We start from the raw sequence: 60,957 nt of genomic DNA on the forward strand, positions 1-60,957 counted from the left end.
ACTTCATTCTTAGGTTCAACTGACGTCACCCATTAAGTTGTGATCGTATAAAGGTTGGTACTATAGATATGTATATAGTAGATAACATTAGAGATCGCGAAATTTACAGATTCTTAAAAATATGAAATTAGCATTATCTTAACATTTTTTATTTTAAGACAACTGCAAAATACACATATGTAAATATTAAAAATTTAAAAACTGTTGTTTGTTTGAATCGTAGGCTAAATATACAATTTAAGTAAAATCATTTTGTATAAAGTAAGTAAACATTTTTGAAGAAACATGCACCAAAAGACGTGTATTCTTAAAGCCAGGTATCGATTAAATTTGGAAGCAAAAACTAAAAGTTTTATATATTCTTCCTTAGCTACAGAACACAAGTATTTGAAACGGAATTCTCTACGTGAGTGTTAAATTTGGACACTTTTTGGGCTAAACTCCCGCTTTCGATACTCGATAAGAACTGTGTAGCTTTGTACTTGAAAGTTAATAAAGAATAAGAGAAACAAAGTAGCAGACTGTGATCGTCTATTAAAATTTATTATTAAATCTATGTCTATCGACAATTAAATATCGCTTTTCTTTAAGTATCATTTTAATAATTTAAGTTTTCCAGATCATAAAACAAAACCCCAATGCCCTAAATGATAACCCCGGAATTTTTAAGATTATTGAAGAATCTCCACTCGTTTTCCAAGAATATAATAAAAATACCAAAAACATTTTGGTCCAGAGTATCACTCAGAAACTAGATTTCAGTGTAGTTCCAAATACAACAGTCATTCGAATGCACTTAGAAGAATCTGATAAATTATGTTATCTCTAAAAACAAGTAGATGTGGTATATATTCGTCAAATAGAACGTTGTTTAGAAGATTGTTCACGTGAAAACCATGGCCACGTGGTTAAGACGCTCGACTCGTAACACGAGGGTCGCGGGTTCAAATCCTCGTTACACCAAACATGCTCGCCCTTTCAGTCGTGGGGGCGTTATAAAGTGACGGTCAATTCTACTATTCGCTGGTTAAAGAGTAGTCCAAGAAAGAGTTGGCGGTGGGTGGTGATGACTAACTCCCTTCCCTCTAGTATTTCACTACTAAATTTGGGAATGCTATCGCAGATAGTCCTCGAGTAGCTTCGCGCGAAATTCAAAACCAAACCAAACTACGTGAAAACCTCTCCGATGTAAGAAATGACAACACTACGAGAAACACAGGTACTTCAATAACTACTCGTGGTATTATCTCCAAGTTCACTGCAATTTGACTCAAATTTTCATCTTCAAAAATAATATAAGCTTGATTTTTTTAAATTATACACTAATATCCTTATGAATAAACAAATAAATATCATTTGTTTAAACATTTTTACCATCTTCTTCTCCTTGTTACGTTATATCTGATCAATATTTTCTCATAACGATCTTTGTTTTACTTAACAGCGTTTTTAAACGCACGAGTTTTTCTCTTATTCGTTAGCTCGTTCCATTTAGTTTGTCTATTTGTTTGTTTGTTTTTGAATTTCGTGCAAAGTTACATGAGAGCTATTTGCACTAACCGTCCCTAATTTAGCAGTGTAAGACTAGAGGGAAGGCAACTATTCATTACCACCATCACCAACTCTTGGGCTACTCTTTTACTGATAAATAGTGGGATTGACCATCACATTATAACACCCCTATGGCTGAAAGGACGAGCATATTTGATGTGACAGGGATTCGAACCCGCCACCTTCAGAGTCGAGCGCCCTAACCATCTGGCCATGCTGCGCCACTTGTTGTTTATATTAAGGCTTTTTTTCCAACCAAATTCGTTGTATGTATCTATGCTCACTTTGCTGTCTATATATGTATTTAGTTATCAAGCTACCTCCTCAGTAATTTAGCGATAAGTTTTAAAACTCGTAACGCTAAAAATTGGGATTCTCTCAGCCATTTAGTTTTTTAACAATATGTTATTAACGGTTGTGGTTGGGCTGCAATGTGAGTGACAAAAATTCCTAATGTTTTTTTAATATTTTCATCAGAAGAATAATTCCACATATTAAACATCGTAACAGAAGTGGTGTAAGTCCCAAGATAGATCGATTCCCCATAGGTATCCTATGATGCATGTTTTGGTCAAGAAAACACCACCACCACATAGTGTACTTACATCTTAATAGCGATCAATGTACATTACATCTTATTATTTTAAAATAACTGTTCTCACTTATAATTTTAATTAGGAAATATAGTTAAGTCTTTACTGAAGTTTCAGAGAATATTACGTAGTAAGATAAAATGTGTATCACAAATACCATGACTTAATTTACATTTCCTTGCAACACACGTGACGAAATGTAACATTGTATTTTAACTTACGGGAAGCAGCTCAAAATAAGTGAGTGTTTAGCTAACAAACATCCTTATCTCTTGTATCTGGTCTTCTTATTAAACGAAATTTGGAAAATTCGTAAAGCAAATCTTATTCTTTTTATGTAAACAAAAAAAACAGAAGTAGCCTAGATTCAGTTATTTATAAGTATTGATATATGAGACCAAGATGAAAAGCTTTAAGAAACGTGATTATATGAAGAATTTAATGGAATAGCTATCTGCTCGTGTTACGACACTCTCCAGGACAGTTAAAAGGCTGTCACTGTGATTTTCTTGACTAATGATAGTATGATGTATCACTTTATTAGAACATTTGTAGACACAATGTCCGTTATTGTGTTATGTTTAATGTGACTATGAATAAATGGGTCGTAAGTATTTATGATGATATAAAGAAATCTGCCTCTCTTACATATAGTTATTAAACTTCTGTGACTGACTTTCGTTTGTCTGTAGAGGGCGCAATTTATCAATTACTTTGGCTGTCGGCCAACCGGGAACAAATGAAAATCACACACAGAAATTCAGTTTCTATGAGATGATAGAGGATGAATGCAGTTGTGTAGCAGAAATTTAACCACCAGTAAGGTTTTAGATAATCCAAACAAATATAAATTGACACTTTCTTTCCAAGCAAAAACTCATCTCTGAAGTGAATATAATTTAGGTAGTGCATAAATTTATTCCCTGAAAAGGTTCTCAGTAGCGAATATAGAGATGACCATCTTTAATGGACGATTGATTCAAATATTTTTGACGCTAATGACATTTTTCCACCTTCCTGAGGCCAAAACTAGTAAGTGTTTTTCCGAAAAGCTTTAGTTGAAGGGTCTCAGGCATATACGTATAGTGATTCGTTAGCGGCCTTTAACAACTTTTATGTTACTGTTTCATATAAAATGATAGTTTGTATTATTATTATAAATTGGAGAAGACCAAAGCTACAATATTCGAATTTTCTCTAACAGTTGTTATACGGTGAACTTTATTAGTTTAGTTTTACTTCCATAACAACTTATAATGAGTTTTATTGTTATTGTTTGAACAACACTTTACCCGAGTTAAATTATCATTTGTGCAAAATCGTTTTTATGATGACTTTTTTGTCGGTTTCACGTTTTTAATTCAATTTTTATGTTACATTCTTTTGTTGCTAAATATTTTATTAGGGTTTTTGGTTTAAATGAATATTCAATTTCTGGATTATTAATATTGTCGCCTGAATGTCTTATGCTCATGAAACTATATCATTTCTTTTTTTTTTTTAAAGAAAATTATATACACTAATATATCAATACAAAAATATTGATTAGAAATAGGAGAGAAACGCATTTCTGTAAGCCTTTTCTTTAACTCTCTCAGTTTAAATTCACCAGATACTCAAGAAAGGAACCGACTCCTTGAATTAATAGTATTACATACATTAGTAAAAATAATTGCTTTCAGCCTTTAGATTTCAGTCAATTGCATCTCAGAATCAGCCACTAAGGTAATAAACAATAGTATTTAATGTATGAAAGTGTTAAGACCAAGATATAAATAATTGGACATGATATACAAATACATTACACTATCAGAATTTTTGGGACGGCACACATTGTTACTCCATATTAATAATAGAAAGTGAGCTCACATTTGGCGTTCATCGTATCTGGCTACTGTTCTTAAAACAGTCTCATCAACCATATATCATTAAACAGACCTTCACTCTTCATTATAACAGTTCCGAAAATTCAGAGATTTTGGAATCAAGCTATTTTGTTACCAGAAAGCGTTCCTCAAATTGACTTAATAGTTCAAACGGGTTAGGCTAAGGAATTGTCAATACAGTTTCTGTATGTTGTTTGTTTCAATTTACTTCTATATACAGAACTTGTTATGGTGTGTTATCATACTGAAAGCGACACATCTCTTCCGTCAGAGTAGGCAGTGTAGCATTGTCCAAAATGTTACGATAACTTAAGAAACTCATGCCTCCAATAATTTACTGATGTAACATATCCTAAGAAACTAAAGCAGTTATATTTTATGATACACTCACAACTGGAACGACAAAAACATATAAAAAACATTTTCAAAATTAAAATCAAATCCAGTTCTTTTCTGCTGACAAAATCTACGAACATTGGGGTCTGTTGCTGCAGATGATGGTTTTTCATTGTTCATCTCCGACATTTTAACACTTAAGGTACAAGAAGAGCCATCATCTTGTATTTTTCAGCGTGGGAAGCAGAGAATAGACTATAGCCCGTGAAATAATTTTACCGACAAAAACAACGAAAATTAGCTGTGTCCAGTGGACGTGCTGATCTGCGGCTGTGATTTGTCATTACATTTAACCAGTCAGACACACATTTCACATCTGCTGCTGTCTTCTCGTTTTCAAGAAATTAGCCACAACGGATTTGAATATGAGTAGGAAAGCTTCTGTTTGTCGGACATTCATATCGTAAATACTCATGCAAGAGCTCTTCCTCTTCAAAGCTCACAAGTTTTTTTTTTTAAATTCCTTAACTTCCAGTGGTTGTTTAAGGTAGTTGCTAAATAATTCCCACAAAACAGTACATAATGTACTTACGACTAAATTCAACAGAGGCGGGCCTTTTACTAACTGAAATACGCTTGGTCAGAACTTTGTATAGAATGTATGTTTTGAGAAATTATAATAATCTTGAAGTTCTTTACTGAATCAAATAAAACACTTTTATCAAGCTGTTAAAATACATTTGTGATAGCACAATTTTAACAGAGTTCTAGATAATTTTCTAATAAAACCATTTACTTTCATTATATAGTTGAAAAATCAAATCTGTATGAGCATTCTCTGAACATCAGAAGAGGATATATTCTGTTTAATTTCTTCATAAAATCTGATTTTTCTTTATTAATATAATCACAATATATCTTTCGTTAACTGAAACAAAAATTCGGTTAATCAAATATTTCTATCTCTGAAATGTGAAGTCTTCAACATAATTTAATTAAATCTAGATTTTATATATATTAAAATTTCTTCTTTCAAATGCTGTTGCTAGATATTTTCATTGTGTTGCATGATAATGTTGAAAAACAAACAAGAGTGACTTATTGTCTGAAAAGGTTCTGAAAAGATTTTTTTATATCTTTTAAGGAATTTAACTGAAGTTAGCTCAAAATATATTCCTATCCCATTGAGAAAAAAGTATTCGACAAAATTATCAGAGTGTATCTGATTATTTCTTTTTAAGTGATAACAAAAGTAATTTTGAAAGCTGTTGTATGTAACGTAGTTCAACATCCGTTGCATTTATATTTGTATTTTACGATTTTGTGCATAATATCAGAGCCATAAACAGAAGATAATGTTAGTTCATTTTCAATGTGATATTTTTGATGCGAGTTTTCTATGTTATAAAAACAGATAAAACAAGATTTCTTACGTCGAAATGAGTAAAATACAGAAAGAATCCTTCTAATGTTTATTTTTTCAAAAATCTGTAATAAATTCCTGTGTGAACTTCATTATCCAATCCAAACAATGACCATTCTGATCGTAGAGAATATTCGTTGATAAAGAGTAGTCCAAAAGATGGCAGTGGATGGTGTTGACTATCTGCTTTCTCTATAGGTTATCACTTTAAAGTTAGGGACGGCTGTACAGATAGACGTCGTGTAATTTATTAAGTTATCTTCTATCGAAGTTTTAAACCAACAGTGTCTTAAGGTTTTACCTTATAACATACTTCGTTTTTAAAATACGTTCTGTCACATGAAATAAATAAAACTTGATAATGAAAAAGCAACTCTGATGTCATTACACCAACAAGACTACTTTATTAATAACCTTGCCTATTTGTACTAAAAAGAGTATAAAGAATTATAAAGAATGTTGATTGCTTCACTTTCAAAAGATAATAAACTATATTTGCACCTTATTTATTTATATACTAATTACCCTTATGCTCTATATTCCAGATTCTATTTCCATCTTCTGAGAAGTTCTTTGAACTGTGTTTGTAGTGGTTATGGCATGGGTTTGATCCTGGGTTTTTGGAATGAGAAGTCTCGCGTACTATCCACTCCCCTATTAGTACTTGAATCATTCAGCTAAATATCATCGTTTTTAAATGAGATATTCAGCATTTTTGTCACGTGTGTACTAAGTTGATTGAGTGTGTTGTTAGTTAGGTGTATGTAGAAGGTTTTTGTTTTTTTTCTTGCGTGTGGTTTATATGTGATTATTTTAATATTATTCATTCTCTAGTAACTTAAGCTATTGTGGAAAGATCGGTATTACAGAGTCTTGTAATTATTTTACTCTTATGAATTCTAATTTGTCTTGGTCGCTTTGTGTCTCTAATGTATTGAAGTCCACAAATAAGTGGATGCCGTAAATAGTGTTCTGACTCTTTATTGCATCTTTAGTTTGTTTACTGTGTACTAAATCCAGTTTATTGTGTTGCGGTTTCTAGATACTCTTCCGACTTTGTGCTGGTTACATATCCTCTGAATATTATTATGAATAACTCTGAAATAGTGTAACACAATCGTGTCTTTTAACACGTTCTTCTTATTTATTATTGGTATCTATCTATTTTATTTTAATAATTTTAAAGTGTTCCAGGCATCCATTCTCAAAGATGGCTGTAGTGAAATATTTTTACTTTTTATACTAAGCATTTTTTATCACTAAGTTTGTTCATTCTGAAAAGTCTAGGCAGCCTATAACGTCCACCTTTACATTGTTGAGTGTTTTTGTTGAAGTATTTATTTCAGTTTGTAGAAACCATGCTTCGGAAGTTGCGGTGAGCAGAGCACAGATAATCCATTGTGTAGCTTTGTGCTTAATTCTAAACAAACAGTACTTGAATCTATGTGTTTCCTGTTTGTTATCTTCTTACACTTCTGTTACGAATTGTATAATTGGGTGTTGTCTCTGCAGGTAGTTTATAAATAATTGAATCTCATCTGGAATACAGATATATGATAAATGATTGTTTCCAGTAAATTCCGATCATCAGCCAAATGTATTTAATGATGTAGCTCAATATAATTATTATTATTCAAAGTGAAATACAGCTATGAGATTACAGGTATACATCAAAATGGTTTTAATTTTATATTAAAAAATATATCAATGGATACTGAAAGTTCATTTCGTAAAACTCCAGTAACATTTTAGTAAGTATAGTTCCCTCTAAATGTTAGGAAGAATAAAAATGTTAATACTATGATGCTTATTAGTGTTTCTATTTGATTGTTTGTTTGTATTTCGTGCAAAGCTACACAAGGGCTATCTGCTCTAGTAGTTCCTAATTTAGCAGTGTAAAACTAAAGGGAATGCAACTAACCATCACTACCCACCGCCAACTCTTGGGTATCTTTTAAAACAACGAAATGTGAAGTAATCGTAACTTTATAACACCCCCACAGCTAAAAGGACGCGTATGTTTGGTGTGACGGGTATTCGAACCTGCGACTCTCAGATTAGGAATCGAGTGCCCCAAACTATCTTGCCATGTTGGGCCCACTTGGGTTTCTCTCTCTCTACCTGCTCCAGATTTCTGTGGTATTTCTAAACAGTTTTATTAACAGGAGAACATGTATCAAGAATAGTTTGATGAAGAAAACCGTTGTGTTCAACCTGATTGAGCGTACTTTCTAAAGCGGTAGGATAGCTATGATTTGTTCAAATATATATATAAAAACGGCTCGTTTGGGTTGAGAAATTTTTTTACGTAGAGGAGTGAACAACATTTTGACCTTCGACCGTTGTTCACTCCTCTACGTAAAAAATTTTCTCAACCCAAACTAGCCGTTTTTGCATATATATTTCTCTACAAGTGGGTTTTCTCGACATCACTGATTATGATTTGTTTAGTTTGGTTTGGTTTATTTTGAATTTCGCGCAAAGCTACTCGAGGGCTATCTGTGCTAGCCGTCCCTAAATTAGCAGTGTAAGACTAAACGGAAGGCAGCTAGTGTTTACCACCCACCGCCAATGTTTGGGCTATTTTTATACCAACGAATAGTGGGATTGACCTAACATTATAACGCTCCCATGGCTTAAAGGATGAACATGTTTGGTATGACGGGGATTCTGATTTGTGCAGTCTTACGATATCGTTGTAGTTGCATTGAAGGATGTGTTTTGTCTTTTTAGAGGATACGAGAACTTTAATAAACCAAACTTTATTTTTATTTCATTTTATAGATGAATTTAATCCACAGAGAATTATAAATAAGCGTATTTTCCGGCTTGAGTAAAATTACTTTTATTTATTTATTCTCTAGGATGTTAGTTCTAAAAGCACGTATTAATTAACATTCATAATTTGAATGATAAAGAGCAACGCTTTCAAACGATGTAATACAACACAGTTAATATTTACATAGACACACGATGTAGAAAGCGTTATCTCTTTTGGTGGCTGACAGACATTCAGGAATTTCAGGAAATGTGAGTAAATTATTCATAAGACTCACCATAAAAACTTTAAAGTAAAGGTTTGATCTAATGCTTGAGAGTAATATCAAACACTGAAGTTGGGCCATGGAGGAACACGTTGTCTGTAGCTCACATAATACACTTTCCTTTCATCTTCCTTTTACTTCTAATAGCTTGTATTTGTAGTACATAACCGCTGCATGAATATTTGCAATTAACAGCATCATTAGGGATTTTTTTATTGATACGTTGTTTATCATACCTTAAGAATAGAAAAGGACCACATTTCTCTCATCACACAAAGAGCAAATTAAAAACTGTTTTTGCTTTATAAAGTATATTGTAATTTCAAATATTTATGAGAAAAAACATTATCATGTTTCATTTATACAAGAAAATAGTAATCGTACAATACTAAGGAATGCATTTATTGAAACAGAAGGGATGTGTATGTTTTCTTATCGTAAAGCCATATCAGGATATTTGCTGGTTCCACGGAGGGGAATCGAACCACTGATTTTAGCATTGTAAATCCGTAGGCTTACCGTTGTATCAGAGAGGGACGAAATAGAAAGGAATTGATTATCATTATAATTATCGACTAAACAGTTAATCAAGTAAATATTCAATTAAAAACTAATTTTGAAACTCACAATAGCTACTGTTTTGTTGCACCCAACTGATACTTGGGATCAAATTTATAAGAATGATGCTCTAATTCCAGCGTTGTCCTTCAAACTGAAGTTTTTATCGTCAATTGTGCTCAGTCTCATAACTGTGAGTACATCCTATTTATTGCCTGACACCTCAATATGCACTATAATAAGATTCTGCGATGGACACTGAGGTCAATTTTAAATCGAATATTTTTTCTATAGAAATTAAAATTACATAAAAAATTATTTTGAAAACTCTTTTGAGAACCAATTATAACTATTTCTCATTTTACAATTAGATTAAGTAAAAAAAAATCCTATTTTACAGAAAATCGTCTAAGGTTATCTGCCGCCTTCCTCGTTACCTTCAGAGAGAAGGCATCAGGCACTCTATCACCTACCAATCACGCTAACAAATTGGCTGTTACGCTTATAACACATCCACAGCTTAAAGTGGGAAATATATTTTTTTTTATTAATTCGCGTGGATCCGAACCCAGTTCATTAGTTTCAAAATCCAAAGCTTCACCACAGATTAAAACAAAGTTTATTTTTTGCACAAAGCTAAACAAAGGCTATCTGCGCTAGCCTCCCCTAATTTAACGGCTAGTCATCACCATCCACTGCCCACTCTTGGGCTACTCTTTTACCAACGAATAGAGGGATTGACCGTTACGTTTATAACTCCACCATGGTTGAAAGGGTGAGCATCGTTGGTGCGACAGGGCTTCGAACCCGCTTCCCTCAAATTACAACTCGAGCTCCTTAACCATCTGACCGTGCTGTTAAACAAAGTAAATCGAAACGTAAAGTACAATTATTTCAAGGTTATGTCGTCGACAGTTTTATTACCTGAATATCTTAGCAAAATATTTTTCATTAAGCTAACATATACGCTGTATAGTTACGGGGAAATAAAATTTCAGCTTAGAACAGAAATTCTAAAATAAATCCTTTCCTACAATTATTATAACAGTCATTGAGATATAACTGGGATATAAAAGACATAAGTACACACGTGTCAGGTTAACTCTTGTGAAACGTCGCCACGTGTGTATTTATTTTCTATTTTTCAACATTTTTTTTACTGTGTAATAATTATGTATTTCCCATATTTACGGAATACTACCAGAATTTCGAACACAGTGTAACAGATTAAGGATATTTTTGAATAAAGTATTTTGTTGTTAAGTGCTACACAATGAGTTATGTGTTCCATGCCCACCGGGTATCGAAATGGAGTTTTCAGTGTTATAAGCCTTCAAACTTATCGCTGAGTCACAGAAGAGTAAATATATTATTAAGATAACAAAACAGAGTGTATATAGTTTTAAGATATTTCATCTAAATCAAATGTTAACGATTTCTTTATTTTGTAAATGTAGGAGAAATATTGTTATTTGTAGTAACTTTTCTCTTAACAACACACATCCCAAAGTCTTGACAGATTGAACAATATATCTGTTAAAGGATTCAACATATGATTCTTTGTTTTATTGCTAAGCTAATTTTATATTCAACTAAGATATTCTTACTAACATTACACGTTACTGAGAACGCGTATTCTTAGGCCTTATTTCAAACTAAGAATGCAAAATATAAAATTACTTATTCATTTTTATAAGATATTATTAACTTAATGTCTCTCATTTTAATACCTATATAACAAGTTATACCTCTGGTAATACATTCGTTTTATATTTGTATGTATTATCCATATATAAATAATAACGTAAACTTGTTTTGTTCTATAGATATCGTTGAAGGTATATCTGGAGGAAAGGTTGAGCTTCCGTGTTACATGACTTCTACTATTCCAAAAGATGAAAAAGCTCTTCTAGTTCTCTGGTATAAAGATAACGTACTGATTCCAATTTATACTTTCGATGCAAGAATAGGTCCACTTTGGCAAGGACGGCACTTATCAAGCGACTATTTGTCGGGTCGGGCTTACCTTACAACTGTAGATAGTCCCGCCAAACTTGTCATTGAGCCAGTAACTCTTTCAGACAGTGGATCATACCGTTGTCGAGTGGACTTCAAAAAAATAAGGACAAGTTATACTGATAGCATCTTGAAGGTCATTGGTCAGTGGTCAGTGGTATCATGATGTATTTCCCAGACATTGCCCATTATGATAAAAACCTTTCGTTGTTTTTTAATATGATGTGACTGATTGATTTCTTCACTTATTTAAGCTCTAATTATCACATAATTGAAACAATTGATAATGTAGAGTCTAGCCGTTATTTCAAGTAAACACTACTCTGAGAAATTGGTAATGTCGCTGTACATCAAACAGAAACATAGAAATGGCTTATAAGTTCAAATATATTTGTGTATAAATTACTATTATAATATCTTTTTTTTATTATACACATTAAAAGCACTGAAAAGTTACAGAATTGCGAAATTATGCCATTAAATTAAAATAATGCCCTAACATAATTTATGTTTTGAATATATAATACTTCAAACTTCGAAAAGTAATGAAAATTACATACTGTACATAGAGTAAATTAAAACAATATATCATCTTATCTTGTAATACCATTTCATTGATTACCTGTATAAACCAATATTGACTGGTATTTAACTCCTATTCTTAGAAATACTTCTCATTAACAAAAGCGAATGTTTTGCAACGTTTCTTTTAACTATGTGCACATTCAACTTGTTCAGTTCTTTGTTTTTCTGTTTGATCCTGCTGCTTGTTCAAAATTTATTTATTACATTTTTGTATTATTTTCTTTTCCTTACCACACACTTCTTTCCCAAAAATGCTGTTTATAGGCTTTACTTAAAAACTGAAGTTACATTTATAAAGATATATGATTAAAACTTAAGGAAAACTTAAAATTATTAAACGTAAAATTGTAGCAAATAGTTTGTTTCTTAATATTTTTGCTTTGAGCAGTTTTCGGAAACTCTAAGCACGCACTGATTTACTTTCTTTTCTGTGCCCTATTGCCGCACGAAATGAGCTTCGCTCTTTGTGTGGGTGGGTGCACTACATGAAAGATGATCAGATTCCACTATTAGATCAGAAGAGAGCAGCCTTAAAGTTAACGGATTGTACTGTTAACTTCTCGATTTCTCCTTTATCTTATAATACCAAAATTAGAAACGCAGGTAGCTTCCTGTGTACATTTGCACAAAATTATGAAATAAATAAAATTTGTTGTGTATTGATGATTTACGAACTGGAAATAAATGGATGAAGATTTGAGACAGAGATGTTGGTTAAAATGTCCTAAAAGTCCAGTTCGTATTTAGTTGGAAATATGATACTTGGTTGTTTGTTTAGAATTAAGCATAAAGTTACACAATGGGTTATCTGTGCTCTGCCCACCACTGGTATCGAAACTCGGTTTTTAACGAAGTGAGTGTACAGACAAACCGCTGTGCCACTGGGGGCAATACTTGATTGAAACTATAATTATAATTAAATAGTTATACAAAGGCTTCAGTTACATAACTTGTATCTGTTAAGTATCAGTATTTGTAAAAAATACAAAAATAATAACTTCTGTTTTGATTTTTTGAAAATATTTGTAGGTGTAAGACATTAACTGATATTTTTTTTAATTTCCAGCTACAATACATATAATATGAAATTCGACTGATAATTGTTCTTTCTATTAACAGAGATTTTATAAAATAGTATTAATCGTCTATTAGAAAGATAAAGCATTGATTTAGTTTCGTTCCTGATATTCCTGTTTATACAAAAATAAGCTTTATTATATTTACAATAATATAGATAGAGATGAAAAACTAAGATGTCCAATATCTTTTGATATTTTCGGTTTCAGTTTGAAGAAAATTCCAAAATGTTTCTGTTTAACCATTTATAGGATGCAGTACTTCGCATTGTATATTAGTAGGTTATAGTTGTTCTTTAGAATCAGCTGAAATAGAAACTTCAGAGGTTTTAGAAAACAATCTTAGAGACTATGCTGCCTTTACTACTGAAAGGTTGTTTGTTTTTGCCGTTACAAATTACACATTGGGCTACCTGCTCTATGGTCTCCGCTACATGAGGGCTATTTGCGCTAACCGTCCCTAATTTAGCAGTGTAGGATTAGAGAGAAGGCAACTATTCATCACCACCACTTGGGCTATTCTTTTACCAATAAATAGTGAGATTGACCGTTACATTAGAACACCCCCACAGCTGAAAGTGCAAGCATGTTTGGTGTGACAGGGATTTGAACCCACGACCTTCAGGTTACAAGTAGAGCGTCTTAACCACTTTGCCATGCCCGCTGATAAGTGAATCTCGGAGTTTAGCGTTGTAAGTAGGTAATTTTACCACTCGCATTTAGAGTACACCGCTAAAAGATCAAATTATATTCTATTGTAGAATTACGAATTCAAAATGTGTCATGGTTTTATTATTTATGGTCATTATTTTGGCTAGTCGTGAGATATTTTATATGATAAATAAAAGCACCACATGTCAGATTGTTTTTACAGTAGATTAAAGAAAACGTAAAATAATGCATGGTTTCAATGATCAAATTAACTTATTATTTATTTTTGTACAAAACTGAAGTAATAATATGTCTATAACCACACAAACTCTTGTATATCATAATACATCTACATTTTTCTATTTAACCGTATGAAGTTACAATGATACTGACGTTTGAACTTTAAACGGCTAATATCACATTTTAAATTGCTAATTTTTAAACATACACATTTTCTTATACCTGGTTAGATAAAATGACAGAAATTATTCCGATTCATTAAACTGAAATAAATTGTTACTTGTGTTAATTAATTTTGTAAGATGCAAAAGTAACTTAACTTTAATCATAATATGTTCTTGCATGATTTTGTTTCGTATGTTAATCATAGCTGACAAATAAACAACTTTACTGTTTTCAGTTATCATCCATTTACAGAACGAACACCAAATGTTTAGACAGAAATAAGCAGGATAACCTATTAATATAACGCTAATTACTTTTCAAAATTTGTCAAGCTAAAGATAATTCAATTGTATTCAAGAACAATTATAATAAAATTTACAATTTTTGTTAGTAGTTCATTCACGAGTGTAACATATACTGTACAAATGCCAATTTGTTTTTTGAAACAAATTTGTCTAATCGGCAGATGTTAATAGATCAGTCACTAGCTTTACCTAGTTTTTCAGATTAGAGCTAACTTTTCTTTACTGCGTTCTCACGATTCAGAAAGCTTGAATCATAACATTTTAATCAATCTTTTTTTTCTTTTATTAATTATTGGATGACTGATAATCTTTACTATATTTAACTCTTGTTTACACATTAGATTAAAGTTATAAATCTGAAGTTCTTGCAGTGCAACTTAATAAAGTGTTGAGAGAGTAAAACATTTGATGAATTCTCAATACTTGGAACATACTATCATTAAAAAATCGGTATTTTTTAAATTGCGTTTTGCATGTTAATCATATATTACTTTAAAAAATGAACGTATTTTATTTATCTAATTACAAGTAGCAGTCACACGTGTTCTAATTGAACGATTCTAGGAAATTAGGTTTAAATGTTGTTCCAATGGTTTATATTCGGGGAACCTAGGATATCAAACCAAATGAAATATGGCAGCAAAATCCTTTAAGATGAAAGAAAATTATTAAAAAAGAGGTTTAACGGCGTTTATTATCTTCTTTATATTACTTGTAATACGAAATAATTAGATTTATAGAAAATCAACCATTTTTATGGTATGAACGCCTAAGTTGGCGAAACATGGTTATAATTACTAATGCTTGTCATAACATATTAGTTGTAGGATAATTATATTTTGAACACTACATTTTTTATTCAGTTCTTTAGGGTTTTTTAAAGAAGAAGAGTGTGTAATAGTATTTCAGTCCTAAGTAGTTCATTCAACACTAAGGTACTGAATAAATGTTTTAGTGTTAAAAATATAATATGTCTTCTACAAATGTCTTATTACAAGTAAAAATGAATCATTATTGAATTGTATATGATTTTAAGAATTTTCTTTGATTAATAACGGATATAAAACCTTTTCTTTGCCTTATTTTTCCCAGTCATTTAAAAATATTTTATTTTCCCATATGTGTAAATTATTTCACTGTTACTGACTGTTTTCTAAATTTTTTAAAAAAATATTACGCAGTGGTTATAACTATTGATTTATCTTTAACTTTTAAACTTTTGAGAAAAACAGTTGCATTCAATAAAATGTGCAGAATATGTCTTAAAATTAACACGAATTCTAAGATATTCCAATAGACACACTCTTATTTGTCTCCCGTTGGTGCAGCGGTAAGTGTTTTTTGTGTTTTTCTGAAAGTAAAGCCACATCGGGCTATCTGTTGAACCCATCAGGGGAATCGAGCCCCTGCTTTTAGTGTTGTAAATTCGTAGACTTACCGTTGTACTAGCGGGGGTATTATATTTCATTTTCAAAAACAACATATTTTAAAGTGAAAACTGTATATCATAACCTCAAAACGTCCTCTAAAGCTAGCGTCTCAGAATTATGGATATTTATATTTTGTTTTGTTGAAATATTTTTGTTGTTACTGTTGCGTAAATTCTTGTTGTTTCTTATGTTTAATTTAATAAAACATTGAATAAATTGTTTATTGATTAATTATTTTATTCAGTTAGATTTCCATACTAATTATTAATACTGTAATCGACTTGTTGGTAAATATTTCGAATGGTGATGACTAGTTGCCTAAAACATTACACTGCTAAATTATTTTCAATATTGATAGCCCTCGAGTAACTTTAGAGCTAAAAAAAAGCTATTTAATTTTAATAGCTCTTGTGTAAATTAAAAAATATACTTTTATGTCACATAGCAACTAATGCCTGTGAAGAGTGATCAGTAGATTAGCGATTTTTCTAGCCTTATTTCACAATATGGTTAATAATTTTACTAAATTTTGATTTAATGACACACAAATCACTGACAAAAAATCCATACGTTAACAATTAAAATATCAATGCGCTTGCTTCATAAGTGTACATTAATTATCGATGACGTAATGCTTACGATATTATTAGAGATGATTTGTATTTTTAATATATTTTAATATGAATAAGGACATCCCTTGTTACAATCCCTAAAAACGCTAAAGTTTTAACAGTAAATGAGTGCAATAAGATAAAAAGACGTCAAAAATGATATTAAGTTGTAAAATATTATTTAATAATAATAAAATAATAGTTCATATAATGAGCTTAGAACCTGCACATTTGTTATCATGTTCCATTTTTAATTCTTATTTGTACTTTTTGTGGATAAAGTTGTGTTGAAAGGTTGAGTTTGTGGTTGAAAACCGTGCTATGCAATTGTTTATGTCATTATAAGGAAAGATTAAAATATCGAAACTAATTTTATTTTCAAGTGTAGTTTTAAGTGGAAATTTTATAACTCTTTCCAGTATTGCCATCAAAACCTGTAATAAAAGATGAGAATGGGAATAATCTTGAAAGTCTTATCGGACCATACAACGAGGGAGAACCTTTAAAACTTTTATGTGAAGTAATTGGAGGTAATATATATTATTTTATGTACTTGTTCGTGTTAATGACTGTCAGAAGTACATGTCATTATGAAGAGTCAAAAACAGTGTAGCAAACAATTATAACAGACAAACTTTTTGGTCACAAGATGTTTGTAGAACAACTTTTCAACATCCATTCGTTTGTGTCTGACAGATGTCGAAACCTGTTCACTAAACATACATTAAAGAGGCAGCTCGTTAGCTCATTTTTCTTTTACTTTTATCTAAATAGTCGTTCTAAAGTTAATATTATAGGATATTCAAAACGACAGTATAGGAGATGGCTATATATGGTATTAAAGATTTGTTGGTTTTTTAGCTGCAGTTATCATAGTTAACTGAAGTTTAGGTTATAACACATAATGATATATTGTTGTGGTGATTAATATTTACCAACATTTACAATAACGGTTTCCTCAACTGTAATTATTTTCGTCGGCAAAGCTCACTAAAAGAAAAAAAAATCTGACAAGAAACGTCTTATGATGTAGAGCCAGGGCTGCCGTAACTAAAAAGGCACAGAAGACAGTTGTCTATGAGCCCACTGTGTCAAGGAGCTCACAGTGGTTATGCTTGTTTTATTTTAATAATCTTCTCTGATAATAGGTAAAGTTGGAAGTTGTTATATTTTAAATCAATATTTTTTTAAAATTTTATTTTAGTTAGCATAATATCAATAAAAAAGTGGATATTGGAATTTTGTATGTGCCCATTTTAGTTTCAACCCGTTCCTGTGTAGAAAAACAAAGTAATGATTTACAGTGCTTATAAATCTTAATTAATTACAAATGCACCCATTCGACGCTTAAATTTTTTTTTTTTAAAATCGTTACCCATACAATATTTGAACAAAACATATCATTCTAAATGTGTACATAACTTTTTCAGGCATTCCAATGCCTACCGTAACCTGGTGGAGAGAAACGATCTTATTGGATGACAGTGCAACAAGAAAAAGAATAGGTCCAATTATTAATGAAATTTCGATACCAATGTTGAAGCGTCACCATTTTATGGCGACATTTACTTGTGTAACTTCAAATAATAACATTTCTGCTCCATTGTCAACAGCTGTAACAGTTGACATGAATTGTAAGTAGATCACGTTTGAGATTTCAAAAACAAAAGGTAGCAATATAGCAATAACGTGTGTTACATATTATGATTTATCTCAGACGAGCTTTCAATTTATTATGTTACATATCACGATTTCAAATAGCCTAAAATTGAATTAAATGATAACTTAAATTTAGGAGTTAATTAGAGGTAGATATTTAGCAAATTTGTGATATTTGATGATAAGATTGATGCACATAGTTTTTCTTAATACAACTATATTTTAACATACAAATAATAATACAATTTATAATAATGGTTATTACAAATAATGGTTTATGTACAAAAGTTTTACAAAATTACAAACAATATTAAGTCTTCTATTTGATCTGGAATTTCCTTGATAATCTATCAAGGGTTCACGATGAGTGAATTTATTTCGAGTTGATATCGGTAAAATTCTTTTAACGGGGAGCTAGTTAGCTCTTCGCTGATCACACGTAAGTTTTTCACGGCTAGGGTATATATAATGTCTTCAAAAAAATGCTAACATGCGATGCTGCTCTGTTGAGGTTAAATGGTTTGTAATGTTCGGAATTGATAAACGTTCCTGGTCAGTATATGAAGTTCCTGATTAATAAGCATTAATTATAGTTACACCTTCTGAGGTTTATAGTATACCAACTAGAGCAAACCAGTAATATATACCGTCTCTTCGTGCGTTAGGTTGGTTACCTTTTATAAGCGTTAGGTGAGATATATTAAATGTTAGCTAAAACAATAATACTGACATTTACATACACGTGTACATTATTGATTCTTATACTCGATAATCTTCTACAACTTTCGTGAATTGGCAGGAATTTTACAATAGAGATTTAACAGTATATGTTATGTGCATTTCTAAATATATATTTAAATAAAAAACATCGACATTAAAATAGATGTATAATAATAGAACCGTTACATTTGTCATGCAACCATTAGCATGTGGAACATGGTAACTGTGTCATCGTTAATTGTGCATGAATATTTTATAGGATTGTTAGATATACACGACTGTTTCCGTTAAAGTACAGAGCGAATGTTAAATTTAGTTGTTGTTAGAAGCGATAATTTATCGCAAGTTTTTTTGTGTAGTTAAGAAGTTATGAATTGGCGGTTGTTGTGTTATTGCATCATGTTACCACAAACGTGTAAATTTCCATTTCAATTAGATATTATTGTATCATGTTATCGCGTAATATATAAAACGTTATAGACCTTTGGCAGTCAATAAATATGTGTCCGAAATGAAGTTCAAGTAAGATAGACAGTCAGTTAGTTAGATAGGTAGAGCTAGTTTCTGTGTTTATGACTTTAACCGTAAATATCGTATAGTAGTGATTTCTAAAGTAAATTATTATAGACTTTGTTGTAATAAAAAAGTAGAGAAAAATAATTTGTTTCGTCAGTTGTGGGGATGAAAAGAGACTATTGTTTAAAGCTGTGAATACAACTGTGGAAATTAACTGTGTAAAGAACATTTGTGTATACGTTTGACTTGTTTTAATATATAAGTGGAGAATGTGTTGTTTGTTTATTGTTAAGAATTTATTGCCAACAAGTCACAGACACCTATCGTAAAGAATCTCTCCTGATACATATATATATATATATAAACTTGACAAGGATAATTTGATTTAGCGTAATATAATTAATAGATTATTGAGTCATTCATCGAATGTTTTTTATTAAGTTTTAAGTCATGCTGAATAAAAACGCCTCCTGAAATACCTTAATCTACATTTTACTTTTGATTTTACGTTAGAGAACTGATTTGTTGTCTACGAGCCATTTTCAAATTATCAGGAACATTAGCAACGAAGTAGCATTTTAGATCTTGTGCACCAACTATATCAAAGTAAAACTAAAGAATACACACCAATTATATGAACAATAAGAAAGTGAGATATCGTTTTAATACAGTTAAGTACCTTGTATTTCCTGCATAGTTACATGAACTTCACTACAACTTGTTCTCTAAAGTACAGGTGTGGTGAAACAAATCAGTTACTGACAACTTCCTTAATAATATTAGTTGTCTAGAGGTATTCATCACAGAGACTATATTACAGTGTAATATATGCGAAGAATTTTCCATTCAGAGTTTTGAATCTAACTTGTTAAGTGAAGAACAGTATGTATGTTCGTGCTACATTTTGACGACAGGCACTTGGTACACATTGCGGGTGCAAAGTTGTTTCGTTAAATTTCCCCACTCTTCTATTACACCAGCTGTTCAATATCACTTAATATAATACTAAACGCCACCTATGATGTGACTGAAAACGTATAATATATATTGTCACTGCAGATGGTGTGTTTTCCTCCTGAGAAGGTGTCGACTTTTGCATACAACTTGCATCCTTTAATTCCTACAATGTGAAAACGCAAATAGTTGACGCGCCACGTTTGTAAACGAAAAATTTAATTTTAAATGTTCCCTAGAAACATAATGATCGAGTTGAAAGTGAAAGATATGTCCCTGCCAATTTTCAAATAATCCATATTTTTCCCAAACAATTATACACGACTCGTAGTCACAGAACTAAGAGCGAAAGCACAGGAGAGTTCAACAAAATTATCAAGATGTTCATGTAACTACACGTCTAAGAAATTTATATGTTACCTTAAGAAGAATGTTGGTTATGAAATGTATACAATTTCACACAAATGTTCATTAGCAATGTAGATTAGCTCTTACTTGCAATTAATTGCACCTTAAACAACATTTTTAACAAACGCAAAGTTTGCCTAATAGTTCCATTTAAAATAAAACTTATAGTATATTTACATAATATAAAACTAGACAAACGGTAATCTGTAGTTAGAGATACTTTGCTACCAATTATTACCTAACACTTGCAAAATTAAATACCACATTTAATTACTTATAATTATATTATCAGCTATTTTTGTAAGAGGCCATTGATAGCGAAAATTTCAATCACAGTAATATGTTAGGCAACATAACCAAATAACAGTTACATAGAATTTTATCATCTTCATGCGAATCTAAATCATTTCCTAAAATTGAATCCCTCACTGGCTACATACCTACCAGGAATATTAACATCCAAACTAATGATATTTGTGGATTTAAAGTCCTCTACTTTAAGGGAATTCACTCAGATGAGTTAGTATTGTACAAAACACTTACTTAAGTTTTATGTAAATGAGTTTCTATAAAATGAAGCTATTCAAAAATTGTTAAAATTGGAATCATATCTCATGAAATCATAAACACATAATATATTTAAAGGAATTCTCTGTTAGCAATAAGTAATGCATTTAAAATAAGTTACTAATTATTTAGATTCTTTACATAATAAATATGTCACCACTTGCAGATGAAGATGTTAACAACTTTATTTTTATTTTTGTAATACATGTGTATATTATTAGAACTTTATGCAAGAAGCAGGTCCCCTGTGATACAGCGGTATTCTGCAGACTTACAACGCTAAAATCCGGGTTTTAATAGCTGTGATGGGCAGAGCACAGATAGCCCATTGTGTAGCTTTGTGCTTATTTTAAAACAACAGTCAAAGAAGCAGATTTAAAAAAAAGTCTCTTTTCAGATTTAAAATCAGAGATGCTTTTAAAATGACATTTAAAATTTATCTTTTGTCTCCCACAAGTTACAGTCAAATAAGTTTTTATCGTAATACTGAAACTCATCAATTGGACTAGATTATGTGAGCAGTTAACAATGCAATATATGCTATCTATATGCATTAAAAGTTGCTTCTCTGATACGTAACTGTAAAAGACGCAAAAAGTTTGTTTGTTTTGGAATTTCGCACAAAGCTACTCGAGGGCTATCTGTGCTAGCCGTCCCTAATTTAGCAGTGTAAGACTAGAGGGAAGGCAGCTAGTCATCACCACCCACCGCCAACTCTTAGGCTACTCTTTTACCAACAAATAGTGGGACTGACCGTCACATTATAACGCTCCCACGGCTAAAAGGGCGAGCATGTTTGGCGCGATGGGGATGCGAACCCGCGACCCTCAGATTACGACTCGCACGCCTTAACACGCTTGGCCATGCCGGGCCCGCAAAAAGTCCATAAAAACTGCAAAACGCAAAATTAAAACCAGAAAATTTGTATGCATTTTCCCATAAATCCATCAAACTTTCAGGCCAGATTTGGTGAAGTTTCTTCAAGAGAGACGGAGTAGAGGTAAAAAAAATGCGAAAACGCCCAAAAAAGTTACAACACGCAAAATGCAAACCTAAGAAACTTCCATATCAATTTTCGTGAAAATTCGTACAAATCCTGCAAAGTAATTACATGAACATACAACAGACAGTACTATTATATTTATATAAATGTGTTAATTTACTCAATCAAAGGGATTTATTTTTTTTTAATTAAAAACATTGGTGATATAGAAGAAAATATCTTAATTTAGAAATGATATATGTTTAAAATTAGAGGTATGTTTTTACATATATTTTGCATTTTATGCACTTACTAAAATGTAAAAAGTCAACAAAAGTATGTGTGTTTTCTTGTAGCAAAGCCACATCGAGCTATCTTTTAAGTCCACCGAGGGGAATCGAGCCCCCTGATTTTAGTGTGGCAAATCCATAAACGTACCGCTGTACTAGCGGAGGACCCGACAAAAATAAAGAGTATTTAATCAAATATAAGAAGAAAAAAACTAATTCGTGTTAATCTGTTCGTTGTTATCCGTAATCACATTTTGAATGTAAAAAAAAATTAACAGTTTTGAAGTAAAAGCTGTACAATTGTTTTTTTATCTAAGTACCTTTTACATTAGTTTTCCCACTATTAAAATTTGATTTTTCTTTGGTTTTATGATATTTTAAGACTTTTGATAAATTATTAATAAACTTGATAATTTTTGGCCAAAAGAAATGTCTTATGATTTTGTTATTCGTCTTGTTCACGTCTAAATGATCTCTTATGGGAAGTTCATGGGCAACTTTCACTATTTCAGAATGATATACTTTTGAAACAACCATTTTATAAATAACAACAGCCGAGTTCTCTGAATCTGGTGGTCTCCATTTTCTGAAAAAGTAACCATTTGGAACTTTCTCCAGCTCATTCTTTAGGAGTTCATATTTAAATAATGATGAGATCTGTGGATTCTTTTATTGCTTATAGATCAGTTTGCTTCTAGCAAACGGAACCTCCTCAGATCTCTCATGTTCATCATTGCCACTTATCAAAAGCTTGTCAGTAGGACAATTATTCACAAGATCCCCATCGGTTCCAAAATATGTCTGAGACAAATGTATAATATTGTCGAAACTTTGTAGAATGGACGGAAACTGCTTGTTGTGGATACACGAGTAGAAGACGACGTTTTGAAATTCTTCCGCCTTTTGTCTTCAGGTCAGTGTGCGTTTAGGTGTTGTCAGTCTTTTATAGTATCCTGATGGATTGTGAACAGCGTGTTAAGATTGGTTGGGTTATCAATGTTTCTGATTGGAGGAGAGATTTCCTGTAGATTCAACAAATGGTAGCCACAGGTTACTAACTTCTAATCCGGAATATCATCAACAAACAAGCAAGACAATAACCACAACTGTATATAGAAAACCCACAGAAACGTAGTTTTATGTGTTAAAGTGCAATCATCTGAAAGAGCCGCTGCTTTCCGTAGTGTTTCAACTGTCTTTTCATCTAAACAAGTTTGAATTCTTCATTTAGACATAATTGTCTAGTTTGTGAAAACTGTTGCCAATATGCATAGAATTACACCATCGATTAAAACAGACCTCATTTTCGTGGGCGAATTACATATTTGATAATCTTTCTTGCGATAACTTCCAAACTTTTAATGATAAGTCTTCAGTAATAACTCATATACTTTGAAGATAACTACTTTAACCTTATCATAATTTGTACAGCCTTCTAGAGACAGAGCAGCATAATCTTCTTGGGCTTTACCAGTAAAAATACTCTCTAATAATAATGACAATTTTCGGTGGACCATTCCATGGTTTAAGCAACTTTCTCAGCATGTGCTTAACAACAACAACTGAAAAAAAAATGTATTTCACTTCTGTGCTACGTTTAGTCTCCTCACTAGTACAACAGTAAGTTTTTGGACTCACAACGCTAAAATCAGGGGTTCGATTTCCCTCGGTGAACACAGCAGATAGCTCGATGTGGCTTTGCTATAAGAAAACACATACACATACTCAAAATGTTGGAAACATTTATGAACTTCGTTTTCATTAATTGGTGGTACTTTAATGTATCGATTGAGTTCAAAGTTGTCATTCTGGTTTGGTCGATCGAAGTTGAGTCTAATTTCTGATTCTTTCAGTCTAATTTCCTTCTCGGTTTGGATACTGGATTGTTCGGCCTCGAGACGATTACTTTCTCTTTCCGCTTCGATACGGGCTTCCTCTTTCTGGGCTTTGATATGGGCTTGTTCAGCTTCGAGAGAATTAATTTCTCTTTCTGCTTCGGTACGGGCATCCTCTTTCTGGGATTCGATGCGGACTTGTTAGAGCTCGATTTCTTTGGGTTTTAATTGGATTTCTAACTTATCTTTATCACTCAACTTTGATTGGCTAGAGGAGACGCTAGAGTATTCTTCTAATGCTTCCTCAGACAACAATACATCATGGACTAATGTCTCAAAAATATATATTTTTAGTTCATTTTTGTCGTTGATATTTTTAACCTTTAATTTTAAAATTTTGGCAATTTCAAGCAATTCGCTTTGTTATATTTTTCTAGTTGTTCGAGAGAGGGTGATTCAAGAAAACCTTGATGTCATGTAAATGACTGCTATGTTTACTTTAATAATGTTTCTGGATATTCAGGCAAAACTCAACAATGCAATAAATATCCAAATAGGGATGGTTTTTCAGTGCCACATCCACCAGCAAATTAGGAAACAGAAGAGTTGTCCTGCGAAGAATATATCATCTTCATCCTCTTCATCTGGCAATTCTGTTCCTGTGGCACTTTGACATAAACTCTTTCGTTTGATCACACAAGAAGAGCTAATGACCCGATTCGCTACTTGTCTCTATAAAGGCAGCGTGGGGAATTTTTATCATAACTCGAAAACTGGAGTTGATCCATATCTTCAACATGATTTTTACAGTCAGTATTGTCAAATTACTCAAAAACAGTTGCAGTTTTCTGGTAACAGAGAAAAACGTTTGTTGTCTGGTGTTGTCTAACAAAGTATTCATTTCGTATAATTTAATATATACTACATATTCAATGAAAACAAAAATTGTATTTCAGAATTATTTTTGTAAACTCTATATATAAATGTTTCGTGCAACAGCAAAACTTAAATTTTGCGTGATATCACAGCACAGTTGCTATTCCCAATATTTTTAATATAAATTAGTTACATACGAAAAAATTTCAAAAACGAATAAGGATAACAACTTTTATGAAGGTAGCTTTTTCATGATTAACGCCCCAAGATATTCTGTCGTTAAATTAATCTGATGTGTATTCATTCTCTGTTAGTTTCCTTACATATTATCGAGTTATGCTCCAAATACTATTTCATATCTATTTACGGTATACTAAGCTGTATTATTTTACTTTTTGATTAATCTAGTTAGACCTCTTGTTGTGAAAATTGACCGGTACAACCAGTCGTTTTCAGAAGGAAGTCCAGCTCAAGTTAACTGTTGGACAGCTGGATCTCGACCTCCAGCAACAATAGAGTGGTTTAAGGGTAATCGACAGCTTAAGAGTGCTTTTTCCAATGTTTCCAATCACGAAAATGTTACTATTAGTCAGCTAACTTTCGTACCCTCTGTAAATGATGACAAAAAAACTCTTTCCTGCTCAGCGGTGAATCCTTTGATACTAGATAGTACACTGACCGATACGCAGTCTTTAGATGTTCGATGTAAGTATACTTACAACGTAAAACTACTTACAATTTAGATTTCCTAAAACTAATTTCTTGATATTGGGTGTAAGTATGTGTACAATCTAAAATTACATATCTCTTAAATTCCCGATGCAACCAAATCTATAATCTGAAGTAACGTATTACTTTGGTATTGTTTTCCTGCCACTGGTTTATGATGTTCAATTAATAAATAAATTCCACACAGCGTTAAAATAGAGACACAATTAAAAAGATTTAATCCATGCCAATCTATGGTATCTAAAATGTTCACAACTTTCGACTTTTCTATGTTACCATCAGGAGTGTGCTTGCAAGATATAAGTATCATATTTACTCCTACTTAACTAGGTCGTGTAATCTGTGTATAGGTTTACCATTTTTGCATAATTTTTACAGGATGTTCCGTCACATTCTTATACATTTATTCGCCAAACTTTCATCTGTATTTAATATTTCATGATCTGTTTAAAACTTTATTATTTCTAAAGATTCACATATATTATCGACTCCAATATCCTTTGTTTGAATTAATATTACTCACTTTCCCATAATAGCTTATGTTGTTTTTGCACATGCTTCACTGTTGGCGTCTTTTTGGTCCTTTCATTTTTTTACAAATTCGTCATGTTCTGCTACACGATATTGTAAATCGTGTTGTGTATAATAAAAAATTGTGTTTTCATATATTATTTTACATTATACTTGTATGCTCATTTAAGTATGTAGTTAGTTCAAATATAATATACATATACTTATTAAATGGTTAACATATAGTAATAAAACATTCGAAGCTAAAAAATGGTCTTTATAATTATTTTTATTATATTTTGTGATAGGATTCATAAATATTTTCATTTAAATAAGTATTTTTCTGCTATCGATATTCCTAAACGTATAGTTTTTATTATATATATTTTTAATTGCATAATTTGTTTAGTACTCCTTAATCAACTTTGTTATTAATGTATCATCTTCATGAGACAATTCTCGTGTAAAATATATTATATTTATTGGAATAATTATTGATGCATTTCTTATTTTCGTTAATTGTTGGGTATCTGGTTATTTACTTTCAGACAAACCTCAGTTGAGTGTCGTAATGATGAAGCGTCCACACAGTCACACAGCGAAAGAAGGAGAGGACGTTACTCTGAACTGTAACATCATCGCCAATCCCTCAGTCATAAACATCAATTGGGCTTTCGAGGGTCAGAACCTATGTTCTAATTTATCAGCTAGAGTCCTTGTTATAAATCAAACTCTACTCTTGACCAACGTGGACCGATTTCATAGCGGGATGTACAAATGTACCGCAACCAACACACGAGGAAGAGGAGAGAGTGCTCCATTTGACCTTCACATTCAATGTAAGTTTGTATGAGGCAGTCATTAATCTTGATAATGACTTAGAATGAGGATGTGCTGCTATATATTTCTAACGGAACAATATATAGTAGAAATGAGTTTCGAAGAAAATGATGCAAGTAACATTCATATCCAACTTTCCACTCAACGTACCAGTTGCACGCTAACACTACAAAACGTTTTCGAAATATTTTATGTTTATAAAAATACTTATAATTAAACAAAATGATTTCTTTCCAAGTCAACATATCAAGAAACTTAAGAATTATGTTACATGATGTTTGAAGATATCTTGACTGAACTTACACTAATATAGAGATGAATGTAAGCTAACACAATTAGATAGAACGTAATGTAACTGGACAAAACTTACGTTCATAGCCACAAAACAATATATTTATTTTTCTGCAAATATGTAAACACAACGAGCAAAAATATAACTATCATATTTATACGTTTTCGCAAAAATAATATTTCACTGAAACAAACTAAAATAAATGTCTACCAAAACTTCGACTGTTATTAAACTATATTGACGAGTTTGGTAATAATGCCGTAGCCAAACACCAAAAAACGACGAATTAGATAAAATAATGATAATATGTTTCAGGACCAACTTAACCCTTTAAAGAAACATGGTCGTTCTGAGCTTTATAAACAACATATTTCTGTGCAAAGTATCGACCAAAATTAATATTAAATCTTACCTAAGGTGAGGTTGACTTGTAAAATTTAGTGAATACAAGGAAGTAAAAAATTATAGTTTCTTTGCTCTCCAACGTAGACACAGTAATTAATAATTACTATTATTCATTGGAAACGTTGGCATTTCCAATATTGCATTTTGTGGTTATGAAGTTAAGTGAGTCAACTAACGTATTTTTTGAACTAAGTACAAAGTTATGGTTAAAAAATAATTGACTTGGTAACTAGAGCGCTTAATTCGCAATCTGTAGGTTGCGACTTTCAATCCTGCTCATTCTTTTAGGTATAAAAGTATTATAACATGATGGCCAATCCCACTTTTCGTTAGTGAAAGATTAGCTCAAGAGCTAAAGGTGGGTAGTTTTGACCAGTCGACTTCCCTATGTTCTGACCCGGCATGGTCAGGTGGTTAAGGCACTCAACTCGTAATCTGAGGGCCGCGGGTTCGAATCGCCAACACACCAAACAGCCGTGGGGACGTTATAATGTATCGGTCAACCCCACTATTCGTTGGCAAAAGAGTAGCCCAAGATTTGGCGGTGGGGGTTGATAATAGTTGCCTTCCATCTAGTCTTACACTGCTAAATTAGAGACGGCTCACAATATAAGCTACCAGACCTTGAGTTTTACAATACAAAATCTAAACATCAAAGAACTTTTAATTTAATAATATAACTGTATTGCAAGGAACAAAACCAGAAATAGGTGGTTTATTATATTATAACTCTCGACACTTCTAACCTAATTTCAAGTAATACCCAATCTATCCTCTACGTTGCCAAGCGTCTGCCATATCGGCCTTTCTTTTTTCGGTATATTCCTAGTGTATTTATTTATACAAAAATAAACATAACCATGTGAAAAACTAATTTAAAGAGGAGAGGATCTGCAATACATAATCAATGTAACTAAACAGAGAGGTAACTTTAGAAGAAAACTGAAGAACAGCATTCGTAACACTAGAAACAGGATTGAAATATACATGAATATCACATAACAAGATAATTAACAAAAAGGGTCAAATAATTTGAATTATATTTCGAGCCACTAATGTTCCTTGCCATAAGAAGAGCAACAACAAAACATACATGGTGAATAGTCATCAGACACGTTATACAGAAAGAGAAATATGGGGAAATCACATTACCAATTTTATTTAGATAAAACTCCAACGTAGCAGGGTAATAACCACACCTCGATGTCTTTAGAATATTACAAGTTTTTGGTTATGAAGCAGCAAAAATAAGTTTATCATCCCACCTGCAATTCAGACCAATCGAGAGACAAACAATAAGCGGTACCACTTTTGAAAACATATTAGTTTGTTCATGACCAGATATCTAGACAGAAATAATTCTTCCATCAAAACGAGTAGAACAGACATATTCAACTCGACATTTTCTCAGAAGACCAGGGTGATTAAAGCCCATAATGAAACAAACCAGAATGATAACATTTCCCATGTAACAGGACTGCTCAAAGTGTCTGAAACAAACAACAACTTGAGAAAAAGAAGTAAAAATATTAAGCAACCAATGTAATGTTAACACTATAACTACATAATCACCAACAAATTAAGACTGATTTGAGACACGGTAAAGCAAAAGTAATTTTGATTTATGCAATAAATAGCCCAAGTTTTATGCCCTGTAGAAATCATTTAAATAGCCCATACAAATTCTTGAAACTTTGAAATTTGAGGAAAGCAATTTAGTAAAATAGCTCCTTTTCTAGGACGTTCTGGAATGTGTCTAAATGTAAAGATGCTCATGTAAATTCTAAGTCTCTAAGAGAAGGAGAGCATGTAAATAATAGCCTTCAAAAAAGAAGCAAAACATCAGCACACACACAAGAAAGATAGGATGTGTAGTAATTTATATGCAAAAACGGCTCGTTTGGGTTGAGAAAATATTTTACATAGAAGAGCGAACTTTGTGAACCTGACGATGACCGAAGAAGGTCGAAAAGTTGTTCGCTCTTCTATGTAAAATATTTTCTCAAACCAAACGAGCCGTTTTTGCATATAAATTTCTCAACAAGTGGGTTTCTCGACATCACTGAGGATGTGTAGTAGTACCTAAAGTGATTAACATAGGAAAGGTTATCAATGAATGAAGAAATAAAGGTTTCAGAACGTTAAATAAATGAAATCCCCACTGACTATTCACTAGTGTCGCCATAAGTTCCTCAGAAATCAGCATTTGTGAAACATGTGAAATAATACTTTTCATGGATTCCAAACATATACTAGGATTTTATTTTGAACGCTATTTTGTTTCCGAAACACATAAAGGAGTAGAGTCATAAAGACCGTTATCTTAATTTAATTTCGAACAAATTAAAACACGATAAAATAACAAAAGTGTATGACAGTCAGTTACACTTGAGTATCGGAGACAACTTAAAGATTAACACGTTTTAAACAAAAATCAATTAAAAAGCAAACGTAAGATCCCATGTACAATAAATATAGAATATCATTGAGATTTCTTTTTTATTTCCGTTAATAAAGCGATATTTGTATCCTTAGCATGAAGCTTAAGCATGCTAACGTTTTTCGCAAGCAATGTAACCAAATGGTTACACTTCAATGCAAAGAAGGAAAATTACAACGCATCAGCACATATTAACTCACTACAAAGAAATCAGCGTATTATGAAAATACATGAACAAATATCACCATTTTCATTTCTTACAAAAAATATGAAATTAAAAAGCATAACACTAAATTTAAGTTAGAATACCCTCTAGTAATAGTTATTTTATAAAAAAAGTATTTTAGACTTTGACTGCAAATGTCTGCAATAATTATTCAGTCATTGCAAAATATATACTTTTATAATGACTAAACTTAAAAAACACCAAAAAACCACTATCAACCAAAACATCTAGAACAACATCCACTACATATATGTGAATTTCCAGAGTCAGGCCAATGGATTCTTCATGAGTCATCAAACAAGTTAAAAATCTGAATCTTTTCTAAACCCTATCTGACATGAATATAATTGATTATGATATTCAAGAGACTAAGTGAATCGAATATTAATCATATGTCTCAAGAGTTTAGCCTGACACGAAAACACAGTTGGACGATAAAATATCAAGAGTAACTCCCATTTATTTAGATTTTATAAGTAGTATCACATCCAAAGGCTTCAAATTATTTCGCGAAGTACAAAGAACTTATTAATCAGCATCTTTCGCAGGATCACAATGATGAGACGTTTTATTACTCCTACGTGATTTAGCTAGTACTAGAATTTACATCAATCAGAATATATGCAAAAATAACATCTAGGAGCATTGGACTCAAATAATTCAAATAATATTTTAATTAAGTCCAGAGAACACGTCTTCCAATTGGCAAACAAGAATCTTTGGAAGTGTGAAAAACATACTTTATATATATATATATATATATAGCTGTTTTGAAAAATAAATTATCACTTCCAAAATTCAATCAGAAAAGCCCTTCCAGGAATATTTACAATCTAATGCTTGAGTCCAGTGTCATTAGTCTTTAAGCTCCGAGGATTCCATCATCGAACTTTAATGTAGAAGATCATCACAAAAAAATCTCTCAAGAGATTTAGACACTATGAATCTCTTGGAGTTTAAAAATCAGTTGTCAAAGACGTTTTCTATTCCTTTTTTGTAACTTTAGTTCCTACCAAGCTAAAACAGATTTAATAACAACCAATTAGAATTTCCACTGTAAAAGGAACAAAGTCTTGTTGAAAAGAAAAAAACACACAATAGCTTAGGTACATATCAGTTTATGAACAATTATCGACTGTTATAACGGAATACTAACTGAAACAAAAGTGGTTTGTGTGGATGGCCCCTGTATTAAAAGGTACAATTTTAGGAATTGATTTCCACAACCTAAATATTTCACGAGGTTTACTACATCGAAGACACACAACTGAAAACACTTAACTGGATTATTGATGTAATATCTTACAGAAACAGAAACCAGCATTAATGAGAATGGTTAAAACTTTTCTCTCATAAGTTATAACGTTCCACGTATCTATTAAACTTTCTTTATATCTTCTAGTCAGTTATCAAAATCTTGTAACCAGAACTGCAAACTTTCTCCTGTTTGTTTCCTACACCTTTTTTTGGTATGCTCCAAAAACAACTCGGCATTATCTATCAGATCTTGAAAGCTGAGAAATCAGAGACCATTCACCTAATTAAAACACTTGAAATAAGCTCTGAGCGGAAGGATTTGACTTCCACCACTCAAGCCCCTGCCTTTCTGCTCTTATGCCCTAAAGTGCTCTTTTTCTCTCATAAAAGGGTACAGAAATACTAATAGAAAACTTTGATTACCCTACGTATACCAGATGCACTTTACACTTCACATATTCTCCCCTAACCCCCTCTCCCCAAATCTTGCCTTAGAATTCTTGAAATGAACTCTATTAATGTCCTCTACACGTTACTACCTTACTATCAATAATCATAATATCGAATTCTTCTGGTCAAGAAAACTTATCTTCCAATATTAAGTTAAACATAACTCAACTGTGTATAAAGTATTTTAGTAAAAAACAGACAGGGGAAAATTATATGGTTTGTTGGGGCTACTCAGGGCATGTGTGATAGTTTGAAAAGTCCTGTACTCTCTTAGAGTTAGCTTAAAATGATTAACACTACCTTAAGAAACTAAATCAGTAAAGATAGCTGGTAAATAACATAAAGAGAATCAATCAAAGTTTCATCATGAATACTGTGCCTAAACAATCTACCAAAGAGATACTCTTCTCATTTGCTAGTTTATATCTTTTAAGTGTACCTACTTCCACAATGAAACTAGAACTCTCAGACTCTATAACTTAAGACACTAATAAGTCCTACATCTTACCAAATTCAATTCTCTCACCTGGTACATTAGTCTTTGATTCTATTTTCTTTTATACTTTTCATGACTACCAGACCATGAGTTTAAAATTTAATAATGGATGATCATTTGCTATAAACTAAACATGTAATAAATTTATTCATAGAGTAAATAAGTGGGTTATGTGGATAGCTCCAGTATCAAAAGGTACACTATCAAATATGTTCAAAGAATGATATTTTATCAATTTTAGTAGAAAGCTTATAAAACCATCAAGCGGTGATGTACTTTAGCTATCAAGACATGGTTGCCACGTGGCTTATTGATTTGCATATATAAAATTGTTTTAATGTAACCTACTAAACATCGTTTACGATATGAACCAGCATTGTCCATCAGGCAACTCAAGAGAAAGCTCGACTTAGAAATCTAATTAAACAAGTTTCGAATCACATATCATTATAACAAATCTGAATGAGCACGAAATTAGAATGCGTCACTTTTATTAAGCTCAGAAGTGTTTATACGTAAGTTGCAACACTTTAATGTACTTTAAATAACGTACGATAGATTGCAGACGTACAAGCACTAATTCATTTAGAATGAGTTCAGTTCTACATCCGAGACTCTTAGTTCAACGTTTATTGGATTAGACAAAAGCAATAAATCATCTGAGAAAATTATAACATTTCAGTTTAAATTCTAACGTTTTAATGTTCCAGTGCAATAAAATCATCTTAACTTTATTATGTAGTAAATTAACACATTTGAAAGCTTTACGTAAACTATGTTGATAACTTTTAACGAGTTAGAGTGTCTTTTATGTTTACCACGCACTTCTCAATATTTCTCGGACAAATTAAATTGAACTGACAAGTAAGTTTAATGTTATTTTGGCGGCACTTGTGAGTAGAACCTGTAATGTAGAAGTTGTACTGTAAAACTTCTCTTAAGCACTAATTTATACTGTGAATTTACTTTAAACTTGATTTTATTTAAGTTACCGTTTCAACTCCTAGGCCTGGCATGGCCTAGCGCGTTAAGGCGTGCGCTTCGTAATCTCAAGGTCGCGAGTTCGCGGCCGAGTCGTGCCAAACATGCTCGCCCTCCCAGCCGTGGGGGCGTTGTAATGTGCGGTCAATCCCACTATTCGTTGGTAAAAGAGTAGCCCAAGAGTTGGCGGTGGGTGGTGATGACTAGGTGCTTTCCCTCTAGTCTTACACTGCTAAATTAGGGACGGCTAGCACAGATAGCCCTCGAGTAGCTTTGTGCGAAATTCCAAAAACAACAACTTCAACTCCTAATGTCTGATATATTGTCATCTAATAAATATCTTCAGAGTATCGAATTTTATTTCTAATGTTGACGTTTAAATTTGTTTTATTTTATTATTCCAGAAGTAATAAGCAGGTTCAAAGGATATTTTAGCAAAAACTTGACAATAAAGTTTCTTCATGCGGGCTCCCAGCAAGTCGCCGGATTTACAACGCTAAAATCAGGGGTTCGATTTCCCGCGGTGGGCTCAGCAGATAGTCGGATGTGGCTTTGCTATAAGAAAAACACACACGCTTCATGCGGAAGACACTTGACATTTGGTGGTAAAAAGTATTAATACGCATTAATAAAATTAGTGATGAAATCACCTCTTATGTATTTAGATACCTATTAAACCCTTTATTTGCATGAAACCATATCTTTTCACCGGCATTTTAATATGCATCAAGATTTTCCGTTTATGTATGACTTGAGAAACTAGTAAAACCAGAATGCAAAAGTCCTTGAGTAGCTTTGCGCGAAACTAAAAAAACAAACAAAAGACTAAATAGCAGTTGTAGATGCTGCTTATAACATGCAATGGTTGCAAAGTGAGAATTTTTCATTACAATATATCATGTAAAATTAAAGTAAGTAGTTTTTTACTTAGATTGATTTTGAAACTATTTAGTCAGAAATATAATTTTCGTTATTCTTATGTTCGTAATTTCTGCAAAATTAAAAAAGGGTAAAATTAATTAATTTAAAATGACATTTTAAAGGGGAATAATTTCATATGAAAAATGTTCTTGATTATATATACTTTAATAACAACTTATGCAAAACTGGAAGAAAATAGAGTGATATTTGACTAATAATGGTCATTTTTTCAAAATAGACAAATAAAATTAGTTTTGCAAAAATGAAACAAATGATGCATTTTGAGTTTCTTCCGGTTCGTATTTTATTTGTTGGTAAAGAACAAAATACAACAGGTAAAGCACATTAATTATAATTGTCAAGGACGTATAAATCAACAGGTAATAAAATAATCAGTGATGTCGAGAAAACCCACTTGTAGAGAAATATATATGTAAAAACGGCTCGTTTGGGTTGAGAAAATATTTTACGTAGAAGAGCGAACAACGTTTCGACCTTCTTCGGTGATCATTAGGTTCACAAAGGTCGAAGAAGGTCGAAACGTTGTTCACTCCTCTAAGAAAAAATTTTCTCAACCCAAACGAGCCGTTTTTACATATAGGTAATAAAATACATTATCCATCCATAATATCTAAAATACATAAAAGGTGTTTAGTAAGTGCTACAAAAAACTTATAAATTACAACACCTATCTTTAAATGGTCATCGAAAGATGGATTTTACACACTGTATATAGCAGGGCTTGGCAACTTAGTAACATTCAAACTAACACGGGTAACAACAGTGACATCGGGAAATTTTTGTATGCTGTACAACGATGTAAGTAACGTTTGAAACAAGATTTCTTCGAAAACAATCAATCAACTTCATTATTTTTACGAAGATGGAGAAATTTTATTTGAAATTCGCTTAAAGCTACACGAGGGCTATCTGCGCTAGCCGTCCATAATTTAACAGTGTAAGAATAGATGGAAGACAGCTAGTCATCTTAGGCTACTCTTTTTTCAACGAATAGTGGGATTGACCGTCACATTATAACGACCTCACGGCTGAAAGGACGAGCATATTTGGTACCATGCCGGGCCTCTTGATGTTAAGTAATTGTTTCTCATACTTTATATTCTAATATTACTCTGTACTTGAGGCCCAGCATGGCCAGGTAGTTAAGGCATTCAACTCCTAATCTGAGGGTCGCGGGTTCGAATCTCCGTCACACCAAACATGCTCGCCCCTTCAGACGTGGGGGCCTTATAATGTGATGATTAATCCCACTATTAATTAGTAAAATAGTAGCCCAAGAGTTGGCGGTGGGTGGTGATGACTAGATGCCTTCCCTCTAGTCTTACACTGCAGAATCAGGGATGGCTAGCGCAGATAGCCCTCGTGTAGCTTTGTGCGAAATTCAAAACAAAAAACCATCTACTTTCTTTTTATCAAAATGTTTATATGGTTAAATATATTACAGTTTTCGTATAGGAAAAGAATGTACTCAAATTATATATTTAATGAAAATAAAATGTCAACACAGTTGTGAACACGTTAATATTATTATGTATTTTGAAAACGTCAAGTGTATTTCCCGTCGCTCAAATCTATCACCTTTAGTCATTATGTTTATATTTTGTGAAATGAGTTATTTTCGTACGAATCTTGCTGCATATTTGATTATAATAATTTTACGATGTTAGATTTATATGGTGTTAAACAATGTTTCCTATACAGAACGATTTGGTAAATGTTGCTGAGAAAATTGTGTTTACATGCATTAGTATATCTTCTATCATTTTGTACGTAACATTAATTTATTCATTAATGCTTTTTATTAATTAATAAACATTAAAACATTCATTATGCTGGTTTTTCTGTACAGATACTCCGCGTTGCAAGTATAAACAAAGAACAAATGTTTTTGGAACTAAAAATCATCGACCCGTGGACGTTACGTGTGAAGTCGAGGCAAATCCACAGGAAGTAACATTTCGATGGGTTTTCAACAATTCACGAGAAACCTTTGATGTTATAACTTTTAAGAATGTTAACATAAAAAGTGTGGCAACCTACACTCCTCGCACAAAGTTCGATTATGGAACTCTGCTCTGCTGGGCTACAAACACAGTTGGGGTTCAGTCCTATCCGTGTATTTTCTCTGTCGTACCCACAGGTAATCAAATACTGAAAATTAAAAACTTCCAAAAAATGTTTTTTCTCTTTTGGTTATTCATACTTGTGCTGCTAAAATACATTTCTGATAAGCACACATCCAGCCTATACTTTTGTATCCGAGAATTATGAATATTATACACAATTATTAAACATGCACTTTATATTCTGTACAAACTCCTCAACGGAATTAATATATGGTCTGGCTCATTTGCAGATTTTATAAAAAAAATAGTAACAGTATCATTAAAATGGAACACAAAATACAATTAGAACTGTCAAACTGAAAAATTTATATTATGTTAAACATTTGCATATATAATTTATATTATGATCCAGGTTCTATGGACATCATGAAAGATTTATTAGACCAGAAAACAATTTCATCCGACACCAGCAGAAAGTTGTTCAATTTAGTATTTTGCTAATCACAATAAAACTTTACCAAAACATATATAATGACAAAATATAACTTCAGTCATGTGTCAGTTGATATTAAACATTTAGTACTTGGTTAGTTCTCCTGCCACCATAATAATCTCCGCAAGGCGACGTGGTATACTTAACTTATACATAAGTTATTGATATAATCCACACTGATTTCATCCCATCTTGTCACTAGAAGGTGGTGCAGCTCAGCTACAGTAGCTGGGTTAAGGTCATAGTTAGCAATTTTCTGGCTCAGTTCTGCACAACAGTTCTCAATGTGATTACAATCTGGAGACTTTACTGGTCATGGCAATCTTGTAATATCCTCCTTGTAATTCCGAACAATACACACACTGTGAGTAGTGGCACTTTCTTCTGGAATACAAAGTTATTGTCATAGCATATGGCTGAAATATCGTCTTCATTTGATTTTTGTAGGATATGATACCAACGTTTCCCTGGAGAATATAAATAGCAGTTTTTACACATTTATAAATAACTGTCAAGACATATACTGCACCAACTCCCGTGTATTCGAGCTTTAACAAACTGGAAACAGGGCTCAACTGAAAATATGACATGTTCTCAGTGTCCCAACCGTAAGTTGGCATGTTGTTTTGCCCAAGTAACATGGTGACGGTGATGAATTCTGGTTGATATTGGTTTGCAAATAACCCTTCTTGAAAATTAACCTTATTTGGTCAGTTTCCTGTTCACCGTTCTTCTGAACACCCAGAAATGAACGTGTTTATGTCATTCCTGTCGTAAGGTGTTATAAGACCTCTTTCGACCTTGACGTGTTAACCTGATTAAAACATGTTCGTCTAGGACAGTAGTTTCGTCGTATAGCAGCATACTTTTCTGGTTCTACATTTTCTATAGTCCGATGACGTTTAAAATTTGTGGATATAGTATACTGGGGGTACCGGTTTTTTGGCAATGTCCATTTCCTTCATACCATTTATGAATAGTCAAACAATATGATGCCCTATAACTATTTGTACGTGTTGATGCATGACTCTACACCAATTGTCTGAGCAAAGTATTGATTTGTTTCTAAAAAGATTGTACCAAAAGTACATTCTTTTATAGAAAACAGGTGTGTATGTGTGTTTTGACGAACACAAGTTCGAAACAACCTACAAACACCAGAATAACAACTCCTACATTTTTATCCCATCATACGCTATCTTCCCTGTTGCTACTCGGGTATTTGCTCAAAATAACATCAATATAGAAAATTATGCAAACATTTTGGCAAATACTATTTATATATATTAATTTATTGCGGAATTAATTCCGACTACTCGTCGTGCTTCTATTAAACTTGTCGTTTTCTAATAATAATAAAAAAATGCCATTCTGTATTTTGTATGACTTAACGCCATTGATGAAAGTGATTGATGATTTGCTGAGACTCCATAATGTCTGCACAACACTAAAGATTGGTTTCGTATTTAGCATATATATATGTACAGTGTTAGAACGTTACCCGTTGCTACTACGTTGCCGCTTCTTGTTTTCTTGAAGTAATAAAATTCCCTTGTACAGTAGGTTTATCAATAGAAATGATAACAAATATTATTTTTTTCCCAAATAATATTTTGAACAACATACTTGCTTACTTAATAAGTTACTGAATAAAAAGCAATGAAAGTTGCAGCGAAATCTAATATTTTCAGAATATAAGAAATGCTAGAATGCATGAAAAAGTTTAGTAAAATCTATTACTTAGTGCGAAAAAGCTAATCACACTTGTCTTGTAATTTATATTAAGTTTCTGAACATTAGATGAAGTTATAGATTGAGTCTGTATACTCCTTAAAATAGAAAAAATAATCTGTTTATGTACCATTTTGCTCATATATTCAAGAAAACAAAGTCCTATTTTCCTAACCTGTTTAACCACCAATTTGTTTGTGTGTCCAGAAATTTGCTAATTACACGGTCCCTAATAACATGTGAGTTGCATACACAAAAATTAAATAAAAAATATTTTTGATATTCCAGCTTGTCAATTAATGCTAGAGTTTCCTAAAGGTCTTAGATGAAAAAGTGTTTTGTAACAGGCAGCAACATAAAAGTGTTTAGTATAATTTTTCAGTAATACACGGCCCATAACCAGTTCGGTGACCAGTTGGTTAAGGCCCAGCATGGCCAGGTGGTTAAGGCACGAGATTCGTAATCCGAGGGTTGCGAGTTCGAATCCCCGCTACACCAAACATTCTTGCCCTTTCAGCCGTGGGGGAGTTATAATGTGACGGTCAATCCCACTATTTGTTGGTAAAATAGTAGCCCAAGAGTTGGCGGTGGGTGGTGATGACTAGATGCCTTCCCTCTAGGCTTACACTGCTAAATTAGGGATAGTTAGCGCAGATAGCCCTCGTGTAGCTTTGCGCGAAATTCCAAACAAAACAAGTTGGCTAATCTCTGTGACAGTCTGATGTTATTGTTAATCGAACTTAGAGATCGTCGTTTTAGGATTCATTGAAAATCATTTTTAAAATATAATATTAGTTTAACTTGTATTTATAAAATGTTTGTTATTTTATTTTAGGGCCCCCAGAAAAGCCAAAGAATTGTAAAGTATGTAACATTACAGTTGACTCAGTTGAAATATTCTGTAAACAAGGTTACAACGGAGGATTGAAGCAGTATTTTGTTTTGGAAGTGCATGATGAAAACTTACGTAGCCTTCGAGCTAACCTTACATCCTCTGTTCCAGCATTTCTGTTGCGAGGTTTAGATGATGGTTCTAAGCTGAAGCTAGTAATTTATGCCGTCAACATTGAGGGAAGAAGTGATCGAAGTGTTATTACCATCAATACAATTTCAGATTGGGTTGGCAGTGCTGGTAAGATATTTATATGTAATACCAGTGAAATATATTTTACTACGCATTGAACTTACGTAGTTTAATCTTTCGTATCAACACAAGGTGGTGAAACTATGACAATAAAGAATTTAAGCTCAAACACTGTGCTAGAATTGTAAACATATTGTTTAGAAGCTTTCTGTTTTATTTCTAAAATGCAACTAAATAATTTATTTCGGGAAATTAAAGGATTTGAACTTTTATTTATGTACGTTATAGTGCTGTCCAATTTAGATGACAATTGGAATGTCACTTTGGGCCCTCTACCAATGATTCTTGGAGCAAGCCTTGCTGTGTTTTTGGTGGTAGGCTTAAGCCTTTTTCTCGTGAGAAATATTCGTTCTAGGAGACAAGGCAATCAGAAACCAGGTAAAAGCTACCTTATTTTAGTACAAATAGTTTACAATTAGAACTTACTAAAGATATACAGTTGTCAATTGCAGCTGAAAGCGTTTAGTACATAAACATTAAACTCAGTGCATATCAGAGGTCTTCGTTAGCTCAAACGTCAAATCTTGAGTGATTGTAATGCTAAAAAAATCAGTTTATATACCTGTGGAGAGCACAACATAAATAGCTCGGTAGAGTAACGCTTGGTTAGAAAATAAACTAACGAACAATCATATTAGACAAGAAAACAGAAAGTAGAAGCAAATCTAAGAAAAACTGCTGAATGCTGGGTTATGGAGTTATGTAAGTTGATGTATGTCATTTCTATTAAAGTTTGAACATAAAAAAACACTTAACTAGTTTTATATTTAACACGTTGACTGCCACAGCACCGACGCTAGTACCTTTGGCGTTTTACTCTTTGTGCCAATGTAACATTGATGATGTATTCCAACTACTTTCCCATCTGCTATAGAACTGATCTAGCGTGCGTAGAAAACTCCTTCTCAGACCTATTTGCTCTAGTTGAAAATAAAAACGAAGCATTATGTAGTATGCACCGGTCACACATTTGGAATGAATTTGAACGTACAGTGACTTTGCTAAATCTTAAATATATATAAAAACGTGACTAAGCAAAGCATTTTATTGCAAAGAAACTTAAAATAATACAAAATATGTGTTAAAAAGTGAAAGCTAAACTAAAGTTTCAATTTAATGCATAATGAAAACAAAATACAAAAAATGGAAGTGAAAAAAAAGAAACATTTTGTATGAAATTTTTTAAAAAATTAATGTAAAGAAACAACTGAAGAAATGAATTTGTGGTTGTAACACCCTTGGAAGTGTTCTGAGCAAATGAAAAATGGCTTGTTTGTGTAATAAGTGCACTAGGTGGAAACTCATTTTGCCATTTTTCTAACAACTTTTTATCCTTCTACTTCATATTTCTTTGAATAACGTTTTAGAGCGTTACTATACCTAATAGGAGTAAAAAAACAAGAAAAAATTACTTAATTACCATTCGCCTAAATAAAATGTTCCACCTGGGAACATTAAAAAAATTAATAATGTGGCTTTAAGGAAATGCATATGAAATGTTTGAAATTTGTCACTGGCAGTGTTAATTCAATTTGTGTATATAAATTTTAAGCTCATGGCATGGATAAAAATAGAAATAGGAAAAATCTTTTAGTTTAGAATATAATCCAAATATCTGTAACTTCTCTACGCAAAATATAATTATATGTTATTAATACTGTTTTTATAACAATTTAGTTAAGTAATTAAACATGTCTTACTCTGTTACATCACAGAATATTAGTCTGTCAAACTACATTAAATTATCTACTATTTTAGCGTATGGAAAGACATGATGTAGCTTTTATGATTTTACAGTTAATAAAATGAAGTGAAGTATAAACGTTTTTTGTGTGTTCGTATGTCATTTATTACAAAACTAACATACTTTCGAACAGCAAGGCTGTAATTTCTAATTACGATGAACGTCTAATCACTCTAATGTGTCATGCTCAGTTTCACTCACTGAAACCATGTGAAAAGTTCAACAATCGTTTTGTTATTATTCCTGAGTTCTAACGTTTTATGGAATATTAAAGCCTTTTGATAACTGTCTGGATCACGTTTTAAAGCTCTCAAATCTTTTTGAAGAAATGGTGACGACAATTAGTTTAAAATTTACTACAGGTAATGCAAGTTATACAGTAGCTTTTTCTATAGTTTCATCTTTAGTTTACTTGCTGATTATAATCAGTAGTATTTAATTATAAATTACAGCTTTTACAGAAGGTAAGAATTGATTTTAAAACAGGTACGAACTTTTGATTACCGGTATGATAATTCTCAAGTACATAGATTTTAAAAGTAAAAAAAAATTATTTAAATTTTAAGTTAACTTGTTGTTAGTATTTTATAAGGTTCTTCAAATTACTTTAAGTCTTCGATATTATATGAAGCAAACCACTGGTGTTAATGCGTTCTGCAGATAAAGATATATTCTGTTATTCCCTCAACAGAACATAAATACGACTAACCTAAATATCTTAAATTGGCCTAACTTTGTGATATACTGTTGAAGTTACAGCTTAAAATATCGTTAGCAATATATTAGCTTACTCAGTTGAAAAAGTAAAAAAATTATTCTAATCTTTACAACGTAAAGACAATGTATTTAGTTAGCTACATCCACTGCCGGGTTGACTTTTAGTTATGTTATGTATATATATTGATAGGGAGTTATTACCAAATACTTCGGAATTTTGAGAGCAATAACATATTGGCTGACTAGTAAGCTTCACTTCCAAAAGTTATTCTGATAAATGTAGAACGTATTTTTATTTAACTCCACTTTCTGTTTTTGATAAGCTTGCTTTATTATAATTTTAAACGTGTTGAACTTCTAAGTGTTTGCAATTACCAATAACAGCCTTAGCTGAGAGAGATAATATTACATGAAGAAGTTTATATTATAATTTCTAGCAGCGAAAAGTACTATAGAGTTACAGGAAGCAGATAACAAAGAAGGATCGTTATTTATGAATGACAGTGGGAATTGGTTGGAATCTGCATCACGGAATTCTGTTTCTACAGGAAATAACGATTTGTTAAAGATTCGAAAGGTAAGAAATATTTCTTTAGCCTTAACAAAAGGATATATGTAAACACTTAACACGTAAACGTTAAAGTTGGTAAAAATACTTTGTTTTTAATATATACACTGCTGGCCAAAATCTTAAGGCCAATGAACATGAAGAAAAAATATGCATTTTACATTGTTAGACTCAACCTCTTATTTGAGTAGAGCTTCGCAAGATGACAATAAGAAAAGGGAAGATAAAAATAAACTTTTTTAGCATTTAATAGGGAAAATGTGAACGCTACGAAATTAGCCTAAATACTAGCTGGTCAAAAGTTTAAGACAATACTGAAACGAAGCGTTAATCGGGAAACACGTAACAAAATTTAGTCATCTGTGTTCAAGCACTAGCGTTGTCAACATCTCCCACTGACATCTACCGTGTCACATTGGGTAAAAAACATGGCAAAGGCTAAAAAGTTAACAGAGTTTGAACGTGCCAGAATTATCTAGCTGCAAAAGCAAGGTCCCACTCAACGTGCCATCGCTGGTGAGATTGGGCGTAGTAAAACTGCTGAGGGATATGGAACGAGAATTTCAAGTGGTCGGCTCAAGAAAATTTCGCTAGATTAAGGCCCTAACTGACGTAGAATGCAGCTCAAGAACAATAAGACAGCATCTACGAGAGAAATGCTTTAAAAACCGTAAGTGTTTTCAAAGGCCACGCCTCTTTCTACACCACGAAACAGCTCGGTCAAACTTTGTTGAGAAGCACCAAACATGGGACGTAGAAAAGTGGAAGAAGGTTTTGTTCTCTGATGAGAAAAAAATTAACCTGGATGGTCCAGATGGCTTCCAACGTTACTGGCACGATAAGAATATCCCACCGGAGACATTTTCTACACGACACAGTGGAGGAGGTTCCATCATGATCTGGGGTGCTTTCTACTACCATAGAACAATGGCGATTCAGGTTATACAGGGGCCTCAAACAGCAGCTGGCTACATTGACATGTTGGAGAGAGCATCCTTATTGACTGAAGGTCCTCGCTTGTGTGGAAACGAATGGATCTTTCAGCAGGACAACGCTGCAATCCACAATGCCCGCAGGACAAAGAACTTTTTCATGGCGAATAACGTGATTCTTTTGGACCATTCAGCGTGTTCACCCGAACTGAACCCAATTGAAAATGTTTGGAGATGGATGGCAAGGGGAAGTCTGTAGAAATGGACGTCAATTCCAAACATTGTATGATCTTTGTGAAGCCATCTTCACCACTTGGAATAACATTCCAGCCAGCCTTCTGCAAACGCTTATATCAACCATGCCAAAGCGAATGTTTGCAGTTATTCGCAATGACGGCCGTGCAACTCACTACTGAGACCTCTTGTTGGGCATTTTCTACCCTGTTTAGGACTTCTTTTTGGTATGATCTTAAACTTTTGAACAGCTAGTATTCAGGCTAATTTCATACTGTTCACATTTTTCCCTATGAAATGCTAAAAAGTTTTTTTTTTTTTCCTTTACTTGTTTCATCTTTCGAAGCTCTACTCAAATAAGTGGTTGAGTCTAACAACGCAAAATGCATATTCCATTAGCCTTAAGATTTTGGCCAGTAGTGTATATAGTAAACTGAAGTGATGATTAGATTAGATAATTTTACAAACTCGATAGAAATTATTTCTTGTCCAAAATGTTCAGTGAAGGAATACTGAACAACGTGTGCTAATTCTTTGAAATGTTCACACATATTTTGAAATAATAAATTAATTTTATTGCTATTATGTTACATCATGATTCTCAGTGCTCATTTATTAACAAATAACTTTTATCAATTTCTCTTAACTATCATCCATTGAAACATGATGGTTTACTGGAAACCTTTAATACAATAAGTAGGCGTACCATTTGTTTCATTCATCTGGTTGTATATGTAGTTTTTATGAAAACTTTGGTCAAGAAAGTCGTTAAGTTTCTTGCACTTGCGTATATTTTGTTCTATATTATTCGCCTAAGAATCATCTTTGTATTTCTATGGAAAAGGTTTCTTCAATGTTATATTTTCTAACTGCTAACACATATTTTGAAAGGTAGATTTGGAGACATTTAAAGATTTCAGTTTTCTTTATGATCACTAAGAATAGCCAAACTTCACTCGACTTCACTTTGTCTAGGAGAAAAAAGATACAAACGTGTAGATCAAACGAATAGTACGTGTTCGTGCATATTTATTTCTGTATTTAATGTGCTACTCTTTTTGCTTATGCGTAACTCGCAATTACAAAATAAGACCTTGAAACGAAATAGAAGCATACCTGAACCTTGCGCAAAATCAAAAACAAATTTCTTGTATAGTATGGGAGATTACACTTAAACATATATAACAATGTAAGAAAATATCCAGTGCTAAACTATTTTCTTTTCTTTATATTTTTTGTGTGTGTGTTTGTTGCTTGATGTTAATTGGCGCAAAGCTACAAAACGAGCTACCTGTGCTGTATCAACCATGGCTATCGAAACTTGGTTTTTGATGTTATAAGTCTTTGGACTTACCGTTAAGCCATAGGGAGCACATTCAAAACTATTCTCAATCAAGTACTATAAAATAATATACACAGAAACACACATATTACAATTTTTTTGTCAAGAACTGTCTTTAATGCAATACAAAATAAATAAAACTGTAACAACAATTGCACTAATACTGGCATGACCAGGTGGTTAGAGCACGTGACTTGCAATCTGAGGGTTGCAGGTTCAAATCCTTCTTACTCCAAACATGTTCGCCCATTCAATCGTGGGAGGGTTATAAGTTACAACCAACGCCACTATTTGTTGGTAAACGACAAGCCCAAGAGTTGGCAGTTGGTGGTGGCAATTAGCTGTCTTTTGTCTAGTCTTTCCGTACTAAATTAGGGACGGCTAGCGCAGGTAGCTCTCGCGTTGCTTTGCATGAAATTCAAAGCAAACAAATCAAAGTAATTGAGCACCAATCTTGAGAAATAACCCCAAAAGATGGCGCCATATCCACAATTTTTCTAATCCGATTAAATGTGAGAAAAAGAACAAACAAAGATTTATGGAAAATGAATCGATTTGATTATTGTAAATACATTGCAAGAAAACTAATGGTCATCCGAATATAGTGAAGGCATAATATTAGCAATTTAACAATGCGAAAATATTACACGTGTTCGATAATGAGGTAAATATTATTCCGATCTCAATTGAGACAAACCCAAGTATTCCATAAAATTCGTGTTTATAAGTGTGTGTGTGTGTTTTCTTTTAGCCCACATCGGGCTATCTGCTGAGTCCACCAAGGTAAATCGAACTCCTGATTTGAGAGTTGTAAATCTGTACTAGCGGGGGACTTGTACTTTATGAAAACGTTACTTTGCTCTTTTTAAACTTTCGTGATTACATCGCGTGTACCCAATATATTACGACACTAACAAATATTTAAGCAAATACAAGTGTGTATAAATGCGTCACAAACACGCCACCAGTTAAAGCATGTTGGATCTCCAAAAACTCCAGTTCTTTAACTTAGCTTGTAAAAACAAAGTTATAAACAAACTAATTTCAGATTCATTCATATTTTTTAGGTTGGCCATTCTTCAAGGCATGTGGAGGAGAATTTGGTTATACTTTCTCAAAGTCAAACCAAGCAATCAGTTAGAACTCCGCGAAATTCTTGCGCTAAAAAACGAGATTCTTCCTACAACAGGCAAGAAATTAGTTTCTCGGAAGTATGAACTTAGCTGAAAAATATTTCACAGAGATAATAAACAGAACGTAAGTGAAATAAATGCATAAATTATTTTAAGTTAAGAGTTGAAAAATTAATTATATTCATGAAGTAGTGATCGAGCTGCCTAACTTTTATATTTTCGTTCGTAATAACTGTTTAGCAAAAGTTCTGTTTGTGTTTTATATCGGAAAAAGGTATCACACAATTCATATGATTCAAATTGCTTCCAACTAGAAAAAAATTATGATATATTTTTCAACGCTTCCTTTATTTTAACGTCGCATTTCATACATTTGCGTTCTTAAGTTTTCCATGTCATCTTATTATTATTAGTAGTAGTAGAAAATACATCTCCACTAATACACACACTTAAACGAAAGCCTTTTGAAATAATTATGGTTAGGTGTAATTTACCAAGGGTACTAAAGAAATTAATAAACTTTTTGTAATGCACAAAACGATTCCGTTTTCGTTCGGTATGGCCAGGTGGTTATGGCACTCCACTCGTAATCCGAGGGTCGCAGGTTCGAATCCCTGTCACACCAAACATGCTCGCCCTTTCAGCCGTGGGTGCGGTATAATGTTACGGTCAATCCCACTATTCGTTGATAAAAGAGTAGCCCAAGAGTTGGCAGTGGGTGGTGATGACTAGCTGCCTTCCCTCTAGTCTTACACTACTAAATTAGGAACAGCTAGCCCACATAGCCCTCGTGTAGCTTTGCGCGAAATTCAAACCAAACCATTTTTGTTCCTGTGAACTTGAAATGTAAATTTTTAGACATGCTTATTTGAAACGAAACTTTTTTATCAGAGACAGGATATGTAAAATTAATGCAAAGACATGTGTTGTATGCACGTATATTAGTAACCATGAAGTTACAAGTACTTGACATTAAATTAAAATATATTCGCATAGAAAAAAAAAACAACTTAAAACCGCGAATATTTGTAGAGGTAGTTGTATATATTGTTATTTAAGAATGTGATATATTACTCCTTTAGTAAATGATTCAACTGATCAGAAGAGAGAGAGAGAGCCATCAATTCCGCTAATCACCAAGGCAGTTCTTGCTCATGAGATATGACACTTCGTTTTAAGTCGCAGCTTTTCTTTTTTTAGTTCTACCTAATGACATATGTGTTCTATCCATCTACAGCAAAAGAAAAAGTCTGCAGAAGCAACTTGAGCAAATGCGTTATATACTCAATCATTTTCTTTACTGAACATGTCATTTGTGGATCATTTACTTAGAGAAAGTACACTCAGAATGAATACAACATGAATATTTCTCATGATTCGTTTTTGTAATTCGAAAAGATGTGGAAATATTCATTCATGAAATATTTGACATATCTTGTTTATAATACACACTTACATGTAGGGAAGAATAGAGAAATTAAGTAAACTGGTTGAAAACTTAATTTATTTATATCGTTTAACAACCATACATTTCATATTCTTACACATCGATTGTGCATTCTAAATATTGAAAAGAAAACAACTTAACACATTTCTAGTCATAAGGTAATACAATTTTAAATGTTTATTCGATTAAATAACCGTAATCTGTGTGGAACGTATATTATTTTCATACGACTTAAATTACTTTTATTGAAGTATTTAGCAGCTACATATATATTGATGCAAATGAAGATTAGAGAAAGGTATACAAATTTAGCCACATAATGTAAAGAGAGGGTGTGAAAATAGCATCTTCTTATTTTTAATGATGTTTTTACAGAATTATTCGGAAAACAAGCCGAAAACAAAACAACAAGGAAGAAACGTCACTAGTCAAAGCAAGATATCTTGAAGAATAGAATCCATTCTGCCGTAGAGATTCAGCATCTGTCAGATTTACGTTATATTCACGAATCTCAGATTAAGATAAAAACAAAACAGTAAACGAGTTGTTACGAGGCTTGTCTTATGCCAAAAGGATGTCGCCTCAGTGAGGGGTCATCAAGTGATAGTGAGGAGGAACAGGGAAGAGGTAGACACAATGATGTCATCATAAATGATGACGTAACAGCTCTTGAAAACAACTTAAATGACGTATAAGATGTGAAATCTGTTACGTATTATAACTTATCTCGGACGAGCCTTCGATTTATTATGTTATGTAATTACGTGTTACGATTTCAAATAATCGGAAATTTTAATTTTAATTTAAAATTTAACTGAATTTTCATATGTATCAAATTTATTATATTTCCAACAAGATTGATACACACAATTTTCTTTCATAACACAAATATATTTTAATTTACAAACAAAATTACAATTTATAATAACGGTTTTTACAAATATTGGCTTATATACAAGAGTTTTGCAAACTTAAAAACTATACTGAGTCCTAGAACTGAATATTTTATCGATGGTCCACGTCTACAAGTAAATTACTTTTGAGTTGATATTGTTATCTCTATTAGATAGGTGTCTTTTCTTAGTTGGCATCACACCGCTTACTCGCTGACTTTTTACTGATGAGGATATTTAATGTCATATTACAAATACAAATGTTTGAAGTTAATCCACTGAAGTGTGTAATGTTCAAAATCTATAAACGTTCCTGGTCAAATTTTGTACTTCTCCGAAGTAAACTTGTCAAACGAATTTATCTCAGATAAATTTGAAGAACACAGCTCAAACTGAAAAATGATGGACATACTGTTATTTATTTACGTGTCTATACAATTACATCTTGAATAGATGTATCGATCTTGGTGTGTTATAGTTGTAAAATTGAATTCAAACGACAAATATATGAGTTCTAGATAGAAAACAGAAAATAGTAACTTAGAAAATGAAAATAATTTCTTAACATACCATCAAATAAGAGAATTTCATAAATGTGAAAGTTCATGAATAAATAATTTTGTTTCACTTACTGTATAGTTCAGTGACATAGAAAATCCGTTCTTCATGTTCAGAGTTGAAGTATAGTAAACATAACAGTTTATTTTGACGAATAGTAAAGATCTGGATTTGTAAAAGTAAAAGTAATAATATGTATTTTCTTGTCTTTTATCGTAAGAAACTTGAAAGATAGGGAAATAGACTTTCTGTTTGTAGAAATGAACAAATTACTTTTTTCTCAAACAGTGATTAATGAATAAAGGTGAAAGCGATAGTCACAGGATTCCTAAAAATTAACATAAAAAACATTCATTAACGTTATTGGATTTATCTCTAGAGTCTTATTTTCGAAAGAGAATTCACATATTTGTAGTTCAAAACCACCTTTGTTTACAGATATAACTCACCAAGATCTTTGTTTGTTTGTTTGTTTGTTTTGGAATTTCGCACAAAGCTACTCGAGGGCTATCTGTGCTAGCCGTCCCTAATTTAGCAGTGTAAGACTAGAGGGAAGGCAGCTAGTCATCACCACCCACCGCCATCTCTTGGGCTACTCTTTTACCAACAAATAGTGGGATTGACCGTAACATTATACGCCCCCACAGCTGGGAGGGCGAGCATGTTTAGCGCGACGCGGGCGCGAACCCGCGACCCTCGGATTACGAGTCACACGCCTTACGCGCTTGGCCATGCCGGGCCCACCAAGATCTATACATGGTTTAATTTATTCAAAGTGCAATGATTTAGATACAATAGAGATTTAGTTTTTATATTTCAAATATTTATGAAGTTCTTTTCGTGAATTTATGATGTCATAGCCTCTACCTCTTTCCCCCTATTGCCTAGAAACACTCCCATGAGACGGCATAGTTTAGCCACAGGACAAGTCTCTCCCACAACGTGTGTTTGTGTTTTTCTTATAGCAAATCCACATCAGGTTATCTGCTGTGGTCACCGAGGGGAATCGAACCCCTGATTTTAACGTTGTAAATCCGTAGACTTACCGCTGTTCCAGGGGGGACCCTTACAATGTCTTGCTTTTAAACGTTCCATTCACTGTTTGCAGGCAGTTGTGGACAGATACTTGCTTTTAATGAAAAATAACACAGACCTACGAATATCAACTTCATGAAAGCTGTTTTGGTTATAATAACAGATTTGCTACGATTCAGTTACGCAGATTTTGAAAATAATATACAGTTTCCTCTATCACGTAAGGATTTTTATTTCCAACTCGGAAAAAAAAAAAAGAGATCTTAGTTAGATAAAATTATTATTTCCTTTATCACAATGAACATTTTCATTATTGTGTTTTTAACGAAAATCCAAACAAATTGAAGTAAAGGGAAGAACAATGATGCCAAACTAATATGCATTATAATTCATCCTGATTTTATTTATGAAATCTACGGCTTCCAGTCTCGAAACTGTGTGTTGTGGTCTTTCTTTTATATATTACGTCTGAAGCATCTCGCTTCAATGACCAGCAGTAATCAGCCATCGTGATGATGTCCTGCTTTCCCTGATATCTCCTCTCCATTTCTCCGTTATCTTGCTGAAACTTTTCCCTTTGTTCTTCGCTGACATTACCGAGATTTAGGAGAAATATTCAATATGTGAATGTAAGAAATGAACTTTGAAACTCATATTATTACTCAACTATTTGAATTTGTTCAGCATGTTATTGATAACATATGTTGTCATTTGAGAAGGACAATATCTGACTATTTCTTTTTATTATTATTGTATGAAACTATAGAAATAGACATCCACATTCTGTAAATAATTAAGTGTTCATGTCTTTATTCACATGAAATTAAATGTGCGCAACTTACTTATATCCAAAAGTATATTCCCTACCATGTTCATTACAGTGCTATTCTACAGCTACAAATCAACTTGTTCATAAGAATGTTTTTGAAATATTAAAGGAATATTTTGATAAAATAAACGTCAATTTACAAAAACTGGAAATATTATCACTTGTAGAAATGAGATATAGTAAATCAATAGATATAACGCTTGAACTTTGAAACTTGTTATCATGTTTAAATTAATATATTGTTTTTCAAGGAATGAATAATCTAATTATTAAGTTTGGGAACCAATCGAAGTTTTTCGTACATTTAATATTTTTGCCACTTTCATGTTTCACTTTTTTTCATAAGAAACTGTTGACATTCAATGATATACAAAATTAACAAAGTACTTTATATAATATTAATTACATTCTTATTTTGTATGTAAAATCGATGAGCGAATGGATATGGTTATGTTTATATATGCAACTTTTGGTAGGTTAATATGAATCGAAGATATCTTTAATATTCTAATAACATGATAGGTTGCCATTATAATTTTGTTACGCTTTGGGGCTTAAAACACTAACATTCAAGATTCTGTGGACACCACATAGGCAGCTCATAATGCAGCTTTGTATTCAACAACAAACTGAAATATTCAGTAAAGTTAAAAACCTATGGTCACTTCACCATCTTGTTCTGTAGTGAAAATAGTGAGAGACTGTGAGTTTAGTAATAAAATAATTAAAACCGTTAAACGCTCAATGTAAGTGGTATTAATTAAGGGACATAAATCTAAATGTAAAAACAACACGTTCTTTTTAACTAATAATAAACAATGGATTGAAGAACACGTACTTTCAAACTCGACTGCCTTCTACTGACTGACCAATTACCATCGTTTAAAATTTTGCTAACGAGAACAGGTTCGAATACCATCTTACAAAAGAGTTCAGATTGATATTGTAACAGTATTTAAAAACTCAAATACCCTTCTACTGAAGATCTCAGTGTGACAGAAAACATATTTTCAAATTCAACTACCCTTCCAACCGAAACCCTGATACTACCTTACATAATATTTTAAACGCTAATGCCCTCGTCTGCATTAGTATCTTCATAATAAATCAAACTGATGTGAATTATGTAGGTGTGCAATTTGATTAATTTTTTGACAGTAAAACTGTATACCCACTTCTGCCCTTGTTGAAAGCGAGACAGATTCGGTGAAAAGCTGCAAGTAAACATAAACTCTCAGTCCATAATGGAAGCTTGTCTTTCTTAATGTTTTCTTTATGGAGACTATACTTCTTCGCCTTTTTTCTCTTGAAAACGTGGAAAACAAGCACATATTTGCGTTTTAAAAAGTAGCATAATCTCTGTGAAAATTTTCAATAACGTTCATTCTCCAAGAACATTGTTGTAAGACATGGGAAGTGGGTGAGATATGAGATGTAGCAGTCGATTCGAGAAACTTGGCAAAAATGGCAAAGCAGTTGGATAACTTCTTGTTCAACATAGCCAATGTTACAGCAGAATTGTGGTTAAGATTTTTACTCTCTGAATTTGTTATACTGAATGTGTGAAATTTAATAATAGTCATGAATCTTGTTTCTACAGAAAACTACATTCTACATTAACAACTAAAAATATTCTTAAATGTTTTAATTATGAACGTTTTCTTTAATCAGTGGCGTATTTAAGTAGGGGCTAAAGGGCGCTCAGCCTCAGGGCTCATGGTTTTAATGTGGGGGGCCGTTGATAATTATATTCTATATAAACTTACATGGGATGTAGGGCCCACAAAAATGATTAGCCCTTGGGTCCACACAATCTCAAGTTCGTCACTGTCTCTAATAAAGGTTAAGTACTTATTCTAAATTTAGTACAAACTTGAAGTTAAATTGTGTGAATTAGAAAAGAGCTGAAACTTTGAAGAACAGCAACTACAATTTAACTTCAATGTAGCTGGATATTTTATTATTGCATATTTAGGTTATATTAGAATACAAACCAAAATGCTGAAACTTTTATTTACAATCTCCGACTTGTAGAATTGGTTGCGCTGTAAGTTTTCTTCAAATTCAACTACTTACAATAGCTGCTGCAGTAACGAGATATGGATTATTCTATATGTGATAAATTATTTGCTTTTGTAGTACTAAGCATACCAAGATTGGTTCGGATCGGTCAGCTTGTTTAGGGAGAGATGCGTCCACAGAGTTTTTCGAGTTTTATATTTTTTCATGTTATTGGATAGTTACTGCGCCGATTTGGCTTCAATTAATATGTGTAACGTATATTCAAAGAACACCTGTAGTCTGACTTTTATATTCAGCTCTGCTTCGCTTCGCTCTCCAGACCTGGATAATACTGGATAAAACTACATTCTACATTAACAACTAAAAATATTCTTAAATGTTTTAATTATGAACGTTTTCTTTAATCAGTGGCGTATTTAAGTAGGGGCTAAAGGGCGCTCAGCCTCAGGGCTCATGGTTTTAATGTGGGGGGCGTTGATAATTATATTCTACGTAAACTTACATGGGATGTAGGGCCCACAAAAATGATTAGCCCTTGGGTCCACACAATCTCAAGTTCGTGCCATCTGTTTGATAAATGATCTAAAATCAAATTGCGTGTATTAGTCTTCTGTACATTTTATCTTTCTTGGCATTGGTAATTAGCAAGTTTATGTTTATGTTCATTTTGGGTTCCTCGAATAAATATAAAGTATCTTATTTTAAGAATTGTAAATTAAAGATGATGTTAATGTATAAATGAAGTTAAAACGTGAGATTATAATATAATCATATTTATAATTGACTTCTGATTAAATTAAACTAATTATATAAATGAGAATTGAACTATTAACTAGTGTTTGTTTGTTTTGAATTTCACACAAAGCTACTCGGGGCTATCTGTGTTAGCCGTCCCTAATTTAGCAGTCTAAGACTAGAGGGAAGGCAGCTAGTCATCACCACCCACCGCCAACTCTTGGCCTACTCTTTTACCAACGAATAGTGGGATTGACCGTAACATTATAACGCCCCCACGGCTGAAAGGGAGAGTATGTTTGGCGCGACGGGGATGCGAACCCCCGACCCTCGGATTACGAGTCGCACCCCTTAACACGCTTGGCCATGCCAGGCCAAATATTCAAATAATTAAGCTAAAATACTTCAACCCTATATCATTTTTATAAATCTTATGGAGCTAGCTCATCGTGAAAGCTGAAATTCCTACAAATGTTCGAAATAAAAGTTACAAAACTTTATAAAGCTATACACAGAACTATATACACTGTAAGAATAGTCATAAAGTGAAGACCGTTAACAATCGTATTATTGCATCGTAAATTTTAGGGTACAAAAAAGGCATAAGGTAAGAAAATTCCAGTCGTTGCCATTGGATGAAAGTATTGTTGTTGATACATCTTTTGGTTAAATATTATACTTTCTGTAATGTTTCCTAAACAATATACACAGTTAACGTAATCAAACATATTTATAAAAGAGATCTTATAGAACTGTAATTACAAGCAGGTTTGGAAATGTTTGATTATCAACGAAGTACACATTTAATGTAATCGAGCAAATTTATAAGAGGGGTTTGTTTGTTTTTTTAATTTCGCGCAAAGCTACACGAGGGTTATCTGCGCTACCCATCCCTAATTTAGCTATGTAAGACTAGAAGGAAGGCATCTAGTCATCATCACGCACCGCCATTTCTCTCCGGCTACTCTTTTGCCAACGAAAGGGGGATTAACCGTCACTTTATAACGCTCCCACAGCTGAAAGAGCGAGAATATTTTGGTGTGACAAGGATTCGAACCCGCGACTCTCGGATTATGAGTCCAGTGCCGGGCCGATATAAGAGAGATCGTCATACAACTTTAATAAAAACTAGTTTTGGAACTGTTTTATTAACAGCGAAGTACGTGACAGCATTAATAAAGTAATTGATCAACCACGTATTTTTTAAAGCTACTAATTATTTTACACATTTTGAAAATTTTCTCTTAACTTTTGTTTTTTACACTCTTCGTACATTACGTTATTAAAGTAAAAAAAATATACTGCAAATAAATATATTTATACGTGGAGTACAAAACACTTACCTCTGGAACGTGAAATAAATTCTTTCACTTATCATAAACTTATCATATGGTCAATACAGTTGCATTGAAAAGCTGACCGGTCAACAAAGTGGTGATATAAACTAAAACAGGAAATATTTATAACTTGTCCAATTTTTAATTATAAATTTTAAGTACCGTTACTGCAATATTTCAAAACTATTTTCGAACATTCAAGCAATATAAAATTAACTGAAGGTAAAGTTTAATTGATTGATTAAAAATGTAACAAGTGAGACTCAAAGCAAAATATCGCATTTTTAAATGACCACGACACCTTTACCTCAGAGTGTAAGATGTTTTATTCATTTTGTAGTTATGTGGGTATGTATGGGACGTAAATGTAACTTGTGAGGGACTTGACCTAGAGTTGTAAATTTGTCAGAAATTACACGTTTTAAGATGTTCTAGAGGCTTTACTATTATGTATTTATTTTACTATCTAAGTTTGTTTTGGTTTAATATATATTTAGAAATACATGTAACTTATATTGTTAAATTGTTAATTGCAAACGTTTTGCCTGTTCTGTAAATTTGTAAAAGATTCTCGAGAGTAAGAATTAAAATATTACGGTATCTTTATGTAAAATATCAGTAATGCTGTCAGCTGAATTTTCGAGAATCTCGCCTAATGAGTATAGAAGGTAGTCATCGCAACACGAGGAGAGATAGTTTAATATTGTTATTTGTTTGCTACAATCAGTATTCTATAAACCTCTGAAGCTATAATTATGATAAACGCTTTTTTAATCAGAAAACTACAGATATTTGACCAGGAACGTTTAAAGATTTCGAATATTACAAACCGATTAACTTCGAACGCTAGCGTTTCTACGAGGTCATTAGATACTTTCGTCGGAAAAAAACAAAAAACTCACTTGTGAGCTAGCTTGCTTCTTCTCCGGCATGAGAACTGTACTGTGTATCAACATAGCATTAATTCACTTTCCGTGAACTGTTGATAAAAGATTCAGTTCCAGATCAGATAGAAGACTCGGTTTCGTTTTTAAGTTTATAAAAATCTTATATAAAAGTCATTATTTGTTGTAACTGTTTGTATCAACCGTTATTATAAATTGTGTTGTTGTTTGTATATTAAAATATATCTGTGTCAAAAGAAGAACATTGTGTGTATCAGTTTGTTGGCAAATATCATAAATTTGATAAATGTTGACATTCAATTAACTTAAATCAAAATTAAAATTCTAAGCTATTTGAAATCATAAGACGTGGCCCAGCATGGCCAGGTGGGTTGAGGCGTTCAACTCGTAATCTGAGGGTCGCGGGTTCGAATCCCCATTGCACCAAACATGCTCGCCCTTTCAGCCGTGGGGGCATTATAATTTTACGGTCAATCCCACTATTCGTTGGTAAAAGAGTATCCCAACAATTTGTGGTGGATGGTGATGGCTAGCTGCCTTACCTCAAGTGTTACACTGCTAAATTAGGGGCGGCTAGCGCAGATAGCCCTTGAGTAGCTTTGCGCGAAATTAAAATAAACAAACAAACAATCATAAGATGTAACGTACGTAATATAATAAATCGGAGCCTCGGCTAGGATAAAGTATAATAAGTAACAATGTGTGAACTCTGTGTATATATGGAGAAAGTGAGCGAAAAGAAAATTACTTAATTCAGGCTAATACTGCTGTCATCAGTGTATGTGTGTGTTTTCTTATAGCAAAACCTCAACGGGCTATCTGCTTTGTCCACCGAAGAGAATCGAGCCCCTAATTACAAGACAATTTATTTATATCTCACTTGATGAGAAGTGTGTGTGAGTTTACACCTATATCCAGCGAACTGTTCTACCGACTGTCACAAAACCTGACAGAGTTTGACATAGGTCTTCTAAGTGAATAGGTTTGCTAACTAGCATACATATATATGACAGATAGATATACGTTGATGTGACTGATGACAGTCGGTAGAACAGTTCGCTGGATATAGGGGTAAACTCACACACGCTTCTCATCAAGTGAGATATAAATAAATTGTCTTGTTTTTATTAACAAAAACTTATTGTTGATAAAATTCACTCACTGAAAAATATAACGAACTTTACATAAAGTTTATATAATAAATATACTTTTTTGCACCATTGCAACAATGCTGTTGGCGAGACAAGACTTCAACAATGTAAATATCAGAAGACATGGAAGTTATCATTAATTAATAAAGTCACGTGCGTGAACGAAATTCGCGATTATTCTGCCGGCAGTGTTAGTGTTGTAACCATAAAACTGGGAGTGTGAGGCATATAGATCTGAATATTATAACTTTTTTTTTAATTACTGAGTGTAGAAATATAGTGCCTGAAATTGCTTGAGAGGAGAGGTATATTGCCATAAGGGCAATTTTATGAAAGTATGAAGCTTCAATTTGACATAAAATGCGTTCAAGGTAAGTGAGTATATTATGATACATTAATTGTTTTCGTAGAATAAGGCTATATCTCTGATGCATATATATTTTCTGGTTTATAAATTATCTTATGGCTAGAAAGGCAAAACTTAAATGTATTATTTAAAAGAGTTTCGTTTGTTGTTGCAACCAAAGCATTCAATTTTTGAGTTAATTCTTAAACAGTAATTCATATTTTTTACAGTTTAGTTTGCCTTTAATGTTTACTTAAAGGCGAGATAATTATTTTTTCTTATTTTTGAAGTTGTTCTGGGTTCGTTCGGGAGATTAGGCTATGTAAATGTTCAGGTATTATACCTCGGACCTGGATATGCTGATGGGCAGCATCACAAACGTTTTTTAGGAAGGTGTCAGTGCTATCTTCAATGGTATCAGCAACTATGATGACATCTTTGATAAAGGTGATAATGCCAGTTTGATGTAGGATGTGCCATTTAGGCGACAGTTGTTGAGCTGGTTTTGATAGGTTGGGGCTCAGGCAGTAGTAGCATAAAATCTGGGTGGTGAGGCTGGTTCATTCATAGTTGGAGCTGGTGCAGTTCTGCTGTTGTTTGGCTTCTGAGCTTTGTTCTCTGTTGTGATGCTGGGAAGTCCTTAATGTAGCAAATGTTAGGATGGCTGATGGTTGCAATGTTTTGGTTTTCATCCCGGCAAGAAGTTGGAACTTTGGGCATGTACACAGTATATGGCGAGTTGACTTCCTCCTTAGTTACTATATGTCGTGTAGTATCTGTTCCCAGGGCGTTTCCTTATCTGTTGGTATACCAGTACACATGACACAAAGAGCCTAGGCAGTGCAAGTAGCCCTGGTATATCCAAAATGCTGCCAACTAAAACAATGAGGTGGCGAAACCATAAAGTGATGCCACCCTGTAGTAGTTGTGAGACTTGCTTGTTGATTATCTAAGTAAGAGAAGATTAATGGAGTGAGTTTAGGAGTATGGGTGAATGCTATGCTGGAAATATTTATGAATTTGATGCTTCTGAAGTGTTGTTCTTCTGTTTCCTTGTAGTGTCAAAGGGGTACCTGGAATAATGATTGTTTTCTTGTCAATTGGAACATATGATTTGAGGATACATCCATTAAATACGTCAACAGTTCATGTTTTAGTAGAAGAGAGTAGTTCTTGAGGAATATGCATTTAATAACACCGTTCCTTCGCGAATTTTATAGGAAATTGGTGAAGTCGATGCCAAGAAAGAGGCAACAGAGTTCTGTGTTTACTTGTGGCTTTCTCAAAAAAGGTGGGATTCCTTCAAGTTGCTGGTATTGTGTTGGTATTGCAGCTTTTATTGTTATTCTTAGGTTTATCAGGAAGGGCATTAAAGGTGGTTGGTTTACTTGGAAAATTGTTCTCCTTATTAGACTTGGAAGAATTGTTTGAGGTGACAGTGATGGTTGATATTGACGAATTTGAGGAGGTTTCCACTTCATTTTATGGGTTTTCATTTGACGCCATGGAAGCTTGTGCGGTAGCTAGTATGTCAAAATGCTCAGAAGATGATAGAGGCTAAGCCTAAGAGTGTGTGTGGCTGGTCGTAATTTCTTTTTTGCTCTTGCTGACTTAGCTCATTATCTAAGTGCAACAAAGATGCACATATTTTCTTGTTAAGAGCCCTGAAAATAGACTAGTTATTTAGTGTTAGAATAAAATTATGATATTAACAGTGGAATGAAGTTGCAACTCTAACAACTGAGTGATCGCTAGATTGTTTCTCTTTGTAAGAAAGAAGCAGTAAAAATATATATCTGAGCTCAGAGTTCTTGCTGCTGTGGACTATAGTTTTGCTGGCCCAAGCTGTGGGCCAGCAGAATATAGTTAGGTCTCTTATAATGGTGATGAATAGAAAATATTTATGGAGTATTTGAGACCTTTTTAATTCACCATATAGTAATCTGAGTTAATTTAGGTATATGATAATATTAGCGCATTATGCTTTATTTCTTATTCGATATTATATAGCAGACCAACTATTTAATTGTTATATGTATATATTACAGATGTTGTTTCCTTTTTAATAAAATGATAGCTCTTCCACGCATAGTGTAAACAATAAAACATTGTTATATCAGTATTGACAATCGTCTTTCTTTTCAAAAGAAAACTCACTAACCTGAACTTCCCATTCGAAAAGTGAGAAATGTTTTATTATTTTTAATAATTCAGATCTATAAAAGGCTATCTAAAACCTTTTCGACTTTAAGGGATAAAGGTGAAGTTGGAGAAGTGCCAGGATTTTGCTAAAAAGGGAGATTGATGTGAAATTTTCCTAGTACCCGAATGATCTGGGTAATAAAAATAAATTAACTTTTACTTTGAAAATACAGCATATTATCTCCATTGTACATTTTCTGTTTTAACTTTTTTCGACATCATAGGCTGTACTAGACCTAAATATACATTTTACTTATATTTTTACTCAAAAATTGAATTTTTAACAATTTGTCAAGGTAAATATAATATGAACACTTAAAATCTAAGTGAATGACATCAATAAAGGTGTTGAGGAAAGACTATTAGACATCAATAACAAAGTAATGTATATGCTCTGCATCAGCAACACACTAAATCTGCTGACATCAAATGCTGCAAAGCCAACAATGCATGCCTTCAATTTTTTGTTTTTTATTTTGGAACAACTATGTATATTTTCAGTCCCTCAGTGCAGCCATAGGCAATTTTAAAGGACAATGTGGCTTTGT

General features: G+C 32.7%; 1 protein-coding gene across 1 annotated transcript; it reads left to right on the top strand.

Annotated features, from left to right (window-relative positions):
• Positions 1–2,929: 2,929 nt before the first annotated feature.
• Positions 2,930–49,123, top strand: LOC143227368 (neural cell adhesion molecule 2-like). The gene is made up of 12 exons (XM_076458823.1): positions 2,930–3,176; positions 11,218–11,550; positions 16,890–17,000; positions 17,901–18,104; positions 25,686–25,982; positions 27,065–27,355; positions 36,695–36,985; positions 39,971–40,267; positions 40,508–40,657; positions 43,178–43,317; positions 46,884–47,073; positions 48,772–49,123. The coding sequence occupies exons 1-11, from the start codon at positions 3,098–3,100 to the stop codon at positions 47,031–47,033; spliced, it is 2,343 nt and encodes a 780-aa protein (XP_076314938.1). The 5' UTR covers positions 2,930–3,097; the 3' UTR covers positions 47,034–47,073; positions 48,772–49,123.
• The last annotated feature ends 11,834 nt before the right edge of the window (positions 49,124–60,957 follow it).

The sequence above is a fragment of the Tachypleus tridentatus genome, chromosome 9 (assembly GCF_004210375.1).
Source record: "Tachypleus tridentatus isolate NWPU-2018 chromosome 9, ASM421037v1, whole genome shotgun sequence".
Lineage (NCBI taxonomy): Eukaryota > Metazoa > Arthropoda > Merostomata > Xiphosura > Limulidae > Tachypleus > Tachypleus tridentatus.

Coding starts and splice junctions, on each gene's coding strand:
- LOC143227368 (XM_076458823.1), top strand. CDS start 3,098: ATGACCATCTTTAATGGACGATTGATTCAAATATTTTTGACGCTAATG. Junction 3,177..11,217: donor CCTTCCTGAGGCCAAAACTA/GTAAGTGTTTTT, acceptor TTTGTTCTATAG/ATATCGTTGAAGGTATATCT. Junction 40,658..43,177: donor ACAAGGCAATCAGAAACCAG/GTAAAAGCTACC, acceptor TATAATTTCTAG/CAGCGAAAAGTACTATAGAG.